This window comes from Carcharhinus amblyrhynchos, chromosome 13, assembly GCF_965287045.1.
Source record: "Carcharhinus amblyrhynchos chromosome 13, sCarAmb.v2.hapA, whole genome shotgun sequence".
In the NCBI taxonomy this organism is placed as follows: Eukaryota; Metazoa; Chordata; class Chondrichthyes; order Carcharhiniformes; family Carcharhinidae; genus Carcharhinus; species Carcharhinus amblyrhynchos.
The window spans coordinates 49,788,447-49,860,535 of record NC_137336.1 but is presented as its reverse complement, the minus strand read 5'-3'; positions in this window follow the sequence as shown (position 1 = coordinate 49,860,535).

The following is a 72,089-nucleotide window of genomic DNA, read 5'->3' as shown; positions in this document are numbered from 1 at the left end:
TCCACAGTGGTGGTGAGCCATTCAAAGCTCCATTGACTTCTCAGAAGGAAAAAGGAACAGTTCGGGCCAGTATTCTTATTTCCCCATTTTACTGTTTCTTTCCTTCCGATTTCAGTGGGAGCATAAAATCCTGCCAAAGTAAAATTCTACCCCAATTCTGGAATTCTCCAGCCGTTCACTGCTGCCATCCAGATCGGAGAATTTGGCACTCAGCCAGTTCACCGTTCACTGCAGCTGGACAGCATCCCGCATGCGGGTGAGGTCGGAGAGTCCTGCCCCATATCTCTTGATTCACTTATTCAATAATTGCAACTTCCTCTTGTCTTCCAACCAGTTCCTGATAAAAAATAACAGCTTTAGAATAGGAGGATGGATTACACCATATTTTACATCGTCTCGTAGCAAGATTTTTACTTCAGATCAGCACCATTTGGAAAAAAAAATCTCAAAATACAATTCAACATTATCATTTTTCATTTAGCAACATTTCTAACAAAATCTACAAACTCAAAACACTTATTATTTTGAATGAATCATTGGCAAATGTGTGGAAATAGAGGGAATTTGCAACTTCTTACTCCTGGCATACTACACGTGGTACTCAAATAAGCCCACAATTCTGCCTTGTAATAAAAATGCACAGCAAAAAGTTTGCTGAAATTTAGATAACATCTACATTGTTAATGCAGCCAGGAACGAACAACCTCACTCCTTATTTCGAAAGCATTAAACAATTTTTTTTATTGAAACTGATAATAACGCAGTGACATCTACCTTCTTGGCAATTAGCACTAAGCTCGGAAAGCTGCGGTTTCAGTTTCACTTGAGACCCTGTTTATCCCTCATTAAAGCTCTGGGAGCAGGTCTTCCCACGGCGTGTTTGCAAAAATTGGATTTCTTATCGAGGCAAACCCTGGATATTCAACTAGCTGAGGAAATTGAGAATTGTGGTGGGAAAATAAAAATTCCCTCAATCACTAAGCTGCTGCTACCTTTGGTAAAAGGCCCATCTGCTCTGTGAGAAGATCAAATCCTGCCAACAGAGCACCTATATTGGCTCTTCATTTTCATCCACCGCAACAGCTAGAGGTGACTTTGTGGAGTGGGGAATGGATTTTCAGTGTAACGGGGACTGAAAGGAAGGGAAAGAAATTGGATAGGACAATTATATGACTAGAGAAGCAGAATTAAATATGAAGTGTCAATTTTTTTGAAAACTTAGCAAGCCTCATGCTCTAGTAACAATGCATACATTCAATATTTTTCTGCATTTTATCAGCCTAACTCTCATTTTAACAAGAAATCCTACCAATTAAGCATGTAGCACTGCTGCCAGCCAGAACGATTGAGAGACGTTCTAGGGACTACCATTATTGCTGCTCTTCCCACCTCTTAAATACAAAACATAAAAGTGCAAATTAGATGCAGATAGAAACCGGAGGCAAGTGCAAAATATCATGTAATTGACTCTGGTAATAGCTAATGCTACAGGAACTCTTAGAGAAGCTGTGGTTAAGGGGATGGTGGGAAAATTATTATTTTTTTCGAGCCTTGGTCGACAATTCAAGAGACTTTGTTCAGGGACAAAATAGTTAGTTCTAAATTTGAGCTTTTTGCAGAGCCCTAGCCAATGGTATGGCCAGGGATGAAGTTCCACCAGGGGTCTGTGCAGCTGTACAGGCCTCTTGGATAAATGCAGGTGTTGTGGTGCAGCTCAGCCAATGTAGCGCCTGTGTTTTTGAACTCAAAAGAAGGGCTATCTAAAGCACTACCAGCTCATTTGCCAACTGTTGTAATTATTCTTTTTAAAAGAGGGATGGGACCCAGCCATATGTCTTCAATGATTAGAGATTCTCACACGTGTGGGGCATGGTCAAACATCCAATGGATCAGATTGCTTTTGCAGTGTATTGAACTGGGAGCAAGTGACGGCTTGTTACATTTGAGAATTATGATGTGTTTTTTCAGTAGCAAGCAGCTTTCCATCAGCAAATTAAGAGTCATTTAAAAGTCATTTTCTGGCTATCTATTTTATTCATTTGATGCACCGGGTGACTCAATGGCATCGTGGTTAGAATTGCTGCCTCACAACGCCAGGGACTCAAGTATAATTCTGGCCTTGGATCACTGTCTGTGTGGAGTTTGCAAGTTCTCCTCATGTCTGCGTGGGTTTCCTCTGGCTGCTCCAGCTTCCTCCCACAGCCCAAAGATGTGCAGGTTAGGTGGATTGGCCATGCTAACTTGACCCTTAGTGTTGGAGGGATTAGCATGGATAAGGTTTGGGTGGGATTGTTGTTGGTGCAGACTTGATGGGCTGGATGGCCTCCTTCTGCACGGTAGGATTCCATGAGTAGAAAATTGTCTGGCTCGGCTTGGATATCCAAGTATGAATACTGAGAAAGCTAACTTTAATTCAGTAAATGTTTGTATGTTAAATGTTCAAAATTAATTTAATAACATTTGTTTTACCTAAGTATTCATTGCCCCTGGAAACATTGACTATATCATCAAAATTTGCTCTAGATCCAAACTTAGAATGCAGTAAAATCAGTTATGTTTCCTTCCGAACACTTAATCACCAAGTGCATAAATGTAATTATTCATAATTCAGACTTGATGCAATTTAGTCATTATTTTTTGGACAAATTAGAGGATTGTTGTCATGTTGCAGCTTTTGGAGAATAATGACCAAAAAATCTCCCAAAGATAAGATAATTAGTGAGAAATGATCATTTACAATTTTTATGATTTGCAAGATTGCAAGACTTTTGTTGACATCAGTTGTAACCCATCGTAACTTGGGTTGATTTCCAAAACTGACATAAATGCATATTTATTTCATGTCAAGGAATAAGATGTTCACCCTTATTCTCACATTTTAAATTTCAGAATTTGAAACTTGCCTTCATACAATTATAATATGTGGGAAGGAATAATATTCTACAATTTTAGTGATGACAGGAAAAGTGATAATGACTTCGACGTATTTCATAAAATGCAATGTGAGTATTAAATACAATATCCTATCATCCTTTGAGATGGAGCTTGAAAAGTGTTCGAGGATCATGTTGGTGGGGCATTTCGGGGCTATATATTAACATCACTCTTACATGAAAAATATCTTCCTACCTTCCCACTATTACTTCTGGTTATAGCCAGTTTCACAGCACAGAAAGAGGTCATTCGGCCCATTGCGTCTGTGCCAATCATCAAACAACTTTCTATCCTACTCCCATTTTTCAGAACTTGGTCTGTAGTCTTGTATGCTATGGCATTTCCAGTACTCATCTAAATGCTTCTTAAATATTGTGAGGGTTAGAATCATAGAACCATGGAATTTTAAAAATCCTGCAGCGCAGAAGGAGGCCGTTTGGCACATCGAGTCTGCGAACGACAACATTCCTTACCCCAGGCCCTATCCCCACAACTCCACTCATTTCCCCACTAATCCCTCTAACCTACGAATCCTGGGACACTAAGGGGCAATTTAGCATGGCAATCAACCTAAGCCATGCATCTTTGGGCTGTGGGAGGAAACCAAAGCACCCGGAGGAAACCCACTCAGACACGGGGAGAATGTGCAAACTCCACACAGACAGTGATCCAACCCAAGAATCAAACCAGGTTCTTAGAACTGTGCGGCAGTAGTGCTAACCACTGTGCCACCGTGTCACCCCATCCACCTCTACCAACTTTTCAGGCATTGAGTTCCAGATTTCCACCATCAATTGGACAAAGAAGTCTTTTTCTCAAATCTCCTCTAAGTCTACTGCCCCTTACCTTTAGTCTATGCCCCGATTATTGATGCTTCTACTAAAGTGGAAAAGCTTGTTCTTATCTACCCTATCTATATCCCTCATAATTTTATATACTTCAATCCCCCCACGTCAACCTTCCCTGTTCTAAGGAAAACAACATCAGCCTAACTAGCTACTCCTCATAGCTGAAATGCTTCAGACTAGACAACCTTTCACTGATCATTTAGGATGACCTTTCACTAGTTACCATCTCAAATTCTTCCACATTTCCTAATGCTATCTGTAACATTCCAGTCCTAGTGAATGCAGGTCTGTGTTCTCAATTCTGTCAGAATAACTATAACTGCTCATCTCTGGTTTCACTCTAGTGAATGTACACTGCATTGTTTACATAATTTTAGGATCCATTCCAAGATGAGGTGACCAAAACTAAATAAAGAATTACATTTATTTCGCACCTTGAATAATCAGTGGCTATCTCAGAGCACTTACAGCCAGTCCAGTACTTTTGATGTGTAGGGACTGTTGTAATGTAGGAAATAAGCAGTCAATTTTGCCTGCAATGTAATAAGAACCAGATAATTTATTTTTTGTGATGGTAATTGAGGGGTAAATAGTCACCATGATATTCTTCAAAATATTGCCTGATCCATTAATGAGGCCGGGCTTCAGTTCAACATTTCATCCGAAGGATAGCACCTCTGGCAGTACAGTACTGGAATGTCAGCCTTGATTTCTGTGCTCAACTCCTGGAGTGGGACTGGAGCCCAGAGCCTTCTGACTCAGTGAAGGAATGCTACCAATTGAGCTTCTGCTTCTGTTGTATCAGCATCAAGGGCTAATAGCTGTATCCCACTGATACTGTACTACACACAGTGCTTCAGTGTGTGGGCTAATCAATATCCCATACAGATTAATTGTCACTTCCTTCATACAAAGTTCAAAACTCCATCTGTTAATTTCATAGATACATTCATCTGTAACATTACCTTTTAATAATCTCTCCATTTGCACCCAACATCTCTGTTCTTCTACTTCTTTGAGAATTTTACAATTATAAAGAATATTACATTTTCTTCCCAATGCATGACTTAATGTTCGTCTTTGTGTTTTAAGCATTCATTTCCAAAAATATGATAATTGATGTATAGAAATGATATAAGTTGTACCATTTTGTATACTTCATCTTATTTCTTTTCCTTAGAAGTAACTTTAATGACCCACAAGGGATTTAAATCCAGTTTCACTTGGTACACATAGATGTGAATAAATTAAACCTTTTTCTTTAAATTTGCTAATTTTAGAACTCCCGACTCAGTAATGAAGGTTTTTCAATTGTCTTCTATCAGTATTTTTGCTTCAATAATTTTCAAGCTTATATTCTGAAAAATATGATTTTAACTCCCCCTTTCATAATAAAGAACATCAACAAGGACTCGTTGAAGCTAATTGCTATACTTAGCTTTGGTATTCAATGAATTGTATAATTAAGGCCTAATTGACTTTTGCAATGTTTTGGATGCAATAGGAATGCTTTATAAGATCACCTCAAGCTCATTATAATCCCTGTTATAACCCTATCTCTCTCTCTCACTAATTAAATGTGTAGCATAGTCGAGATAAAAATTTGTGACCAGAGTTATAGATCCATTTAACTATGCATGTATGCATTCACTGTGGAATATAATACATCCCTTGATGCCTTTGACATCTAGAAATCTATTTCCTTCTTAAATATATTCAGTGACTTGTTGTCTACAACTTCCTGTGTTAGGGAATTCAATAGGTTCACTGCCCTCTGAGAGATGTTTCTCCTTATCTCAGTCCTAAATGGCCCATCAGTTTCTTGAGATTGTGACCTTTGTTTTAGATCCCTGAGCCAGAGGGAACAACATCCCTGTATTCAGTCTGTCTAGCCTTGTCAGAATTTTATACATTTTGATTAGATTTCTCATTCTTCTAAACTCCAGTGAATACAGGTCCAATCAACCCAATCTCTCCTCATAAACAACCCTGCTATCCCAGGAATCAGTCTGGTGAATGTTCATTGCACTCCCTCTATGGCAAGTGGCTCCTTACTTAGAGAAGAGCCCCAAAACTGCACACATACTTCAGGTGTGGTGTCAGCAAAGCCCTACACAGCTGTAGTCAGACATCCTTGCTCCTGTACTCAACTACTTTTGCAATGAAGCCCAACATACTATTTGCCTTCTTAACTGTTTGCTTTATCTGCTTGCTTGCTTTCAGTGATTGGTGTACAAGGACATCCAGGTCACTTTGTACATCAACATTTTCCAAGTAATGTTCTGCCATTCTGATTCTCCATTCAAAGTGGATAACATCACATTTATCCATGTTGTACTGCATCTGCCATGTGTTTGCCATGTGTAAATTAACTTGTGTAAATCACCTTGAAACCTCTTAACATCTTCTTCATCACTCACATTCCCACCAAGTTTTGTGTCAGCAGCAAACTTTGACTCACTCATTCAAATCATTGATGTATATTGTGACTAGTCAGGGCCCAATTCCTGAGGGACCCCACTATTCATTGCCCGTCACTTAAAAAAACACACATTTATTCCTCTTCTATGTTTTCTGCCTGCTAACCAATTCTTAATCCATGTCACTATATTAGCCCCAATTCAATGTGCTTTAATTTTGTACTAACCTCTAAGATGGGACTTTAAAAGCTTTCTGAAAATCCAAATACACCACATCCACTGGTTCATCCATATTTATTCTGCTAGTCTTCTAGACTGCTGCACTTCTGGACCCCAAGTCCAGGCAAGCATCTTAGCTCTATTTGTATTTACCTAATACTGGCAATGAATGATAAAGTATCTATTCTTTAATTTTCAAATTCCTTTTGGGTAATAATCACTTTTCAATTGGCTATATAGGTTACTGTGTGACACAGTGGTACTGTCCCTACCTTTGGACCAAAAACTCCAGGTTGAAGTGAGTTGAAGTGAACACCAGGACTTGCTGGACACAGAAATGCTCATGATATGGTTCAACAGACTGATCTCACAGGAATCCTTCCACCACTTTCCCTACTATTCCCCAAAGGGACAAACACATGTGTGCATGTATGTGTGTGCGCTTGCATACATGTGTGTGTGTGTGTGAATGCATGCATGCATGTGTGCATGAGAGTGTGGGGGTGTGTGTCTCTGTATGTATGTGTATGTGTGTGAAGATGTATTTGAAAGGAAGTTAACTATCAGAATGTGACTGGTATGAATTTTCTGAGCCTCATGGATTAGTAGGGATTGCTTTTAGCATTTTTTTTTGGTGGATAAACCCTAAATCAGGGCAGTTGATAAATGGATGGATAATGATTAAGTGGCGGGCACCAACAAAGATTAAAGGTCAGATGGATCTGACCTCTAGCAGGAGAAACCCAAGCATCATTTTGGATTCAACTCCTAACTCTGATTCTTCCTTTCAATTACAGCGAGAGAATAGTACCAAATTTTGCTGCTTCAATTTGAATCTGTTCCCCGCACTTAGGTAAAGGGAAAATGAGTAACAACCACCTTCAGCCTTGCATTGCTTCTATAGTGTAGAAGGTATTTACAGAATTGCTTTATTTATTTGTCCATGGGGAGAAGCTTGTCGAAAAGAATTGATTATGTGCATTGCCAAGATTGCTTTCACCCTGTATGGTGCATTGTGCTGTCTTCCAGCATAGCATGTGGGTCAGGCTGTATTAAGTAACAACCTGCTTTTCTGTATCTCAATTATACTCCAAATGATTAATAATAATTTGAAAACAGCATGAATCTTTCATTGCAGGTCTGGTAACCCAGGACAAAGGACGATACCTTTTGTTGCTGGCACCTGGGATGGTTGGTGTCAAATGGACAGAATGTGGAGGGAAAAAAATTGTAGCTTCAAATGCCATTTGTAATTTTAAACTTGGTTTCCTGCCCTCTGAGAACAGAATTTATCAGCAAAATGTTCTGGTGTTATTTTGTTCCCCACTCATTGAACATCGATTGTGGCATTGCTTTTTGTCAGATATAAATATTGTCTGATGGCGACTCACATAAGATTTGTTCTGTTGCCAAGAGAAGTGAATGGGTTGTGTTTCCAGTCGCAGTGTGTATTATTTTGTAAACTATAATTGTCCTTATCTGATGCTGACTAAGGTGTTGCTTTCACACATGACAAACTGAACATTGACAATATAGCATTCCTTCAATGCCACCACCGGTTCTTGGCCTCTATGCAAAGCCCTTGGAACATTTGTCAGGGCTGCTAGTGGATTTTCCACAATGCATTTGCTTCCCCATCCTGTCCACTGTCAATAAATCATTGGCATGAGCATACAATTGCATTGCTTGGTGCTTATTGTCATCTCATATCTTAATTAATGCCGACATTAGGTTTACAGTGTGGAGATCCTTTTGCTCTAAGTGTCTCTCTATCACTCGTCAAATGTGCGTGAGGATCAACATTATGTGAGAAGTTATATTTATGTGCATTTACACCGGGTGAGACAAATTTAATTTCTGTGTGCCATAATACTAAGTCTCCATTTCCTGTGAGGGACACACAGGTCATTGAGGCAAAGTCTTGATTTATATTTTTCATGAGGATGCGAGAAAGGAGAAAAACATAATATGGTTGCCACAGTTACAAAAAAAACTACATTACAGTGACAAGCTGAATGAAAAGCACCCATGAAAATTCCATTCTGTGCTCACCATGCTTTAAACTTAAGCTTGCTGTTTGCTATATCTTGGTGCCCCTCCACCCTCCTAGTGGCAGCAACATTGGAGGCTGTTGTGTTGTAAGATTTTGAGAATTCTATTATTTTTCATAATCTGTGCTATCTATGGATTTTATTCTGCAATCACAGTTTAAAATTAAGTGGTTCAGTTCTGACTTGTCACTGGGCAATGAGCAATCAAGATGAAAGCAAAATACTGCGGATGCTGAAATCTGAAACAAAAACTGCTGGAAAATCTCAGTAGGTTTGACAGCATCTGTGGGGAGAGAATAGAGTCAACGTTTCAAGTCTGGATGACCCTTTGTCAGAGCTGAGAACTTTTCGCTTGACTTGGATGAAGAAATGGTGTGCATTATAGCCACATTTGTTGACAATACAATACCACCAGTCTGTAGCAAGTCCAACAAAAAAAAGGGCAGCTCTTGACTTAGTTTTAGGGAATTAATCTGCGCTGAGCATTTTGACAAAAGTGATTATAATTCACTTAGATTTAGTGTAGTTACAGAGAACAAGAAAGATAGCTCAAGAATAAAAGTTCTTATCTGGGGAAGGGCCAATTTTACTAAACTGAGGTGTGGTTTGGCAACAGTATAATGAAAACAGCTTCTTGAAGGTGGGAGAGCAGTGGGAGGCACTCAAGGAAGAGAAAAAGAGTATTCAGAATAAGTGCATTTCCACAAAGAAAAAATTTGGACTCCAAAGCATAGAACAACCTCCATCCACCCACCCACCAGCACCTCCCTCTCCCATGAGTGTCAAATTAGCTTTCCAGTATAGGATAAGGAAACAAAGGGAAGCTTGAGTCATGTACCGAGGACCCAGTATTGCAAAAAGCGTAGAGACGTAAATAAGGTGGAAATAAAAAGGGAATTAGGAAGGCAAGGAAAGGACACAAAGAATTGGCAACTAAAATCAAGGAAAATTCAAAAATATTTGATAAGTACATATACAGAAAGAGGATAACTGAGGAAAGAGTAGGGCATATTAGAGGCCAAAAAGTGTTTGGAAGCAGAAATTTTGGGCATAGATCTTAATGAATAATTTGCATCAGTCCTCATGAAAGAGAGGAAAGATGCAGGAATTATAATTAAGTAGGAGCAGTTTAAATAATGGATCGTAAAAGAACCTTGAGAAACAAAATGTTTACATTGAAATTCAGCCCAGATGAAATATGTCCCAGAAAGCAAAGGAAGAAGTACTGGAGGCTCTGACTATAATTTCCTCATTCTTTCTGGCTATAGAAGTGATGCTGGAGTACTGGTGAACAATTAATTGTTGCACCATATTGTGAAAAGGGAGAAAGTGACCAACGTATTTGCAACAAGCCGGACAGCCTAATGGTGAAGAGGTTACTGGAAATAACTTCTGAGGGATAACGTTAATCCTCACTTTAAAAAGCATAGATTAATTAAGGATTTGTAAGGAGAAAGTTGCATCTCAATAAAATCAAAACAGAAAGCACTGGAAGTACTTAGGAGATCTGGCAGCATTTGTGAAGAAAGAAACATTTTGAGCGGAATATGACATTTCTCTCGAACTGAAGGAAGGTAGAAAAGTGATGGGTTTTACTCTGTTGAAGACAGGAGAGTGGGAGGAAGAGAAAATCCTCGATAAGTTAGAGATTGGGAGAGAAAAATAACAAAGATGCTCAAAACAAAGGGCAAAGGGAATAGTAATGATTATAGTACGACAGAACATTGGTCTAGGGTGAGTGTGAATGGCAGAATAAACAACTCTGTCTGACAGCAAAACATGAAAATAAGATTAAGACTGGCTCAGAATCAAAATGGAAGTAGGATTCCATGGTGTGAAATTGCTGAACTTGCGCTGAGTCCAGAAGGCTATTCAGTGCTTAATTGAAAGTTGAGGTGCTGTTCCTTGAGCTTGTGTTGAGCTTCACTGGGACATTACAGCAGGTGCAGAGCAGTATGTCAACATGAGAACTAGGTAGCAAATTAAAATGGGCAAGCAACCAGAAGCTTGGGGTTATGCTTGCTAACTGAGCTGAGGTATTTTGCTAAATGGTCACCCAATCTGTGCCTGGTCTCTCAGTGTAGAAGAGGCCACATTGTGAACAGTGAGTACAACATACTAAGTTGAAAAAACAAATCATTGCTTCATCAGGAAGGAATTCTTCCTCAAGAAATTCAGTAGCTAGTATATTCAAATAAAAGGCCTCCTGTAACAGTATGCTCCCATCCATGAGGGAGAAGGGAACTGGAGTTATATTAATGGGTTCAGGTGGATGGAAAGAAGCTCGTGTGGAGCTTAAAAACTATCATGAACCTTTTGGGCTGAATGGCCTATTTCAGTGGTATGTATTTCAGAATCTTCCATGTCCTCTATCTATCACTTTGGCCTAGCAGTGTACACTTTTAACAAGTTGAACTGTTCTGAAAATAAATGATTAATTTGAAATCTTCAGATGATCTTTGCCATTTAAGTCCTTTTGCATATATAGTATAGGCTATGACAACTCATTTAATTTCAAACGTAAGACCTGATTGATTAAAAGTCATTAGTCCTTCATAGATAATGCCTCCATCTGCATCTCAGAAGAATCATCTGCTTCCATAGACAGCCAATGATATATTCAAACTCATGTATTTACAATTACAACCCCAGGTTGAGTTTTATTCAGATGTAGCCATTTGCACATTATTTTCAACTGTCATACTTATCACACTGTTACAGCCTCACAATCCATATCTGGGCTTTGTCTCCAGCTTGCCTTACTTTGGCTGTGTTTGCACGGTTGTTAAACTTCTTCCTGTCTTCATCCATGGTTGGGATGTGGCATTCATCCAGTTCGGAACTTTTGGGCATGCCAGTTTTGGAAGGGGTTGACTTTCTGTCAGAAAGAAACATTCTTCTTGTGAACATTGGGTTAACACTTTTGTTAAAGTAGCAAAGGAAAGAATTTTGATCATGTTAGGTGTTTGGATACTCTGAGTGCAGTGTAATTGTAAAGCCACAATACATGGGTTACATTCTATTACAAACCTCCTGTTTTGTCAAAGCTCATTGTGCGGATCATTCATCATAACATGAGTCTCTCCATAGTTCAATACTACTGCCTGTTATGAGATTGAATTGAAATAGAAATTTTTAAAATGCTTCACACATCAGTCCCATAAGAGGGTTGTTCCATTTTCAAGAGCCGTTGTTGGTATCCACTGCATTGCAAATCATAAACCTATAGATATTTACATTTCCACAGAGCCTTTTTTGAATTCTGGATTGTTCTCCAAAGACACACATAGAGATAGGAGCTCTTCAGCAAAGTAGATTCATGTTATTATCTACAATTTTTCTGGTCACAAGAAGTTGACTAACAACCTCCTTACAACATTCCTTATCTCACAAAAATGTCCACGTTTATTCTGTAATAATATCAGAACTGAAGTGACTGGTGCTCTAACTTTATGGAGAATTCAAATTCTTGGCACATTTGGAGAAAGCTGTAAACATTTATATCTCCCAAGAGCTAACACCAAGGTGTGTAGACATAGCAAAATACAAGTTATGATTTAAATGGGAGCTGAATAGTATTTTTGCAGCTGCATGCTAACAGCAGAAGCAATTCTTAATGCTGTAGCTCGAAAAATCCAACCCCACTGTGTGATGCAATGTGCAAATTCATGCAGTGGAATTAATATTAACGTGCTAATTTGAATATTTTTCAGGAACTCTTTGAAATCACAGCTGGAATTACATCTTTAGGGAGGCCAGGCAATAACTTCTGCAAATTTTCAAAGGGGTTTGCAAAAGATTCTTGCACCATTGTGCAAGTTAAAGTGCTGCAGATATTTTGTATGATTAATATTCTTGCTCTGGATATTGCTGACTTTTAGGTAGTCATAAGCCTTTGTCATTTTATAATTATGATGCATGTGCTTCACCACTTTTTGACTCACCATACCCATGTCAGGAGAAATCTTGCATTGGAGTAATCTAATTCAAAATTTCAAGCTCTTTCCCTTTGCACAATAATGATTTCCTCAAGTATTTATCTAATTTCACCTTAAATTTTATGATTATGTGATATCCACTTTTGATAACAATCTCTATCCTAATAGCTCTTAACAGGATTGTAGAATTATAGAAAGTTATGGCACAGGAGGTCACATTTGGGCCATTGTGTCTTTTTTTATTCTCTCAGGGGATGGGGAGGGGGCGTCAATGGCTGGGCCTGCATTTATTGCCTGTCCCTAATTGCCCTTGAGGGGGCATTTAGAGGTCTACCACATTGCTGTGGATCTGGTGTCACATGTTGGCTAGCAGGTAAGCTAGCAACTAAAGGCAGCAAATTTCCTTCCCTAAAGGACAGTAGTGAATCAGATGAGTTTTTACAAAAATCAGCAATGATTTTACGGCCATCATTAGATTTTTTTAAACATGTGTCGGCATAAAACGTGAGCCAGTCTGGTGTGACTTTCTGCTCAGGTTACATCTCTCCAAATGTGTATTCAACTACTTTTTAAATGAAATGAGAGTTTTTGCGCCACCACTCTTGAAGGCAGTGAGTTCCAAATTCCCATCACCCTCTGAGTGATAAACTTTATCAGCTCTTCTATCAGTTACTTTAAAATTTATGCCTCAAGTTATTGAACTCTCTGTTAAAGAAAGTAGGTCCCTACACTCCCTCTGTTTCCAGATTTCTCATAATTTTATGCATCTCAATTATATTTTCCCTCAGCCTTACCTGCTCCAAAGAAAACAGCCCTTATCTACCTACTTCCTCATAACTAAAGTTCTCCAATCTTGGGAATATCCAGTGTACACTGTCTAGTTTGATCATATCCTTTCTGTAATGTGATGGTCAGAATTGTATGCAATACTATAGTGGTGGTCTAACAAGTGTTTTATACAAACCATCCCTGCTTTTGCATTCTGTGCTTCACAATGAAGGAAAATATTCCCCATTGCTTCTTAATCTTTTTATCTTATTTGTCCTGCTACCTTTTTCATGCAGTCTAAGATCCTTGTATTTCTCTATAGTTGTCAGAATTCTAGCATTTATTATTATTAACCCCTTGTCTCCTTTGACTTCCCCACTTGTCTCACACTTGTCTTCCTTTTTATTCTTTTGCTACTAGCTTATTACTTGGTGAATTAGTGAAATGTGCATACAAATAATCTTTTGCTATTTACCCTCTCTATAATTTCTTGCTATGTGATATAATGGTTATTATTTTGCATATTTATGGGGAGATGATAGTGTAGCGGAAATGTCATTGGGCTAGTAATCCAGAGGTCCAACTAATGCTCTGGGGACACTGATTCAAATCCCACCATGGCAGCTGGTGGAATATAAATTCAATTAAAATATCAGGAATATAAAGCTGTTGTCAGTAATAGTGACCATGACAACTACCATCAATTGTTGTAAAAACCATCCGTTTGTCCGTTAGGGAGGGAAATCTGCCATCCTTACTTGGTTTGGTTAACATGTGATTCCAGATCCACAAGTAAGTGGTTGACTTTTAACTACCCTTGGAGATGGCTGTGTCAACCACTCAGTTGAATGGCAGTTAGGGATGGGGAACAAATGCTGGCCTTGCCACTGATGTCCACATTCCTCCAGATGAGAAAAATAAATCTTTATCTATTATTTAAACCATCTTACAATTTTACTTCTGCAAAACAAAGTTAATAGGCTCTTTGTGCATTATTACCTTAACTTTCCATTCAATAAGGAAAGAACATAAAGATAGATAGCTGCAATTTTATAAGTAATCTGTTGACTGCCTAATCTCTGTAATTGTAGAGATTGCAGTTTTGTGTGGACAAACAGATATAAGCAGACTGCTTAATACTGTGAAATGGATACTAGTAGGTCACAGGAAGCTGTTGTGAAATAGATTATATTCTACTGTGAAAATATACTCAAACTGAAGTTAATAAACTAATGGCATTAGGGATATAGTACTTGTATCTGGACCAGGTCAAGCAGAAGATAATTATTTGACAGTGTGTCCACCTGGGAATAATTTACTATTGAAGAAGTGGAAGAGGCAACATGAAAGGTAAAGCCAGGCAAGCGCGATAGATTGTCACAATAGGCTGTCAGCTGAGCTTCACGAGCAAAGGTAATAGGTTTGGTAGCAGGTCACTTAACCCAAACTCAACTTGTGCTGAGGTAAAAGAACCTCCAGAGATCACCCACTGAAACAGCAAAGAATGTATTACACTGTACTGCAAACTCGAGCATTATATTGCAAATTTTATCTTTTGGCTTTCACTTGTCTTTGTTTTTAGCCAGTACCTCTGATCTATCGTTTAATCAGACATTATACAGGAACAGAAACATTACTTCTTTGAAGGCACTTCTTCCTTATGGCATCAAATTAACTCATTAAATAACGTGGCCCCATTCTTTCTTCGATGGACAATTTTCTGCTGGACTTATAATACCACTGAGTCCTGTGAAGGATCCAGTGAGAGACAGAGAATAATGAAAGCATATATAAACCTCTTACTCCCCTGTAGGAATAAGCAATAAATTAAAATTAACAATGAAAAGAAGCTGACAACACGATATGCAAAATATAGGGGGAAGGATAAATGGGCAATGTTTTGATTAGATTATTTTCACGTAACAGATCATTTAAAAGACATTAAAAAAACTCACATTTATATGAAGCCTATCATGGCCACAGGATGTCTGAAACGGCCTGTGAAGAACTTCTGGAATGTAATCAGAGTTGCAATGCTGTAATCACACCCTGTTTGTTCTTTTCCACAAATAGAAATGTGCATAATTGTATTAGCCGATGTTCTATTCCAGCAGTGCTTTGTCCATAGCAGGAATTACTTTGAAGATGCAGCAGATGAGCACAATATGGATACATTTTCATTGTGGACTGTTTGACCAAAATGTCAAACTACAGAAGTTTATGTGCTCAGATAGCTTTGAGCATGTTGAACTGTAACAAAGGCCATGATACTAACGTGAAGACATAATTGAACAGCTGAAGGTCAGAGTTCAAACCAACATGTTGGGTTCTCGGATTACAGTTTGGTTGAACCAGTAACTTGTGACTTTCAGGTTGCACATCTTCAAGTTGACCAGTATTGACACAGAAGAAAACCCCAACAGCTTGTATTTTGTAATAACTTTGACTCTCCAGTTAGGTATGACAACTAATGCTTATTTACAACATGCTACCTTACAGAGTCTTGCAGCCTGGTGGCTCCCAGTCAGTGTCCAGGATCGATCTGAGGCAAAAGCCTACGCTTGCAAGATGAATCCCTATCCTGGTCCCTTGATTGGTTGTCCCAGGGCATGTGACCCCCTCAGCCAATTGCCCCTTAAATGGGTCAGATACCACAACCTTCCCCCTCTAAGTCATTTTATACAATGATAACAGTTACATTATATAGTCCCCAGTAAATTTAACACTTAACCCATTCAAACAGTCCGTCATAGATTTGAACTGGAGCCTTACCACAATTCCTGCCAGAGGGAATTTTCTATCTTGCCTCAGTGGACGGAGATTTAGCTGGCCGTCAGATTCTCCATTCTTGTTGCAATGAGATTGTGGCATGAATGGGCAGTAAGATCACGCCCCCAGACTCTCTGGTGCTTTCTATTTTCTGGCAGAGCAGCATCATTTGATCGATTTGGATGCTTCTTTGGGGTACTTTCTGCAGAAACGACTACACTCGGTATCTCCTGAAGTAGTGGCAATTTGGCTTCATCCATTTCTGTGGTGATGACATGCTTTCTGTCACAGGTTGAATCACTATTCAGACCTGAAGTGTATCTCCAATGTTCTGACAGCTTGCCCTATTGACAACCGTGGTGGTCATGTGACTCTCGTTATAGTATAGGGTTCCTCACAGACGCCATGAACCAAATTTCGCTAAATATTTTTAAGATGCGGGTTGATGGGTTTTTGATAAGAGAGGGGATTAAGGGTTATGGGGAGAGGGCGGGAATGTGGAACTGAGCCACGACAGATCAGCCATGATCTTATTGAATGGCGGGGCAGGCTCGAAGGGCTAGTTGGCCTACTCCTGCTCCTATTTCTTATGTGCTTATATCTCTTGAGCCAGACTTTTGTAGAGTCAGAAAGACTTTAAAAATGGTGGTCCGGATATCCAAATACCACCCCTATTTCCAATGGATTTTTTAATGATAAGATAAAAGGAAGTGTGGGGGCATGATTCACACAGGTGGGAAACCCTAACTTAGCAGGGCTGGAGATGTACAGGCAAATACAGCCCCCAGAGGGGAGAGAATCATGCTGGGGCAGAACCCAGCCACAGCACTCTAGCCCCCTCCTCCAGCATTGCCCCCACACTTTCGTTGATAACCATAGGTTCAAAAAAAAAACACAGCAGGGTTTGATTGTGAAGTTTCAACAGAGCTTTTTGTTGACATTTCCTCAAGTGCTATCATTACTATCAGTATCAAAAGCTATAATTACCTCAGGAGATGCATTCTGAGTTCACACTTTGACTGACAGCTTAAAGAGGCTATTAGTTGTCTTTTATGTATGGTCTAAATAGACAGTTGTTTGTTTTTAAAAGAGATGAACACCTGAGGAGATTTTAAAGCTTTGAATGCATTTTATGATAGGGATATTTTCTATTGATAGTGTAAGACTAAAAGCTGTATTAGGGTCTTTCAATTTTTTTTTTCATCTGCACATGACTCCTGAGGTCTACCCATGGTAGATAGATGGTGAGCATTCTGGGGGTGTTATGGAGGGTATGAGGGACCAAAGGGGTTGTGGTGGCATAGAGTGGCATTCAGTTGGCATGGCAGGTATGAGGGAACATGTGGGTAAATGCAAGGGACTGGGGGTATGAACAATGAGGATTAGAGGGCCTAGTCACTTCTAAAATACCGGGGATGGATTCCTGGAGAGCCATGATGGGTCTTCTAACCTGTCCACTTAGCGCTCCAACCCCCCCTCCTTCCCTCCCCCCCATTCATACCACCACCACCACCACCACCATCCCTCCCACACCCTCCGTTGCCAGCTAGAATCTGGTTTTGTCTTTGGAAGGCTTGACTTTATCCTGCACCTATGCTCCCAAAGCAAAAACTGTGGCATTCAAAAGCAGTTTGTACCAAGGTGGCTCTGGCTAGTTGGGAAGTTTCCCAATTTCATCCTTGGTATGCAAAATTTTAGTCCCTTGTGTCCTATGAGGCAGATTGTTTGCCAGGGTTATGCAAACTTTCCCCTGTGATGACAACAGTAGAGTAAGTGGGCGCTTGCAGTTGCCTTCCAGGCTGGGTTCCACCAGGTACTACTTGCCATCGGCTATACACATGTACCCATCTGATCATCATCACAGTGACCATTAATGCACAGCTGGTATACCACTTCAAGAGGAGATCTATGCCTGTCTGTGCCAGATTCCCTGAGAACTGTCATGAGTTGTTCATCCTGTAGCAGTCCAACATTTCAGACTGTTTAGTTCCAGGAAACCCAGCAAGTCTGCACCGCTTTTCAATGAGATCATGTTTGATCTGATATAATCTTCAACTCCTCTTTCTCACCTTATCCCATAACACTTGATTCCCTTACTGATTAAATATCTGTCTCAGCCTCGAACATACTTAATGACCCAGCCTCTACAGTCTTGAGTCATCCAAACTTACAATCATAGAATCCCTACAGTGCAGCCCATCGAGTCAGCACTGAAGAATCTAACCCAAGCACCATCCCTGCAACCCCACATATTTACCCTGCTGGTCCCCCTAACCTACGCATCCTGGGATACTAAGGGGCAATTTAGCATGGCCAACGCACCTAACCTGTGCATCTTTGGACGGTGGGAGGAAACTGGAACACTCAGAGGAAACCCATGCAGACACAGGGAGAATGTGCAAACTCCACACAGACAATGACTCGAGCCTGGAATTGAGCCCAGGTCCCTGGGTCTGTGAGGCAGCAGTTCTAACCACTGTGACACTGTGCCACCTTATACACGCATGGCAATCTGCACCACTGTGCCACTGATCTTTCTTTCTCCACTGATACCATCAGACTTGCTGAGATTTTCCAGCATTTTTCTGTTTTTGTTTCAGATTCCAGCATCGCAATATTTTGCCTTATTTTGAATGGTGGCACAGTGACTGGTACTGCTCCCTCAGAGCGCCAGGGACCTGGGTTCAATTCCCAGTGTCTATGTGGAGTTTGCATGTTCTCCCGTGTCTGCTTGGTTTCCTCCGGGTACTCTGGTTTCCTCCCACAGTCTTTCAAGATGTGCACTAACCTAATGTGCATTAACCTGAACAGGCACCGGAGAGTGGCGAATGGGGGAATTTCACAGTAACTTCATTGCAGTAAGCCTCATTTGTGACTAAGAAATAAACTTAAAAAGAAATTGGAGCCTTGTATCATTTTTGCAGGACTTCCCTATTGCAGAGAATAGGTTACAGAACATTGTCTGGAACCATGTGTGGTGCAGGGCACCTGGCAGACTATGCACTGATTTCAATGCCTGTAAATAAATACAGTAAAAAGTCTGACAACACCAGGTTTTAGTCCAACCAATTTATTTGATAATAGACTCACAAGCTTTCGAGGTTTCCCTCTTCGTCAGGTGAATGGAGAGTTCTGGCCTCAGACAGAACATATAAAGCACAGACAGTTTAGAGATTACTGATTAGAATGCGAATCCTTACACCTAACCTGCTGTTCAAGACCTGAAGTGGCTGACAATGTGAGTGGAAGGAGCACTGATCACAGGTTACAGAGATGTGTATTGTCTCCAGACAGTACAGTAAGTGAGGTTTTGCAAACCCAGGCAAGTCACGGGGGTTACAGATAGTGCGACATGAACCCAAGATCCCTGTTGAGACCGTCCTCATGTGTGCGGAACTTGGCTATCAGTCTCTGTTCAGCGACTCTGCGCTGTCGTGTGTCGTGAAGGCCGCCTTGGAGAATGCTTACCCGAAGGTCAGAGGCTGAATGCCCGTGACCACTGAAGTGTTCGCCAACAGGCATGAACACATGAGGACGGTCTCAACAGGGATCTTGGGTTCATGTCGCACTATCTGTAACCCCCGTGACTTGCCTGGGTTTGCAAAACCTCACTTACTGTATTGTCTGGAGACAATACACATCTCTGTGACCTGTGATCAGTGCTCCTTCCACTCACATTGTCAGCCACTTCAGGTCTTGAACAGCAGGTTAGGTGTAAGGATTCGCATTCTAATCAGTAATCTCTAAACTATCTGTGCTTTATATGCTCTGTCTGAGGCCAGAACTCTCCATTCACCTGACGAAGAGGGAAACCTCGAAAGCTTGTGAGTCTATTATCAAATAAATCGGTTGGACTAAAACCTGGTGTTGTCAGACCTTTTACTGTGTTTACACCAGTCCAACGCCGGCATACCCACATCATTGTAAATAAATAAACAGTCCACATTTTGAGCTGATTTACCCAGCTCCATCTTTCATTTGACTTACTCTCGTCCTGTCCTGTCCTGTAGATAAATCTGAGAGGGTTTTAACACCACAATGCTGCATAAAGTGCTGCTTTAGTGGATGCCTTGGTGGTTATTTTCCAGACATTGCTGGATTCCGGGGAAGTGCCGGAAGATTGGAAAGCGGCTAATGTTACGCCGTTGTTTAAGAAGGGTGCCAGGCAAAAGGCAGGGAATTATAGGCCGGTTAGTTTAACGTCTGTCGTAGATAAAGTGTTAGAATCCGTCATCAAGGAGGAAATAGCGAGGCATCTTGAGGGGAATTGCTTGATAGAGCAGACGCAGCACGGTTTTGTTAAGGGGAAATCGTGTCTGACAAATTTACTGGAGTTCTATGAGGATGTGTCTAGGGCGGTGGATAGAGGAGAGCCGGTGGATGTGGTCTTTCTTGATTTTCAGAAGGCGTTTGACAAGGTACCTCACAAGAGGTTATTGCAGAAGGTTAGGGGACATGGAGTTGGGGGTAGGGTGTTAGCGTGGATAGAGGATTGGTTGTCAAATAGGAGGCAGAGAGTGGGGGTCAACGGGTGCTATTCGGATTGGCGGTTGGTGACTAGTGGAGTGCCTCAGGGGTCGGTGCTGGGGCCTCAGCTATTTACCATTTATATAGATGATCTGGAGGAGGGAACCGAGTGTATGGTGTCGAAATTTGCTGATGACACCAAGATTGGTGGAACGGCAAATTGCGCGGAGGGTGTGGAGAGTCTGCAGAAGGATCTAGATAGGCTGGGCGAATGGGCCAGGAACTGGCAAATGGAATTTAATGTTGGCAAGTGTGAGGTGGTCCACTTTGGTAGGAATAATGGTAGGAAGGATTATTACTTACTTGGCGAAAAACTGCAGCAGGCGACGGTGCAGAGGAACCTCGGGGTCCTTGTGCATGAGTCGCAAAAACCCAGCTTGCAGGTGCAGCATGTGGTCAGGAAGGTGAATGGGATGCTGGCCTTCATAGCGAGGGGGATTGAATATAAAAGTAGGGAGGTCTTGTTGCGGCTTTATAGGGCATTGGTGAGGCCGCAGCTGGAGTACTGTGTTCAGTTTTGGGTGCCGTACTTACGCAAGGCTATTTTGGCCTTGGAGGGAGTGCAGAGGAGGTTTACTAGGCTGATGCCGGAGTTGAGGGGGTTGAGCTATGAGGAGAGGCTGAATAAACTAGGCTTGTACTCGTTAGAGTTTAGAAGAATGAGGGGAGATCTCATTGAGATGTGTAAGATGATGAATGGGATGGATAGGATAGAGGTGGAAAGACTCTTCCTGCTCAGAAAGGACAGTAGGACTAGGGGGCACAGCCTCAAGATAAAGCGGGGGCGGTTTAGAACGGAGTTGAGGAAGAACTTCTTCACTCAAAGGGTGGTGAATCTCTGGAATTCTCTGCCCGTTGAAGTGGTGGAGGCTACCTCGCTAAATATTTTTAAGACGCGGCTTGATGGGTTTTTGATAAGAGAGGGGATTAAGGGTTATGGGGAGAGGGCGGGAATGTGGAACTGAGCCACAACAGATCAGCCATGATCTTATTGAATGGCGGGGCAGGCTCGAAGGGCTAGATGGCCTACTCCTGCTCCTATTTCTTATGTTCTTATGATACATTCAAAGAATAGAAATAATTCTGACGTGGGTTTGAAAAGAAGAAAAATAATTATAAATATGTAGTCAATTTTCTTGATTATCCTTTGTAACAAAGAGATTTTTGCTTCTCCACAAGGCACAAAGGGAGATTCACAATCAGTGAAGTATGCATCATTCAGTCAGCCTTTTGTATTTAGCATACAATATATCGTGATGATGAAATATAAAGTTATACATAGCTCACACTATCAGAGGTCCAGTGCACGCAAATTAAAAAATCAGTGCAGCAATTTCAAAACTAATTGCACATTGGATACCAGAAGTATATTCCTGAATGGAACTATGAAACTGAAAAAGTTTCAGAAGTGGAAACTCTGAAACAAATGATAGTCACATTTTCTCAGCTTTTGTGCAGTCCTTTATTACAGATATTGAACTATAGTCCTGCATGAGTCACTGCCTTCAGGAATGGAGGCGTATGTGAAGTAAATTGGGACAAAATGCAGTTGATCTTTGGTTATTAGCTCCTAAGGGTCTTGATTCATAATGTTCGTGAATGAATAATTGTTCATCTTCTTTACATAGTAAGGGGATTGGAAGCTTCAGTTCAAAACACTTAAATTCAATCATTCATAATAAGACGACAATGCATGGTAAATCCTGTGAAATAGAGCTGTGCCTATGGTGTTCAGTCTGTAATCATGCCAGATCTGTGTGTGTCCACTTTATTGCTTTTAGGAACCATTCTGGCAGAAATTGATCCTTAAAGTTGAAACTTGCATTACACACAATTGCTCATTCTAATTAACACAGCAGCCAAAACAAAGGTGGAAACAAAGCAGGTGTGCAGTTAAAGATGACCCGTGGGACTTACTTGTTGAAGTCCCATTCCAATTCTAGGCATTGTTTCTCCTGCCAAGGCAGCCGACACCAATCTGTGCATGATCACTTGTCCACGCATGCACTGAAAACCTAAAACTGAATCTTACCGATGGTGGAAACAGATGCACAATTTTAAATCGTTTGGCCAAACAGGTCACCTAAGATGGCAAGTTACAAAGCATGCTGGGATAATTGGCTAAGTACAGAAGTGGACAGTCTGTTGCCTTAAACGACAGAGAAACAGGCTGCAGCTCCAGACTACAGAATACACAGGACACAGACCATCTCCAAGACAATGGACACTTTCTGGTAAACAGACTTGTTTACCAGACAGAGGGACGCTTTAACCCCTTATATGGGAGGAAGGTATGTGATCGATATGCCTCCAGCATCCCCAGGCATGGCCGTTGGGTACATACCAGAGATTGGTGTGGCAGCACCTGATTGGACTCTATCGATCAGGGTGATCAAGTCCTGATCAATTGATTAGTAACAATCAAGACACTGCCCAAAAGGGTACGAAAATCAATGGGGGATAAAAGGTGATGCACAACGGAAGGAATTCTCTCTCTCACGAATAACACAACCACGAGGACGAGGAAGGGACAGGAACAGAACAATGATGACCACCACCAGCCACCATGAGGAGAGCCACCACACCAACGATGGAAGGAAGACCAGAGCCAGAGTATCAGACCAGAATAAAGGAGCAGACTTACGCCAAGGACTACTGAAACCAACACGCAGAAAAAGGCCAATATCTGTCTAGGTACTGGCCAGTCACGCAAAAGTTAAGCCAAGATCTAGTATTGAACTTGAACTTTAGTATTCTGTAAACAACTTATTGATTGTGTGGTTGATTAACATTAATTTGTGTATGAATAAATATTAATGTATTTACAAAAAGTTGACTCACAGTTTTTTGTTTACCGTTTAAGGGTTAAAACACACTGTGCGGCAGCACAACAACTGCCACTCAGAAATTGAGGTTAGGTAAAACATGAGGTGGAATTTTATGTTGGTCGGATATTCCCATCCCTCCAAAATCAATGGGTTTTCAAACAGCTAAATTTACAGCTCCACCCCATTGCAACAGGGGCATAAATTTTTATCTGTGATCTGTGGATTTAGCATTCTTGATGAATTTTCTAAGGAGTGGTGCAAGTTTTTTGGTGTTCCTGACTTGGGTGAATTGAACCATCCAGGTACAGAGCATTGAGAAAGATTGGGGCGAGGCAGATTGCATACCCAGCAGGAAGTTGAGCAATTTCCCAACCCATTTCTGGCTGTGCTCAGTATCTTCAAAAGCAGGAACATGAAAATCTGCTCTGCTGCATTTTAAAGGGAGTTTGAAGTCTCCAGACTCTATGTTCATGTTCATTGATTCAAAATGGGAGCAAGCCATAGATAATTACAGAGGAAGATATGGAGTATTTTGTTCCAAATAAAATAGCCCTTCCCGATTCAAAAATCCTAAAAAATGAGAAGCTAAATGGAGAAATTGAGTATCACACTGAGGTCGAGAAAATAGATAGAGTTCTGATTTCGCAATGACCTCTTGGAGTGAAAGGGTACAACCACACTGGCACCACATTGGCAGCAAATACAGCCTTCCTGCAAGCTCTGATTCTAAACTCTTCTGAACAGATGCAGATGACATCCACTGGAAACTGGCAGGGTCCATCTTTGAATGTGCAGATTGGACTCCAATAATAGTATCAGTGTTTAATTGCCATTTTAACCAGAGATCTGGAAGTCATTGCGATGGTGTTGCCTTGGTCTACTTGCTTTTTTCTCCCCATTTGAGATTTTCCCATGGGGCTAACATGATTACTTCTCCAGGAGCCAGAAGGAAATATTATACCAGGGCTACTCTCAGGTTTTCCCATTGCCCAAACCTGCAAGTAATCCATTTGAGCACCATGAACCATTCCTTCACTCCCTGTTGTTGTCCCATTCAACATTTTGCTTCTATCTGTCACCCAGCTATGGCATTCTGTTGTTTCTGGATGGCAACCTGACTGGACAGGTATACTTGGGACCGTGGAGTTAAAATCACATGGGTCTCATGCTGGAGAGGGCAGGATGGTTTTTGTTATCTCCACTGGGACCCTCCTGCATGACTGCACCATAACTTGTCAGAGGCTGAATCTTCCCCATGGAAGCAAGGAACAGGAATGGGACTGAATTTTATCGGTACTGGAAATGTTGTCTCAAAACCAACATGTCAGCTGATACTGCACTTTTGGGCCTTGTCTGTTTCTGCCCCTGGTGCTGTCCAAAGGTTTAGCCTCAGGGCTTTAATTTCTCAGTCAGTTTGTACCTTGTCCAGAAGAGGCAGCTGCCCAGTGGGAAATCACTGGCTAAAATAGCAACCATTCAAATCTTTGCATAAAACAGGGAGATCAGCAACATTCCCTGGCACTCACAATATTTAGCTCCCACGGTGGAACAGCAGAAGCCACCAATATCTCAGTGTTTCCAAACATCAATTGAATTATCCACTTCCAAAGATAATCCAATATTTTTTTGATGTATCATTAGATTTATTGCCTTGTGGTCTACAGGGACATGGAGCACGCTCATCAACTAAACTAGAATGTTCGACATAAAAAATGGTATTTTCTTATAGACAGCAACTAAGTTCACTCTATCACAGCACAGATATGGAAGTTTCAGCGTACGCACACCAGCACTGGTGCTGTGTCCCAACCTCAATCTTTGCTTGAGGGGAGCAGTTTATCTTGGCACAGTGACAGCCTGGTAAAACAGTAAGAACATTTATGTCGAGCTTTTAAACATAGACATGCTGTCCTGAGGAAAATTCTGCAGAGGTGTAATCCATAATAAACGTTGCTGAGCCAAAGGAAGAGGCATTGAGAACATTAACCAAAGGTTTGTTCAGAGCTGGATTTGAAATGGACTCATAAAAGGAGGAGAAGGAGGTGGAAAGACAGAAGAGGAGGCAATTATAGAGCATGGGATTTATGTTGTTGAAGGCCAAAGCTAAAAATGGAACCTACCGGTCCTTATTAATATCTGGAGAGGTTGAATCAAAACACTATAATGGTAAAATTCCCTCTGTAGATAGATTTGATCAAAGGCAGAAAATTCTATTTCAAATTCATACGAAAATTATTGACAGCAGGAATTTTATCTATCTATGAGCTCTTTGATTCAGCAGACAAAAGTGTCCTGCCATACACACACGCGACATTCCAGAGATATAATTAGAGAAAAAGAAATGGGGTTAAAACATCCTGAATAAAATTATGTCAACTCATCAGCATCACTACGCCCAGAGGAACTGTCATGTTATCAGACTTAGTTCACCTAGGGTTCGCTGTGAATTCTGAAGTTTTCTCTTTTAACAAGGTGCTTGTGATAAATTCATCAGTGAACAAATCAGCAGGAGCCACGCAAGGCAGGGGTGTCAGGGAGATCAATGTAAATGAACAATACCTCCTCTGACAGGCATGAAATACTAGGCCGCTTTTTCTCTGCTGATAAGGATAAGAAAACTGTAGGCTTCAAAATTTTTCATCTCTTTCCTGAAAGAGACTCCCCCCACCCCCAACACCCTCCTACACTCCGCAACATAAAACATAAGCTGATAAATCACCGAACAGGATCAGGAATCAGACAGCTTTGTAGCTGACAACTCTGCTCGCTTCCTTGACAGAAGGAACAGTTGAAGATGGAAGGTTGATGATCTTGCTGAACTCAATTAATTCTCAAATTACTAACAAGTTTAGTTGATGACATTATCCCTTTGTGTGGAAAGGACAAATAAATCTCCAATTTATTATTTAATTTAGCTTAGTAATTACAGAAATCTGTTGTCCAGAACAGGCTGTTTCGCACTTTATCGCCTCACCCGCCCCAATTCTGGGGTGGACGAGAGGCTTGCAGAATGGAATTCTTCATTGGCCTCAGGCAGGATTTTACAAGACCCACCCGAGTGAGATCATAAAATACCAGCACTTGACTTTATGCACTAGTGTAAAATGAGTAGTAGAAAAATCACAGAATCCCTACTGTGCAGAAGGAGGTCATTTGGCCCATTGAGTCTGCACTGCCTCATCTTACCCAGGGCCACCGCCTCCCCCCCCCGCCGCCTTATCCCAGTAACACCAGATATTTACCCCTATAATCCCCCTAACCTGCACATCTTGAGATGCTAAGGGTCAATTTAGCATCGCCAATCCACCTAACCCTTTGGACTGTGGGAAGAAACTGGAGCACCTGGAGGAAACCCATGCAGACACGGGAAAAATGGGCAAACCCCGTAGATAGTCACCTAAGGTTGGAATTGAATCTGGGTCCCTGGTGCTGTGAGGCAGCAGTGCTAATCACTGTGCCACCGTTATTTTAGCTCTCCTCCAATTTTTATTGATGTCAACAGAAATATAACTTGGGAGAATTGTAAAGTTCTCACTATCACCCTGCCCTTCCTAAAGATGAAGATGAAAACCTTCATTATACACCAGCAGGAAGGTGCAGTTTCATTCTGTGGGCCCTCTGGAAACTCCGATGCATTAGAGTTTTCTAAATGCAACACGTAACAAAAGTACTTACATCACCATGTTCAAAGCAGCCACTTAATAAAAATTGCACTGTCCAGCACTCTAGCTCGAGAGACAGATGGCAGAATGCATTCAGTAAGATTAGCAGATCATTGTAGAGTGAGTGCAGTACAGTGCACTGCAAAGTATTCTTTTGCTAGTGAAAGGGAGAACAACCACTGCTCTGAGAGTGAAATTGGTATTGGAGACAATTTCATAGCAGGTTAATTTGAGATATGGACTGAAAAATGCAGGAAGAATATCAAGAAGAAGATGTTAGACTTGAAGGCGTGGGATAAAGTGAAATGAAAATAAGCACGAATGAATAGGAGGTGATCATTAACATCATTTGAAGGGAGTTTATTTGTGTTCTGAGGATCTTAAAATGCATTTACGTTGGCCTTTGTTTAGTCTAGATCACAAAAACTTAGCATCCCTGCACGGAAGTCCAGTGCCAGAAGTGTAGATATGGACCCTGAAATTCTTTGCGGGTTCTCCTGGTTTCCCTCAGCAGGAATAAAAGATAATGGGTTATACACTGTAAGTTGATACATGAGTATTGCTTTCCCACAGTCCAAAATACCTAAGCAACAATGCAAAAGCACCTTCAGTATACTTATCCAAATTGACTCAAACTGCTACAAATGCAACACTGCCACAACAAGCAGTTTATTGTCTATGATTGGGAACTAGCATAGCAGTAGCAGAAAAGAATCTAGAGAGATGCAATTGAGGAAGGTGTAAATAGTAAGAAACTGTAATAAAAGAAAAGACTAAATAATCTGTTTCAAGAATGTTAGTTCAGAGATAACTGTTGACCAGCACACCAGGATAACTCCCCCAGTTGCCAGGCTCTGACTAAGCAGTTACAAAGAACAAAGAGAACAAAGAACTACACAGCCCGGGAAACAGGCCCTTCGGCCCAACGAGTCCGCGCCGCCATCTTAACAATGTGTTTTTCCTCCTCTACCCTTGACCCGTGTCTATGCTTATGGTACCCCCATTGGAAGCCAGATTAAGGGGAGAATAATTTCGGGACAATTTGTTACACCAATCAGCCTAAGAGCACATCTTTGGGGTGTGGGAGGAATCCGGAGCACCCGGAGGAAACCCACGCAACCACAGGGAGAATGCGCAAACTCCTACAGACACTGGCCCAAATCTATGTATCTGCACAGCTAACAGTGATAGTCACTGAGCTGTTGTGGTGCCCATCTGCTGGTCCAGTTTTAAGCAAACACAATGACACAAAGTACTAGGCTACTCTCGAAACATCCAAGAGCAGCCCAAGCACGACCCACCGTGTGCATGCCGCTCTTAGACAACAAGGTGGACCGACGCACCTGTGGAGTAAAAGAGAAAAACATCAGTTCTTTTCTAATCTTTTGTTTCCTTTTTTAAAGAATACCCTTTTCTTTCCCTCAGTCATATTGTTTATGCGGAAGCCAGCATGTTGAGAGTAACAAATAACATTTTAGGTGATGTCTTGGGTCCTTATTGAAAATAATATCAAAGAAATTGCAATTGTTGTGACAATATATTCCTGTATCTGCTAGTGCCCTGTGTACTTCTCTACTGCTCTGAATGCAGTTGGGTGACTCCACCCAACCTTCAATGACATCCTGAAGAACAGGTTGGTTGTGAAACTGTCCCTCAAGTGGATAAGATTAGAAGAGTGAAATATGCAGAAAACATCCTTTGTTTGCCATTTCCTGTGAAAGTGTAACTTTTTAAAATTTTTTCATGGGATATGGATGTTACAGGCTGACCAGCATTTATTGCCCAAGAGTGGTGAGCTGCTTTCTTGAGCAATTGATACAATTGAGTGGCTCGCTGGGCCATTTCAGATGGCAGTTGAAAGTCAGCCACATTGCTGTGGTTCTAGAGACACATGTAGGCCATTCAGGTGAGGATGCCAGATTTGCTTCCCTAAAGGACATCAGTGAACCAGATCAGTTTTTCCTGAAAATTAATAATGGTTTCATGGTCATCAGAAGATTCTCAGTTGCAGATATTATTGAATTCAAATTCCATCATCTGCCATAGTGGGATTCGAACCCAGGTCCCCAGAGTTTCTGCATTAGTTCTGGATTAATAGTCCACCAATAATACCACTAGGCCGTGGCTTCCCTAAACAGATGCTGTTGAGAACAGAGAGTAAGGATTCCAGGGACCTTATGACGCTGCAATACTCTGTAGTTGAACAGAACAGTTGCTTTTATACAGGCAGAGCCTTAAGGTGGGAAATGCAGCTCAAAGAGCAGGAACAGATGGCTGTCTGAAAGTCACTGGAGGTTTCATTTTGCCTGCGGATGCCTTTGGACAAGGACAATGCAAATCGCTGAAGATAAGGGAGCTCTTGCAGCAGTAATAGCTCAAGCCCTTCCCAGAACACTGGCAGGATCAATATGGCAGGCCATCTAGCTCCTAGCTAGCTGAATCCGCAGCTGGCAGCAACTGCATGCAGGGACAAATCAGACTGGTGCGGCAGAAGGGAGGTACACTCTGCACTAGTTGTTGTAATTTGAGGTTTAGGCACAGAAGCCCATTGTTGTAAACACATTTCACCACTTCCCAAAAGGGAGTTAGCATCACCTGAAACTTTACAGTGTTTACTTTGAAAATAAATGGCTTCCACACAAAGAGGACAGCTCATGTTGTTTTCAGAAAGAATTCCTCATTGGTACAGGAAAGCAGATTTGAAGAAAGATCTGCTAAGAGTCAAAAACATCTATGTTGCCTCCTCCTGTGGTTAATGAGCTTCTCCAATTCCTTTAACATTATTCTCCACCTTCACAATCATTTGTTGCTTCTCAACTCCCAAAAACTGTTACAAGTGCCTCTTCTGAGGGCTTTGCATGTTACACAAAATTTCCATTCTTTAAGCTTTCTCAAATACATTCTATAGTAAACCTCCGTCACTATCTGGGAAACTTTTAGTGTTCTGAATATCTGCCTGATTGGACACTTCACTCTCAAATGGACAAATTTTCCTGAGAAAAGGGAATTTGTGCCATGGTTTAATTCATGAGCTATATTGGTGCAGGCAATCAAAGTCTCTGAGGAATCAATTGTCCAACTTGTCTTTATCTGAAGTAGGTGGCAAACCCTTTTTCACAGTGGTGGGAGACCACGGATGCAGCTGCCCCACCCAGTTCAGCCTGCTACCCAAGAGGTGTATCAATGTCAGGAAGGAGCGATTCGGAAGGGCTAGGGACAGCCTGGGTCTTGTGGGCAGAAGGTCCTGGTATCGACCCCTGGGACACTCCATCAGATGGTAGGACAGTTGGAGTGAGTTCCTGATGCTTTCGCGTCACCTGGCTCTGCCAAGCTGTGTGTGTACCATGTTGAGTGAGCTTCAGCTATTACCCTCTGAGATTCGGCCATGCTCCTGGGGCTCTCAGCTGACTTGGCCATACCTTGCATCCTGCCACCCATGGCTATCATTTCCTGCCCCAAGCTTTCCACCGTGGTCACCACCCTTGAAGTTCGGCCTGGGTACCATGCAATGCTGACACTATCTCCTTCACCTGAAGGCTGTGGGACTCCTCCAAACAGCCTTGAGTTGCTGGAATGTCTCTCACGCCCCCTCCTGTAATTCCCAGCTCTGCTTCTCCATCCCCAGCAGCTGTGATTACCTTTCCCAGTGGCCTGGTATCTGGCTAAGAGGCCAACTATTTCTTGGGATCTGACAGCGTCTGCCTACCCTATCCCTTGGACATTCCCCACTCCACTTGATGTGCATCAGCAGCTGTGTGATTCTCACAAGAGAATGACCATGAAGACCGGTGTGTGTCTGTGCTGATGGATGGTCTGGGTAATGCATCTGACGTCTGGTTGATGGTTGTCCTCCGAGTTGGAGCAGGCTGGGGGGGTCGGAAATGAGGGTATTGACCCCTGTGGGCCTGACCTCATCTGGTGTTGCTTGTCTATCTATGCACCTTGGCACTTACTTGAGAATGGTAAATATGGATGCAAGTTTTGTGGATCCTCACTTCTATGGTGTACACCAACATGACAGATCTTCACGGCTGTCTCAGGTATCTCCCCTTTGAGATCCATCACTCATTCTTCAAAGGGAGTTGGGAGATGCAACTCAGGGATGCCACTGCCTGTCTTCTCCCACTGTACCAACTTTCCTGTGGAGACATAAGGGGATGATTGAGAGCTTGATAGCTGGCTGGCATGGGGGGGATGGTGGGGAGGTGGAATGGGTGACATAGCTTGGTACTGAGCCTTGCCAGGCAGGTGTTGCAACTAGGGGTGCCAGAATAGGATTTGAGGAGGATACTGAAAGGTTGGGTGCTGGAAGGTCGCAGGGTGTCAGGGAATTGGTCGAAATGGATTTCAGATGTGATGGAAGAACTGATGCCAGGATGAGACGGATGGACAGTCACCCTTGCAGCCTGAATGAAATATAGAAACAAGAAGCAGCAGTAGGCTGTTTGGCCCTTCGAGCTTACTCCACCATTAATTTTGATCATGGCTGATCATCAGATTCAATATCCTGATATCCCCTTCCCAATATCCCTTGATCCCTTTTGCCCAAGAGCTATTTCTAAGTTTTTCTTGAAATCAGATAACGTTTTGGCCTCAACTACATTCTGTGGTAGTAAATTCCACACTTTCACCACTCTCTGGGTGAAGAAATGTCTCCTCACCTCAGTTCTAAAAGGTTTTCTCTTTATCCTCAAACTATGACCCCCCTAGTTCTGGACTCCCCCACTACTGGGAACATTCTTTCTGGGTCTACTCTGTCTAACCCTCTAGAATTCTGTAAGTTTCTATGAGATCCCCTCTCATTCTTCTAAACTCCAGCGAATATAATCCTAACCCAGCTAGTCTCTCCTCATATGACAGCCCTGCCATCTCAGGATGAGGTCGACCATTTTCCTTTGGCTTTGGCCGCTGGACCTGTGTGTCAGGCTATGGGCACTGATTGTTGTGGCCATGCTTTCCATGCTGCTGGAGTCCTGCTCCTGGATCACCTACCTCCTGGGGATAGAGAATAGCCTGTCTCTTCTCCACAGTGTCCAGCAGTTGTCTACACTCTCCCTTGGTGAACTGTGAGGCTGGTCTGCATGCTGCCATCGTCCTGGCATGACTAGCTGTGAGTACAGTGGGAGCGATTAAAAGTGGCTCCACCTTGTTACTGGCACACAGCTGCAGCCACTTCAAACGAGTCACACCCTGGAGATTCCATAATGGCGTTATTCACATGATGGCTCTTTCAGTTCATTAAGTGCCATAGGAATGCAGTGTGGAGTGTGCCTAAAAGAGCACTGCGAATCACTCTATTATTCTCGCTGTTATGGTACTTAGAAATTTTGCCTATGACAGATGTTAAACTAACTGGCCTATGGTTTCCTGCTTTCTATCTGCTTCCCTTTTTGAATATGAGTTATATTTTCCAGTCAAATGGAACCTTCCTTGAATCTGGATAATTCTGAAAAATCAAAATCATTGCATTAACTATCCTACTAGACACTTCTTTTAAGACCCAAGGATGGAGTCTTACCAGCCTGCTGCTCCAACAATTTGCTCAGTACTATTTCCCTAGTGATTGTAATTTTCCCAACTTCCTCCCTTCCTTTTATGTACTGAATTAAGCTATTTCTGGTGTGTTAACGTACATCGTCCATAGATTGATGTGAAATACCTGTTTATCTCATCTGTTATCACTTTATTCTCCATTTCTAATTCCCCAGGCACACTTCCTATAGGATTAATGCACACTTTATTAACTCTTTATTATCTGTCTTTATATTTCTAACTAGCATTCTCTTGAATACTAAGTTTCCTGCTTTATCAGTCTTTTGGTCATTCTTTGCTGTTTGCTGTATTCTGTCCAATCCTCTGTGCGATTATAATCTTTTTCTGTAAGTTTGATGCTTTCTTTAACTTTTTCAGTTAATCAAGGACTGTGGTTCTCCTTTGGAATTTTTCTATCTCATTAGAATATATCTTATGATATGGTAATATGGTTAGTTCACTTTGAACAGCAACATAAAAGGATGAAAAGGCTGCCACACTGTGAGTCACTTTACCAGTTAGTTCAGCTTTATTAGAATGGGGGTGCTGCTTGCTTACAGTTCAGGATAAAAGAGACGGAAAAAACCTGTAAATGTCTCTGATGATGTCACTGCATGTCACATGATTAATCCAACAGTGATGCATTGGTTTACAATACATAACATCCCTCCCCTTTAAGAACATAAGAACATAAGAAATAGGAGCAGCTTCAACTGTATGACAATAAACTTTAAACATTGAACATTAATGTTTACCCACTATGAACATAGGTTGCATCACCAAGTTTTATATACATATGTACAGTTAATGAGAGTCTTTCTGGTGGATGTTGACTTCATTTTAGCAAGATACAACATTCTGGAGTCTTATCTTCATTATCCTTGATAGTTTGTTCTTCACTAATATATGAGGTACTTCATTTTGTGAAGATGCTTCCTTGTCAGCTTCCATAGAATTGGGTTGTTTGAACAGAGTAAAATCTAAATTTGGTTCTGAAATAATTCTTGATTCAGGAATTTCAGAACCTCGAGTTTCTGATGTAAGCCTTTCTGATACAGATTCTGCTAATTCAAGCAAGGATTTAATCTGTGTTCTCCTCCAAACTCTCTTCTCATTAAGTTGTATGATATTGTTAGAATGGTTGCAGGTACCCACTTCTCACTTGTAGAATAGCTTCACATTAAAACTCCTCCTTCTTGATTAAATCTCCTCTGTTTCGATGTTTCTTCACAGCAAGTAGCTTGCGCTTATTGTTGCTCTACTATTGTAATAGTGTCAGATGGTGTGTAAATTGAATTTGGTTCTTAGTTTCTATTTCAAGAACGACATTGCCGGCAAATTTTGTGTTGTTGCATGAGCAGTGTTCCAATAGCACATGAGAAAGTTGTTTACTCTCCTGGATAACAAACCTTCATCTTTTGATGCTTTCATGGCATGCTTCAGTGACTGTACAAGCCTTGCCACCAGTCTATTAGTGGATGGATGATATGGTTTAGTTCTTATCTGCTGTATACCATTGCTCTTAAGATAATCCACAATTCCTTAGATGTAAATTGTGTTCCGTTATCACTGACTAGCTGTTCAGGCTTTTCTAATCCTACTTGTTGTCAATGGCTTGTTGTCAGTCAACAAACTGAAGTATTTCCCATACAGGTACTAGTGAAATCATTTGATTCCAAAAATAATGCACAGGGCTTCTTTCTCAAGTTGAGCATAATTTGATTCAGCATTAAATAAAGCTCTAGATGTAAATGCTATTGATTATTCTTCCCCTATTGACATGATATTTGAGATAACGGCACACATCACATATTGCGATGTATCGCACATTAGTTGAATCTTCAAGTTTGGGTTAAAATGGGCCAATACTTAAGATTTCTTTAATACATCTTTAACTCCTGTGTACACCCTTTCATACTCTTTTGTCCAATTCCATTGTTGGTTAGCACACAATAAGGTATGAAATGGTTTCCATAGTGTTTCAATGTTTGGGATTAAAGCTCGACTAACCGGTTAAGTAATCCACTGTGTATCAACCTTTTGATCCTTACAGGTTAGCTGACCACGTTAATAATATAACAGTAAAAGACAAAACTGGTCATGAGAATGGAATTGAAGAGAGGAAAAAACCTGTGAATATCTCTGATCATGTCACTACATATTATGTGACTAATCAAACGGTGACACAATGGTTTACAATACACATCTATTCTGTGCATTCCGAAATATCCTCCTAAATGCCCATTACTGCATTTCTATTGATCAATCCCTTAACCTAATTTGCTAGTTCACATCAGCTAGGATTGCTTTTATGCTCTCATAATTGTCCCATGTTTAAGTTAAAAATATTAGTTTTATACCCACTCTCCTCTCCCTCAAACCGAATATAAAACTCAATCGTGTTATGATTGCTGCAACCTGGGGCACCTTCACTAGGAGATCATTAATTCAGCCTATCTTGTTGCACAGTAGCAGGTGTCATATTGCCTTTTCCCTGGTTGGCACCAGAATGTGGTATTTTAAAAAACTATCCTGAAAACATTCATCATCTAGGGCTACCTTTCCCCAACTGATTTTTCAAGTCCATGTAGATTAAAATGCTGCATAATTGTTGCTGTACCTTTCTGACAAACTCACATAATTTATACCCCATCCTACCATATGGTTATTGTTGGGGGGAGTGGGGAGCGGAGGGGGGCAGGGGAAGGAGATGGTGATGGGAGCTATACACCACTGCCACAAGTGTCGTCTAACATTTACCATTTTTTAATCTCTACCCAAACTGCTTCTATGAGCTGATTTCCTTAGGTCATTCTTCTCTAGTGTGCTAATACCATTAACTAACAGAGCCACCCCTCCACATTTTCCTCACTTCTTGTCCTTCCTAAATGTCATGTATCCTTCAATATTCATGTCCCAATCTGTCACCCTGCAGCCATATCTTTGTAATGGCTTTAGATCACACTGATTTAATTTTATCTGCACTATTAGTTCATCTGTTTTATTTTGAATGCAATGTGCATTCAGATACAAAGCCTTTAGTTTTGCCCTTTTATTATTTTTATAAACTCTCATTTTAAGGTTTTTCATTCCCTGTGCTCTCGGTTCTTTCCTACCATGGTCTGTTTATCGTTTCCCACATTAATAGCTTTCTCTCTCGCCTTGTCTCAATGCTTCGATTTACCACATCTTCCTAAATTTGATCCCTTGCCACCACTATTTAGTTTAAAACACCCTCTATTTCCCTCGCTAGAACACCGGCTTCAGCATGCTTCAGGTGCAGACCGTCCAATGGTACAACCCCCATTTTCCCCAGTACTGGTGCCAGTACTCCATAAACCAGAACCCACTTCTCCCACAACAGTCTTTGAGTTGTACACTCGTCTCTTTAATTTCATGTGTCTTATTCCACTTTGCACATGGCTCAGGAAATAATCCCAAGATTATTACCTTTGAGGTTCTGATTTTTGAGCTTCTCAAATCTTAATTACACAGCTTCCAGCCTAATTCTACCTTTATTATTGGTACCTACATGGACCCCCTCATTGTAAGATCCTCTCCACTCCTCAGCAGATATCCTAAACACTGGCACTGTCAGGCAACACAGCCATCTCGACTCTCACTCTTTTCTATAGTGTCAATGACCCTCACTATGCATTCCCTTACTATCACTACATTCCTTTTTGCTCCCCTTACTGAAATGGCTTCCTTCACCACAGTGCCATAGCCAGTTTACTCATTCACCTGCAGCCCTCTCTCTCTCATCAAAGCAAGTTGAGGCAACCTCACATCCATTGGACAACTGTAAAGGCTGAGGCTCCTGCATTTCTGCTGTCTGTGTCCTCCTGGCTGTCTCACTCACAGTCACACCCTCCTGTTCCTGACCACAGAACGAATCAGAAGATCATAACCTAAGGGATGTGACAAAGGTATAAAGTAGCCAGGTAATTTTCTCTCTTCCTGATGTGTCACAATGTCTGCAGATCAATCTCTGCCCAATGACTCAGAGCCGAAGGTCCGCAAGCCGTAAGAATGTATTGCAGACATGGTTGCCCTGGATCACACTGGCATCCTGGAGAACCCACATGCTGTAACCTTGATACATCACCTCTCCGACTGTCCTTGGTGTGTTTTAATTAATTACTTTTATATGTTTCAATTATTTATTTCACTTTTTAATATATTTTATTAAACTACCAGATTGTACAGTCATTTAAACCTTAGGAGTGAAATAGGTGTTAACCATTTACCACTCTTAACACTCCAAACAGATCACTTCTTTCCCTATAACAGAGAAAGAACCAATTCCTTGTAGGGTAAACATGTTAGATAAAACAAAAGAAAGGAACACCTCCTCACCTAACTTTCCCACTCATCAAATTCCCAGGTATGCACTTGGTTCCAAAGCTTCACTAAAGACCCCTGAAACTTTAGTGGACTGAACTGGAGTTAGAGCAAGCAGATTCAACCAGTTAGTTAATTAACTCCATAGCTCTCTCAGCCGAGTGGGTTTGTTGTTGGTCAATCATTTCAGTTCCAGAACATCACTGTAGAAATTCCTCAGTTCAGTGCCCTAGGCCCAACCTCTTTAGCTATGTCATCAATGGTCTTCCCGCCACTGTAAAATTAGAAGTGGGAATGTTCTCTGAAGCTAATGTAATGATCAATACCATTCACTGCTCTAGGGTACAGAAGAAGTCTATGTCTCTCTGCAGAAAGATTTGAACAATAGGGGAGTGATGACCTAGTGACATTATTGCTAGACTATTAATCCGGAAACTCAGCTGATGTTTTGGGGACCTGAGTTCAAATCCTGCCAATGCAGATGGTGGAATTTGATTTCAATAAAAAATAATCTGGAATTAAGAGTCTACTGATGACAATAAAACCATTGTTGATTTTTGGAAAAACCCAACTGGTTCGCTAATGTCCTTTAGGGAAGATAATCTGCCTTCCTTACCTGGTCTGGACTCCAGAACCAAAGCAATGTGGTTGTCTCTCAACTGCCCTTGGGCAACTAGGAATGGGCAATAAATGCTGGTCAGCCAGCGATACCCTTTTCCCTGAATGAAAAAAACATTCAGGCTTGGGCTGATAATTGGTAATGTAACATTCACACCATATAAGTGGCAGGCAATTACCAAGAAGTGAGAATCTAACCATTGCCCTTGAGATTCATTTTTGAAACACTCACTATCAACTTACTGGAGCTTTCCATTGACCAGAAATTGAACTGGACTATGATTACAAGAGCAGTCAGAGTCTGGGAATTTTATGGTTATATAATGTGCCTCCTGATTTCCTAAAGCCTATCATCCACAAAGCACAAGTCAGGCATGTGATCACATAATTTCCACACATCTGAATAGCAAAACTCAATAACCTAATGTCATCTAGAATACAGCATCCTCTTGATTGGCACCTCATCCATCACCTTAATTCACCATTGGAGGCAGCAGTGTGTACAAGATACATTGCAGCAACTTGCCAGGCTCTTTTGACAGCACTCTCCAAACATGTGGCCTTTAACCCCAGAAGGACAAGGCAGCAGATGCATAGGAACCACCATCGTAAGTTCCCTATTGAACAAAAATAAAAATCATCGGCTTTTCCACTAAACTGTCGACCACACATTTTCAATTCTTACATTCCACATTAGCTGAAATTGCAAATGGTCCAATTCAGATACCATCCCGCCCTCTTTCAAAACTGCTGTCATCAACCCCACTCTCCCCAAAAGAATCCACCCTCAAATTTTCAGTCCTTGTAAACTACCACTCCATCTGGAACCACACTTCCTTCATCATCCCTCTTTCTCATATATCAGTCCTGCAATCGTTGATCTGCATCTCTCTATCAGGTTCTTGTCCTGCTAAACTACCCTAAGCAAAGGCTCCAAATGTCATTTTCTGTTACTGTGAACTTGGTACATTATCCCTTGTCAAAACCACCATCTTCATCTAACACTTCTGTTTTATTCTGCAGCTCAGAGTACAAGATCCTCTTAGGTGAATTGCAGCTGAAGATGCAGATAATTTTGTAAAGATGGTCATCCAATCATCTGATCGTCTTCCAGTCTGTCAGGTGAAATCATGCCTTTTGTTGTTGTCTACATGAGTGGTCACGTTTTCTACCACTTGGGGGCAGAAGAGATGGACACAGGATGGACACAGTGCAAGCGTGGACATATGCTTCATCCTAAATATTTTATTAACAGTTTTGATTGGAGAAAATGGAAGCAGTCTAAATTGATGCATTGCCAACATGTTTTTTAGATCTCTCTCACTCTTTATAGAGAGCTGAAGTAAGGACTCCAGCTGTCTTTTTGCGGGCTGTTATGAAAACTGAAAAGAAAACCTAAGTTTTCCCGAATGCATGCTTTACTTATTTACTTCTGATGTCAAATATTAATACTTAGAATATAGGTTTTGATTCAGCCAGGAAAAAATTGTGGCTAAATTGATAGAAATAGTTTGTTCAAAATAAAGGTTTGATGCTTCAGAAATGAAAGTGAATGGAAGAATCTTGTCTATTTCACTATTACAGCAAGTCAGTTTGAATATCCTGAAAGTCAACCACATAAACATAAAAAGACACATTTGAGCTTGTTCCGAGGTGGCAAATGTTATTGCTGTGGCTCTTTGAAATGGAGGTCATACCTATGATGGAGCAAAGCAAAAGCTAAGTCATGATTTTAAAACTAAAATGACAGAAGATACTATCAAAATTAACACTAAACCAGAAAAAAGAAATGATACAAGATAAAATGGAGAAAAGTTGGAAAAAGTAAGATCAAAGAGAAAGCATGAGCAATGTTTCTAAAACTTATCAGAAACACTTTAAACTCTTTTTCATGAAAGTATTACAGTAAAAGTTCTAATCCTAACATCTATCATTATTACTGCAATATTATGTTTACTTCAGCATTAGGAATGCCTTTAGAACAACTGACCAAGGAGAATTACCTACTGGTACTGAGGTCTGAAGATGTTTGTAAATGCTTCAGACTTGTCCTTTGCAATGGTATGCTGGATTCCTCCAACAGTGCAGATGGTGATACAGGTGGAAATCTTCTTCCTGTTTAATTGCCCACCACCATTCACAATTGGATATGGCAGGATTGCAAGCTTTGATTTGCTCTGTTGGTTGTGGGAAGCTTAGCTCTATTACATGCTGCTCCTGCTGTTTGGAATGTCTTATGTTGCAGCTTTACCAGGTGGACACTTCATTTTAAAGTTAAAGTTTATTTTTTATTAGTCACAAGTGGGCTTACATTGCAGTTAAGTTACTCCAGCGCCTGTCCGGGTACACTGAGGGAGAATTTAGCATGGCCAATGCGCCTAACCAGCACGTCTTTTGGACTGTGGGAGGAAACTGGAGCATGTGGAGGAACCTCACATGGACACAAAGAGACTGTGTAGACTCCACGCAGACGGTGACCCAACAGGGAATCAAACCTAGGTTCCTGGTACTGTGAGGCAGCAATGCTAACCACTGCGTCACTGTGTTGCCCTGAAGATGGTGATATTGGTGGAAATCCTCTGTCTGTTTAATTGTCCATCACCATTCACAATTGGACATGGCAGGACTGCTAGATATGTCTGTTCTTGGGTGGCACAATCCAACAATCTGTGAGGACAGCCTGTTTGACACTCTCCAAATCCTTTGTACAGTGTGGGCTTGTTTAACAATAAGCTAACTTGCATGAGAGCAGTCTGAGCTTCCATGCTCTGTGCAGTTGATACTGGTTCCTCCAGGTTGCTTGGCATTCTATGCAGGATTTCTGGCAGGGCTGCCAATGCACTGAGCATCTCATTGTGCATATTCATACCAGTATTTTTTTGTACTGTTCGACTGAGTCCTCGGCGTTGGAATTCATGTTCACACTGACTCTGGTGAGCCTGCTCATGATCTAACTTTATCCCTGACTTGGTGGCAGATTACGCATGTACAGTGTCTCACCACATGCAGACTCTACTTCTAAAATAAACACAGAGTCTGTATCTGAGCTGGTGGATGCAAGCATGAGAATGAGCAATGGTGTTTCTTCCTCATTGCTTTCTTCCTTTTTTTCACCTTTTTCAGCAACGCCTGGCCAGGTCAGTTCTTGGGGATCTGAATAAAGATGGGCATATGGGAAGAGTTGTGATGAAGGGATGGTGGGAAAGCAAAAGAATGCTATGCTATCTGAAGTTTGTAAATCTGAAGACATTGCGGATGCTGGGGAAGTGGGATGTGAGAGGAGGATTACCAAAGATGATACCATCACCTATGATAGTTCAGTCTGACTTCCAGTCTCAATGATGGCCGTTCTAATGATGTTAAGTATCTTGCCTTCCATTGGGATAAGGACATGCATCCTTGCATGTTCCCCTCAGGGTATGCACCAACTTATTTTACAACGGAGACGTTAGTGTGTCAGATGATGTGTTTCGATGAATTGGCTGTCATGGTTGAATATCTAGCACCATAGGCAAGCTGTGGGATGTGGGACTGATGTGAAGCTACGAGTGTCAGGTATGAATCAGTACTGATAGAAATTGTTGGTGGGTGTATGATGGGGTGCAATGAATTGAACATTGTGAGAGACTAGCATGTAGCTGGTGGGCATTTGAAGATGAATGCACTTACTTTGCCTACTTGTGGGAAGTGATTACATTTCTTGTGGCTGTACATCCTGCAGGTCCTCAGGGTTGTCTGCCACCACTATGTACTCCCACTGCTTTCACACAGTTTTACTTTGAGGGTTTTCTGGATACCTTTGGCTAGAGGGCCTCTCTCCTCCTCCTCCTGGAAAACATTCAATGCAGCATCCAAGAAGCTTTGGAACATTTGTCTCTCTCCCGTTGTGCATTATTCATTCTTCTTCCTGTTCAGACTCTCCTTCACAAGCACTCCCAGCATTTACTCTGGCATTTACTTTGGCTAGAATACACTTTCGCAGGTGCAGTCTGGTTTTAAGTAGTGCAGGCAATCTGTAAATGGTGCGAGCCTTACACAAACCCCTGCTGAGGGCATTCGCATTTAATGCTGGCTGCATGCTGTAATCTACAAATTAGCAGGCAGCACTAAACTGGCATGCTGCTAGCATCGGAAGCAAAGAAGCTAGATTAATCCTGCACCACGATATCTGTGTCTGTTTTTGGTGACACCAAATTCCACACACCATAGCCGTTTTCCTGAATTTGCATGGCCCAGGGTTCAGATCTTACTTTGACCATTCTAAATAAATGTCAGAGCAGGTGCGTTTAAAGTCTAAACCAAATCCAATTCGGATGTGACAACACTGGGATTGAAGTTGAAATTCATAGCATATGTTAAGATGTTTCCGGTAGGTTCCAGCCTAAATACAACACGTGAAACCCCAATAGATTAATACCATTTGCAAGGCAAATGATAAAGTCGAGAGTAATTCGATCTATATCAGGGATTATAAATTAAGGATCAACTCGTCTAAAATGTTGAATGTAACAGGGATTTGCTCTTATCCCTGCTTTCAACGGGCTCTTTTGTAAAATATAAAATTGTTAGATGAGGCCTCTCCAGTGAGGTGTGAACAGATTGACCCTATACTGTTCTATCTGCCCTGTCGCAGGGGACTACTAACAGCGTGGCAGCATTTTAAAAGGGAATACATAATCACCCATCAGTTCTGATAGAATGTACGGAGCAGTGCACTGTCCACAGCTGTGCTTTTGAGATAAACATATCCTGCTCATCACAGCAGATCCCTGAGAGACTTCGCTGCTAATCCCTTTGACTGCTTCTTTCATAATCATTTTATATGTGAAATCACATTGCCGAACCCAGTGTTGATACGGAGGCTCTTTACTTAAATACAGTCTAATTCTCAGATAGGTCTAATGCAAATCTTAAATGTTATTTGTCTTAACCTAATAAGTATTGAGCTTTTTCAGTTGCAGGTTGTCTTTTTACCTTTTCATTGTGGCAGCGAGATTGCCCTATATATCAGCCCCGACTGTCTCGACCAATGTGATAGCGCCACCTCCCCATAGTAATTATGCAAGGAAGCTGCAATGGAGCTGTTTGAAGATACAAAGATCTTCATATAAAGCAGTGACCTTTAAGGCTGGTATTGTGCTAATATTGCTGGCTGAGTACAGGTGTCAACGAAGGAGAAAAAAAAATGCCACGCAATGAGGGAAAGCTCATGCATCGGGGAGGCAGTGGAGTTAGGGGTGGGAGAGGGTTGGTTGGTCGGGAGGGAGCATGAATCATTTTTGGGTTTGGGCTTAATTTGAATACCACTGGTGAGCTGCAGCTGCTGAGGGAGCCTTTCACTACAGCTTGCTGGTTTTGCAAAAGGTGGGAATTTGTTGAGCTCCCACAGTGAGCGAGCTAGCACGCCACCAGGGTTTGCGGTTAGCTTGGCAGTGAGTCATATCGGGTTTCTGCTTCTCCTCCCTGCAAAAATTCTGGATCATTTCTTCAGCAACTTCCAGTTAATCATGAGCAGATCACCGACTAACACACTAACCCCATTTCCCTCCCCTCCACTGTTCCCCACCCCCCACACCGTACCGTTCCCCCAACACTACCACCTCCCCTGTCCCCTCGCTGCCTGATTGATACGCATAATAACTTATCACTGATGTACGATTTGCATATCTAAGCATTCCGCTGACCTAAAAAGGTTAACATTGCAATCACAGGCCCATCCGCAAATTGCTGTGAAGGCAAAATGGCTTTTCCAACGCTGTCTTCCTCCTGAGTTCGCTGATGTACACCCACTCTCTGTTAAGTAATACGTTAATTCCGAAATTCTCACCCTGGTTTTTAAATGTTTCCCGTGGCTTTGGCCCTTCCTATCGCTGTAACCACCCCTCACCCTGCCCAGCCCTACAACTCTCCGAGATCTCTGTGCTCCTCCAATTTCGACCTCCTGAGCATTCCTGATTTTAATCACTCTACCATCATTGGCCATACTTCAGTTGCTGTGCCCCAAGGTCCAGAATTTATTTCTTACACTGCTCCTCTCTCTATCATAAGAACATAAGAAATAGGAGCAGGAGTAGACCATCTAGCCCCTCGAGCCTGCCCCGCCATTCAGTAAGATCATGGCTGATCTGAAGTGGCTCAGTTCCACTTTCCCGCTTTTTCCCCATAACCCTTAATTCCCTTGTCTGTCAAAAACCTATCTACCCGTGTCTTAAATATATTTAGCGAGGTAGCCTCCACCACTTCAACAGACAGAGAATTCCAGAGATTCACCACCCTTTGAGTGAAGAAGTTCCTCCTCAACTCCGTTCTAAACTGCCCTCCCCCCTTATCTTGAGGCTGTGCCCTCTAGTCCTGCTGTCCTTTCTGAGTGGGAAGAATCTCTCTACCTGTACCCTATCCACCCCTTTCATTATCTTATACGTCTCTATAAGATCCCCCCTTATCCTTCTAAACTCCAACGAGTACAGACCCAGTCTATTTAGTCTCTCTTCATAGTCTAACTCCCTCATCTCCGGTATCAGCCTAGTGAACCTCCTCTGCACTCCCTCCAAGGCCAAAATATCCTTGCGCAAGTGCGGCGACCAGAACTGCACATAGTACTCCAGCTGCGGCCTCACCAGTGCCCTGTACAGTTGCAGCAAGACCTCCTTGCTTTTATATTCTATCCCCCTCGTTATAAAGGCCAGCATCCCGTTTGCCTTCTTGATCACCTGCTGCACCTGCAGACTGGGTTTTTGCAACTCATGCACAAGGACCCCCAGGTCCCTCTGCAATGGAGCATGCTGCAGCTTTTCGCCCTTTAAATAGTAATCCCCCCTACTATTATTCCTGCCAAAGTGGATAACCTCACACTTGCTAACATTGTACTCCATCTGCCAGGTCCTCGCCCACTCACTCAGCCTATCCAGATCCCTCTGCAGACTTTCCATACCCTCCGCACAATTTGCTTTTCCACTCATCTTTGTGTCATCAGCAAATTTTGTCACCCTACACTCAGACCCCTCCTCCAGATCATCTATATAAATGGTAAATAGCTGAGGCCCCAGCACCGATCCCTGCAGCACTCCACTAGTCACCAACCGCCAATCAGAATAGCACCCATTGATACCAACTCTCTGCCTCCTATTAGACAACCAATCCTCTATCCACGCTAACACCCTACCCCCAACTCCATGCCCCCTAACCTTCTGAAGCAACCTTTTGTGCGGCACCTTATCAAACGCCTTTTGAAAATCAAGAAACACTACATCCATCGGTTCCCCTCTGTCTACCGCACTAGTCACATCCTCATAGAAATCCAATAAATTCGTCAAACACGACTTCCCCTTAATGAATCCGTGCTGCGTCTGCTCTATCAATCCATTCCTTTCCAGGTGTCTCGCTATTTCTTCTTTGATGACAGATTCAAGCATTTTTCCAACAACAGACGTTAAACTAACCGGCCTATAATTCCCTGCCTTTTGCCTGCTACCTTTTTTAAACAGTGGCGTAACATTAGCCATTTTCCAATCTTCTGGCACCTCCCTGGAATCCAGCGAAGTTTGGTAAATAATCACTAAGGTATCTACTATCAGCTCTGCCATTTCCTTCAGAACCCTGGGATGCATTCCATTCGGTCCTGGGGACTTGTCCACCATCAGTTCCATGAGTTGATCAAGCACTACCTCTCTGTGACAGTAATCGCATTCACTCTTTCCTCCTTTCAGACACTCCTCCAACTACCTCCAATATCAACCTTAATATCTCACATGGTTCATTGTAGATTTTGTTTTAATAATGTTCTTCTGTAACACCTTGTAATGTTTTGCTATGCAAAAGGAGCTACACAAATATAGTATAGAACTTGAACATTGAGGAAAAGAGAGGCATGTTGCTGAAGGTTTTCACTCTGAGCTCAGCAGGTCAAACACACGACTGTCAAATTTTAAACCATCACACCAATCTTTATAGGACAGGAGAAAAGGGTGCTGATCGGTTGGCAAATCAACTTTGATTGGCCCAGGCATAGCCATGAAGAAAACAATGCCTCAATGTGAAATTGTTGAGATTGAGCTGTTTTGCTCTTTTTTAACTTGAAGCAGAAGTTGGGATTAATGGTAAATGCTACCCTGTTCATTTATATGCATCAAGGCAGGATCTCATGAAGGGCATCTTAATACAACTTTTTTGAATATGTAATTAGCAGTAGGTCAGTAAAGAGAAGGAAAATCCTGTTCAAACCACCACTTCTCAGCTAGGAAGCCCACCTTCATGTTATTCTTAATTCTAACTTCTAGATTCTTCTTGAGATTTATCCAAGTCACTCTGAAACTTTGTACCCCCCATCCCTGTCTCTTAAAAGCCTTCTATCTATCTTATTTCTTTCTCTTTATGGATCTCAGTCGAATCTCTCTCCATATAATTAGTCAATCTCATTGATTGCCAAAATCCTCTTTTTCAATAAAAAAAGCCTCAGGTAGCTCCATATAAAGCATTTAAAATGAGGATATATTTAATTATTTGAGAAACCACATCCAGTCTTCACTTTCCCAACTTTTAACATCCAGATGACAGGACAGAGGATTAGATCTCACATCCAGACACGTTACCTTGCCAAAAAAAATGATTCCTTAGTTAACTTTGACAAGTGTGAGCCTGCTGACTACTGATTGGAACCAGATGTTATCTGTGAAAAGTGTTTTTTTCCCCCTTGCAGTGTTATCTTCAATTACCCATGCTTCTTAACATTGAAGTTTTCTGATTTCCCAAAGTTCAGCAGGATTAATGCAAATACCATTTTTAACACCGTTGTAGGTAATTGGGGCACATTTTAGACCTACATTATCCAAGATTGTGCTTCATGTCAAATCCCAGTTAATGGGAACTGTGTACTCACCTAGAAATTCCAACATTGTCATTACAGTAAACAAGTCATGATGGGGTGGTATTAATCTCAGACTGAGCTGTTTAACGAGGAGGTGTATAAGCTTGCATTAGTTCTGAATATTCCAATATCAGATGGCTTTGAAAGTGGAGGTATTAAACCACCTTTTTGGGAAACAACTTCAGCCCTTTAGTAGAGGTGAAACTAAGCCATAACAGCAGACTATTTATACTTTTTCTGAATTTGGATGAAAATTACTATCATTTTGACTCGCAAAATTTTTCTACATTTGATTCCTTGGTACCTGGAAAAACAGATTCCATGCACAACCTTTGATATCAAATCTAAAGCTGAAATTCACGATTATTTTGTCCTTCCATTCCTTGGAATACAGAATCAAGAGCAGAATGAAAGATATCGTAAGGAACCCTGGGGGCTGAGAAAGAGACACTTAATTAAAGCAGGACAGGCTGTGAGGAAAATGAAAGGTGTCGGTTTGGAGTGTGAGAAATACTGAAAGAGGTCAACACAAAACTGACAAAGATGATGCCAAGCATCTGTTGCAGAAGCAGACGAGTTACAAATAGCCCAAAAGTTGTTATTTTCTTACTTTAGGCCCTTTAGACTAAGGGCCTAAGATCTCTTTGTGGGGGTTCTCCCACTTGTCCAATTTGGATGTTTGTGATCCTTTTCTGCAGTTTCCACAGTTCCTCTTCCAAAGTTATAGGGGACCAGCAAATGGATTCCTGCTGCCACTCGCACCTCATGCCTCGAATTGAAGCTTCATCTGGTTAGCTGTGTTTGTCAGGACTCAACATTTCCTTTTCTTTTTCATAGGATTGTAGGTTATAGGATATGGGCGGTACGGTGGCACCATGGTTAGCACTGCTGCCTTACAGCGCCAGGGACCCAGGTTCTTTTCTGGCCTCAGGTCACTGTCTGTGTGGAGTCTGCACATTCTCCCCGTGTCTGCGTGAGTTTCCTCCAGGTGCTCCGGTTTCCTCCCACAGTCCAAAGATGTGTGGGTTAGGTTGACTGGCCTTGTGAAATTGACCCCAGTATCAGAGGATCAGCAGGTTAAATGTGTGGGGTTATGGGAATAGGGCCTGGGTAGGATTGTAGTCAGTACAGACTTGATGGGCAGAATGGCCTCCTTCTGCACTGTAGGGGCTGTATGATTTGAGGATTCTATGTGTAATGCAAGTGTGTAATGCAAGTGTGTAATGAAGAAGAGAGAATTACTCTGAATGTGTAAGTTTACATTTGAAAGACTTCATTTTCAGCATAAATAATGGTTTAATCTAATGACAGCATAGAGACATTTCTATGTCAAAAACCATGAGATGACGTTGAATGTTTACCAAACCTTCAATTTGATATAATTTCCCCTGTACAACGATTGTATGCACTAATTACTGGAGGGGTGTGATGGGGGTGTTGGAGGTGGTTGGGGGTGGTAGTGTACTTGGGAAGAGTGGAAAGTTCAAGTTTAACATAAAGCTTATCTCATGAAATATGGCATTTTATCTATTCATGTCAAATCAGTTGTCTGTCGCAGGAACCCAGTTTTTATTGAACTCCTAATTGACTTAATTGCCTTGAATTAGGTGGACAGGTTTAGTAACGAAACAGAACAGGCTGCAGGAGATTGATGACAGATTAAAACACTTCAAGGTGATGCAAGGTGCTGCAAGATAAAATATTTATATGAACAATTAAATGACACTGACATCAGAGTTGTCTAAAATGATTTATTCTGTGTTTGACAGCGACATCAGGCAAACACAGTTCACATTCTTAATCAAATCACACAATGTATTTTCATTATCATCCACTCCATTGGGTTAACATCAATGGAATTTAAAATCCCCTTTCCACTCCAGTCCAATCATACCAGGTCCAATTTCTCAGGTGCCAGTTGCTCTATGATATCTTAGCCCATGTGGCCATTCTTTAGTGTTATCTTAGACAGTGAACGTGAGCAAGCGATTGATAATATCATACTGATTGTATCCTCACCAGCTGTCCACATGGGTGGCACAGTGGTTAGCACTCCTGCTTCACAGCGCCGGGGACCAGGGTTCAATTCTGGCCCCCGGTCACTGTCTGTGTGGAGTTTGCACATTCTTCCCGTGTCTGTGTGAGTTTCCCCCAGGTGCTCTGGACTCCTCCCACAATCCAAAGATGTGTGGGTTAGGTTGAGTGGGCATGCTAAGTTGACGCCAGTATCAGGGGGATTAGCAGGGTAGATCATGCTTTCCATCAGGACTCACAAGATAACCATCAGAAATAGGAACCCTCGCCAATTTATTTTCTCAATGTTGCCATACTCCTGGCCATTGAGGTAAATTGTAGCATTTCTAATCAGTTTAACAGTGTTTTTGCAATGACTGTTGAGTTCTGTTTCGTCATTAGGGATAATTTTCCTCATGTAGTTTATTGCTTATTTTAAAAAACAAGTTGCAGATTTCTTGGACAGTAAAATGGGAGCAACTGTGCACCAATTTGTGATAAACATTATTTTCCACACGACCTGCAACTACAACTTCAAAAAACTAGCAAAGGAAAATCACATACACAGGTGGAATCTGATGATTATGCATAATGGATTTGGGCTTACTTTTATTCCTGCTTTTCTATACTGTTCAAACATTTTTCAAGAGCTGTGTAGTGCGCTTTGCAATAATTGCTCCCAGACAATGCTGGGAGAGGAATATTACCCAATACTCTAGTTCCACTCATTGATTGCTGCTATGTAATGGTTAGACTTGTTAAATATTAAGTCTACCAGGATCCAACATCCCTTTCAACTTCATTCTCAACGATGTTGATACATTTGTACTTGCGTTGCCCAGTTTTTCCTTCTATGCACAGTATTTCCCATTCCATGTTAAAATGATCCCCTTCTTTCACTTGTCTATTTTATCCAATTCACTTGGTACGCTCCAAATCAACTGCCCTCATAACTGGGCAGTATCTTTAAATGTAACAATTTGAGTTGTGTCTTTGAATTCAAACAACTGTCATGTAGATATGCTATATGGAATATTAATTTGATATCTTACTTTCACTGTTTCGAAGTTTCCTTGATTTATCTTGCTGCTGGTTGCTTCAGTGGTCGTAGTCATTTGAAGTGTCTGGAATGTAGGCACCCCCATCAGAGTCTGAGAATGAGCACCGGCCTCAATGTTGCATGGTTTGAAAACTAACCAAAGTTATTAGCAAATTAAAAAAAAGGCACATGTTAAGAGATGCGTGGGCTAGGTAGATTGGCCACGCTAAATTGCCCCTTTGTGTCAGGGGGATTAGCTAGGATAAATTCATGGGATTATGAGGATAGGGCCTCGGTAGAACTGTGATCAGTGTAGGCTCAATGGGCCAAATGGCCTCTTCTGCATTGTAGGATTCTATGATTCTATATATAGAAAGTCAATCATGAGCAAAATAAAATTAAGCACTGGCCTTCATTTGTGAGTGTGTTGCCTGGTGTACATCATGCCAGCCATTATTTGTATCTCACCATGTTCTCACCTCTGAAAATTGATTCATTGCAGATCCTATTGCTATTGCTTGAATGTGAAATGTAGACTGGTGCCACAGGTACACAAGGGGAGTTAAAGCTGCTGGATAAGTGGAAAAGAACATTGTAGATGCTGTTTCAGGGCTGAGAGAGTGAAGCTCTATGCTGTTTTCATAGTGGAAAACCAGAGGCAGCCCAACATGTCCGTAGAAAGCCTTTGTCAGATCTCTAAAGGAGATTTATGTGGCCTGCCCATCTCATTATCAAAGGTGGCAATCGACTTCATATAAAGGGTTTGCAACTAAACTGCATTGGATATCATTGAGTGACCAGGATTTTAGTGCACGAGGTGAGAGAGAGAGTAGAATGGTCCTGTGTTCAGGGTCATACTGAGGACTGAGAGTTCATCCATATGAAACACAGCAGCGCTACCAAGACTCTGCAGGCTCCAGGTGGGAAAGGTGTTTAACTTGGGTGGGGTGTCCACAATGATTAATCACAGTCCCACACAAATGTTAAGGTGATTGGGAGGTCTGGAGTGGTTGGAACACAGCAATCTATAATGCAGGTGGGGTACCCTAAGTGAGTGAACTGCAAAGCAACCTCAAAACGTCTCAGAATGATAAAGCTGTGAAGGGCTAAGGGAGTTTACTGTGGGAATGTGGCATCGGGGGGGCAGGAGCACCATGTTTCTTGATCGATCTGTACTGAAGAGTAGTCTCGAGGGATGAATTGGTGTCTTGTACTGCTTTTTCCTGTAGGTCCAGCTATCTAGTTCTATCTGGAAGAACGCTCTGCCGGGTTTGTCCCCACTTTGGAAAGGGGTGTGAGGGTGACATGAATGCAGCCCTGCCAAGTTTGATAGAAGCAAAATGGATTTAACATTGATTCTCAGTTGCTATGTGATGGCATGGATGAAATCACAATTCTATTTACAGATGTCCAAAGTGATAGGAGAAGAGGGTGCTATGCATGTTATAAAGCATGCATTGGGTGCCAGGGCTCTGCACATGAGCATTGCTCAGCACATGTAGAGGATCAAATCACCAGTAGGTAGATGGTAACAAATACAACTTAATTTAGCTCTCATAAATCAAGATACATTAAAGCAAAGTATAATGTCTGTAACTAAAAGGAGTTGGCAACGTCTAGCCAGCAGAAGACGGAAAACCAGAAAGTTAAAGAAATCTGTCAGCACCTTACTCTGCCTGGAATATGGTTGCTATCAGATTGGCATGAGCCTGTCTGCTATGTCTTACCATGCTATGGCCTCTGCATGTGGCTTGTCCTAGCCAGCTCCATCCCCATGACCATCCTCTTGTCTGAGGAGACATCCCAGTTGTCCACATCTTCCTCAGCCAAGGCAACACCCTTTGTTGAAATAGGTTGTGCGGAGCATCGCAGAAGACATAAATGCAGACACTTCTTGTGGTAAGTATTGGGGAGCTCTGCCTGAGCTGTCCAAACTTCTGAACCTCAGCATTAGGAGGCCTAGTGCCTGTTAACCATCAGTCTGGTGGTGGCATGATCTATATTGTAGCTGTCCTCTGCAGCACTCTGCAAAATGGAGAACTGGTATCATCATCCAGGCCTTCTGGGGAAACCTTTGTTTTCAAGTAATCAGGACTGCAATCTCAGAGCTCCTTCTACGATCTGTGATAACTGGGGGGGGTGACTCAGAATTTAATTGTTGTGAGAGCTCTTTGGGAACTGAGCACAAATAAGCAGAATTTGCCTTTCATAATCGCATGTGAGCTGCATGGTCAAAGAGTGGAATTCTTCTCTATCAATGAATGTGACTGGCTGCCATTCTCAAGGCCACGTGTGCAATTAAGCCCTCTACTACAAATCCCAATAGTTTCACATGTTGGCTTTTGGGATCCAGGCGGAAATGAACAAATTTGTGTGCTCCTCTGAACAGGGCAACTGTCACCACCCCAATATAGTTGTGCATCACTGACTGGTAGATTTCACACATGTCCTCAGGGGAACCCTGGAAGGATCCACTGACAAAGGAGTTCACTTCAGTGGTGACCTTCAATAACTCCAGCATGGATTCCCTACAAATCCTTGTGGCCGCAGGTCATCATGGTGAAGCTGGAAGAATATATTTAACCACATTTTGGGACATTTTAACTCAACTCTGGCATTTCCTTTCAATCATTTATAGATAGCTGAACCCCATGTTATACATCTGTGTTTGGGCCTTTGTTCAACATTGCAGTGGATCATAGTCATCAGCACATGACATTGTTGAGTGCCTGATGCCTCTTGCTGCTTCAGCCATTGCTCCTCTTGGCACTATGCCAATCTGTGATGGGCCCTTCTTTCTCCTCATCTGGATGAGGGCCAGTAGAAAGACAGGATTATCTGGAGCCTGCATCACCTAGGCCTCTGTTGTTCTGTGAAAAATTGAAGTGACACACCAAGTGAACATTACATGTTTAGCTCCAAATCAGAGTTCCCAAGCCAGTGCTAAGCCCCGTGCCTGGCTAGACATGGCATCTCCACCTCACTTGGTCCAGGTGAAGGACCTACTTGATGACCAGAGATGGGTGTTCCTCCTGTTCATATTTGACTTCACATGGAGATATTGCTCTATCACCAGGGTGATGACATGGAAGCTAAATTGTTAAAATTAAAGCTCCATAAATCTCTGTCAAGCAATGGAAAATGCTTATCAGCATACAAGCCTTCAATGGGGTCAGTGCTTGTTACTTAGCATGAACGGCTAATCTTCACCTGCGTAAGCCCTGGAAACATTCTATTTTTTGGCCTTCACGAGAGGTTGAGAAAAATCAGAATTCTCCATAACAAAATACCAAAGGCAAGATATGGGGACATGCTGTACAAATAAAGGATTAGCAGGAGACAGCTTTCATTGAATAAGAAAGGGCGAAAAGCTGGGATATGATTGGTGAATATATGCAAATGAAGGATTGGAAAAATTGCTTGTTTCTCTAATGCTATAATTATCTGTAATTACCAAGTAGTTTGTATGTAACTTCAGAAACACACTGCAGAGAGCTGCAAGTCTGCTTCTCCTTGCGTGCAAGTAATTAAAGCTTGTCAGATCCAGTGCTCGTAGGGCAGAATTTTACCAGCACGTCCACCCGAGTTTAGTACGTTCCCACCTGAAGCTAATAGAGAATGCTGTTCTCTGACTCTTGCCCGCCCCTGGAATCGGGGCGAATGTGCCAGTAAAATTCCAGCCATGTCTAGCACTGGTTGTACCCAAATCGCCTGTAGTGCCTAATAAGTGCCCAATGTTGCTAGTACCCTAGATCTCTCACATTGAGAGCCATGTGAGAGAAATCTCCCTCTGATATTTTTCTGTTTGCCTCCACTATCTTCCAAACTGTGTAGAGAGAGAGCTTTGCCTTGGCAGCATAGAAAGAGTAAGCACATGAGCCTTTGTCAGTTGTATGCACTCATCCAGGAGGTTGGAAGTTTGGGATCGGAAGTTTGCTGTCATCGACCAGTCATGCCCCTTGAAGATTTCTACCTCACTCCCTCACTTCATCTCTGCCTCTCAAAGCAGCCATTGGCAAATTTCACAGAATAAACAGCAGTTATCAACAGCTAAACTATAAGTACAAGAGCAGAAGATACCCGGGAAAACCACCACTTGGATGTTCCCATCCAAGTCACTCACTGGAGTTTGAGATGCATTGCAGCTACTAGGGGGGATCTTGGTGATTGTGGGAGGAGGGCATCATACCTGGTGTTGGCAACCCTCGAGGTGGCTGGGTGAGAGATGGAATTGGAGGTGGGAGGGGTGCGCAAGGGGGTCCAGGGGGAGACTGGAGATGGTCTTCTTACTCATGCTGAGCAATGAAGACCTTCCGATAGTGCTGTCCTGTCCTCTTTTGGAGTGAGCTTGTGTTGACTGAGGCTGCCACTGCGTCCCCAGGTGACCTTGCTGAAAGGCTGTCTTTGGGAGCAGGGTTAGAGTGCATCCCACTTCTGCTGCACTCCATCCAGCAGTCACTCTGGCGAGGGCTCCATCCGAAAAATGAGGTGCGGACTTCTCGGCTGAGGCTAAAGATTCAGTCAGAAATCCCACGTGGCGTTGATGGGAATCCCTCTGTTTCTCGCACTTATGCTGCCAAATTCTCGTAAGATTCTGCCGTTGTTTCATTACACTTGATTTGCCATTTGTCTGGCCGCTCTGCCAGCATATTTACATCTCCCTGTAACTTGGTACATTCTCCCACATTGCTGACAATATCTCCATTTTGTTAACATCTGTAAACTTCTCTGACAGGAAAGAATTGGTCACCTACATACTCATCAGAATGTATTTATGTTGCAAATGCTGAGAACATATAGGGGGTGATTCTCCCAGCTTGCAGACATCTACGGTAGCTAGTTAGCAAGTTCCCAGTTGGGCGCCACACCTCGGCCCATCCCTTGCTCCAGGTTTTTTGGAGTCACCAGCTCTGCACTGGAAATTGGCGCAGAGCTGATTTCAATGTTTAAACTTTAATTTAAATCATATTGGACCCAGGACTGAAGTCTTCGGGCCCACTAATGTCTCCCTCGTCCCTATGCTACCCTCCCCGGCCAGGAGGTTCACTTCAGTGGAGTTTACTCCTGCTCCTCATGAACAAGGAACAGGTGTCGAGGGGCACCTTGGCACTGCCCACCAGGCATCAGGCAGTGCCAAAGGGGCAGGACCTATTGGGGATGAGGCCTATAGGGGGACTGATCAGTAGGTTGGGGGGGGCGGGGTCCTGCTGCCACTCTGCACAGGGATTCAGGGTGGGCGGGGGGGGGGGGGCGCGGTGGGGGGGAGGGGTGACTGGGGCTGGCCACCCAGAGAGGGGCTGTGAGCGGGGATGGGCCAGGACTGCTCGGAGGGGGGAGGGGGCAGAGTTGGAGAGGTCTGGGAGGCCAGAGATTGTGGGGTAGAGAGGTTGGAGGGACTGCAGTATTGGATTGTGGGGCAGGCCAGCAATCAGGAAGCCAGCAGTGCAGGGTTACTGTGCATGCATCGATTTCGCCGCTGTGAGATCGGCACATGCACTGTGGCCCACTCAGCGCTATGCTGCTGGCCTCTTCAGCGGGAGTAGGCTCCACCTCTACGATTTTCAGAGTGAATCTTGCTTGGACACTCTGCAGTGTGTCATTTTGAAAATCCTGCTAAAAATATTGGCGGGTGTTACGCCAGTTTTAACACAAATTCGGCACTTAGAATTTTTTTTGGAAGAATCTTCTCCATGATTTTTGGATTATGCCAATCAGCTCCTAGGTTGGTGGTCAGTATTAGCTCCTTAAAATGCCATGATAGGTGATGCAAAACCCTTCCCTGTTGGAGCACCTGAAAGGAAAATGGATAAGAAATGGCTTTCACAAGAATAATATCTTCTGCCAGGCAGCCAGCTCTATCAGACAGTGAAGGGAAGGGCACGTTGAACTTTGTATTCTGTATGGACTTTCGTTGCCTCATAGCTTTCTAACATTTGACCAAAATTGACACAGACAGTAACCTATAAATAATAAAAGGTCATGTTTTGTTATTTTCAACTCTTCAGTTACATTGACCTGAAATCAATCCTTTTACTTTCTATCATGGAGCTATAGTACCCACAGGACTTGTTATGAAATACCCACTGGACTCATTATCAGATTCTTAGTTTATCTCTCATACAATCATAGAAACCAAATACTCTAACCTTCCAAATGAACCCAGCAATATGATTAATGCACAATACTTGAAGCTCACACTTGGCTCTTCCCCCTTCCTTACAGACAGGTACACATTCTTTGCTTATGCATTTCCAATTAAAGTTTTTTTTTACTTAAGAATGTTGTTACAATATTGAAGCTAAGCTAGCAGACGCACACAACTATAAACAGTACAACTAGTCAAAAGTTGTAGAAAATAGCTAGTTCCTTCCTTTGAATATTAAAGAGGTTTAAAATGCTTGATACCGTACAAATTAATAGCTAAAGGGACTTTTTAACACAGGGACAAAAGTGAACTAATTTTCAAATTAAAGTATATGTGCTTCGAAAATGGACAGTGACATCCTGTTCCTGAGACTGAAAAGAGCTAAAGAAACTGGGAAATGGGAGGTCCAGCAGACATTGACAGCAAAGCAGTGATGTTTGAGTCAAAGGTTAAAGTTAGTTGCACTGTTAAATTTGCCCCGCATTAACATTCCAACACCTTGAGTCAAAAAGAAAAGTCCTGAAATTCTTCAAATTAATTTTTTAAATGTCTCAGTAGAATAATATTATATAAAGTGAACAATATAATACAAAGTGAATTTATCCTATATTTCTTCAGAAATTACTGGAGAATCCTAATCAAATCAATAATGGGAAGGAGACTAAAGAACTAACAAAGAATGCAGTGTAATGTTTCAAATTTTAAAAAAATCCTGTGATATGATTTTTCTTCAGAGTTCAAGCCCTGAAATTGCTTAGCAACAATAAGAAAAATAGACTGCAACAAAATTAAAATTAATTCCTAACAAATAGAAAATAAAATTGAAGGATTACACATTTTCATAATAGGGAAAACGGATAAATGAATAATTTGAATATATAATTACCAGATTTCCAGCTTTCACTGATGGGAATTGGAGCTGTTTTTTTCTCTCTGTTCCAAGCACTTCGCTCCTCCAATGAGAGGATGCATTACTGAATCCCTGTGGTGCTAATTATAGTTTTCAATCATTATGTCCCACATTTACTCCCTCAAACATGAAATATGTCCTTTAGCAGAAGAACGTGCAGACTGATGTATCAAAATTAACATGATGGCCTCCGCAAAACAGAAGAAAATATATAAGAAAGGGTGTAAACATTTATATCTGTGACTTCAATAGATTGACTGAAGCTGGCACTTCACAATAGCATAGGTACAGAAGTTTCACATATGAAAGCTAGCCAGGCAGAAGATAGAACACTGAAATTAAGTCTTTATTCTCTTACTAGCTTTTATTTCATAAAATTTCACTTGCAACAGCCTGCTATTACATATGTGAGAACAGTTGAGTCCCAGGTTAATACTCTCCACCTGAATACAATTAACACCTAATTGATTCATAATTAACATTCGACTTCTAATTTAGTGAGTTGAAAGCTTGATTATGCAATGGAGAAGTCCATACGCCAGACGGTCTTGTTACGAGGAAGATTCACAATTTAAAAGAAAACAATGTGAGAACATGGGAAAAGCTAATAGTGCGGTGGAAATGTAGGCCAATGACGCTTGTGTATTATTAATTAAGTGCTTACAGCTTCCTTGTACTGAATTATTCTCACTCATTTGCAGGGGCCTTCTGTGCCGTTTTCATTTCCCAACCCTTCGGAATGATTGTTGTACTGTGCCAGTCATGAACTGACTGTTGAATTGCTGCAAAACAACCTCATGGACTGATTAATGCTCCAAGTTTCCTGTTCCTCCTCACAGCACTTAGGACCAACACTTAGCATCAGTGCAAAACCTTTCTAGATGGCCTAACTGAGGATAAATATAGAAGCTATAACTGGGTGACACAGTATTTCTTATGCAGTAAAGATACTTCACAATAAGGACCACGCTGAAAAGTTAAATTAACATGTATTATTTTGAAATTGAGTGACAATAGTTACATTAGCTAATGCAGTGGCTATTTGTACGTGCAACATCCCACAAAGAACAATAAAGTGAGTCACTGATGACATAAATTTTCTGAGACATTCATATGGACCATGCATTTTCCAACCAGTTTTCCTGGCCGTAAAGCCACAGAAATTCCTTAAAAAGGACGATTGCAGTAACATGCAGTGAGTGGAGGATAGTTGTATTTTGAAAATTATGTCCGTGAATTAAGTCCAGACATTTACAGCAGTGCAGTCTATGGGTGTGCTTAATATAGGAATTACCCAATCATTTACATTCTGGATAGAAATATTGGGACAGATTTTCTCAGGGATGTGAAGGTTCTGCAGACCTTTCAAAATGATGGAAAGATTTCAAAAGAGAGCTGTACGTGAAGCTTGTGGCAATGGGGATCGAGGAGTATGGAGAGAATGCGGGGGTGGGATACTGAAAATGCATGATCAATTGTGATCATATTGAATGGTGGTGCAGGCTCAAATGGCCGAATGGCCTACTGCTATACCTATTTTCTATGTATCTATGTTTCTAAAATTTCAAAAGTCCTGAGTCCTCCATTTCTGACAGTTTCCCATTTTCACTGGAAGGGGAAAGAGGGCAAGGCATGCCTAGCACATGGGGAAACTGGAAATCAGCTAGGCCATTTGAACTTAATGCTGAGTTCAAAAAGACCCAATTTTCTCCATTAGCAAGGACCTCATTGGCAATGACATTAATCTGCAAATCGTTTTTTTTTACATTAAATGTGAATGTTTATGAAGGTAGTAAAGATCTGTAGGGCTATGAATCTGAAGCTATTTAAATTCTCTATCCTTTGAAAATGAAAGAAATCAGACTTCTCATGTCAGTGAGAGGTTAAAAACAAGCTATTTAAATTCTCTATCCTTTGAAAATGAAAAAAAAGGCTTCTCATGTCAGTGAGAAGTTAAAAACAAGCTATGAATTTATTTAAATATCCAGTCTTTTAAAAAAATCAAAAAAAGGCTGAGTGCTGAGAGAAGTATGTTCTAGCAGTTACAATAGCTGTTTGTTGATGTTTCTGAAGCATTATTTTGAGTGCTTTGATTTTTTCCACAACTTTTATTTATCTCAGCAAGGATCGGCCGGTCCAATGGTAGTGGGTTATCATTGATATTTGCTTACAAAGTCAGCAAGGAGTCCTAAATTCACATTAGATTGACAGTTCGAAAATCTTATTAAATGATGAGCTGTCTTTGATGTTGAATTATGTTGGATTAACGTTGCTTTTTTAATAAGGGATTGAAAGATACTTTCTTTCCATAAATGGAAAATGATTTATTTATTGTAAAAATAAACTTTTTTAAAAACAAGTTGCAAGTACTGGTTAACAGACAATTGTCTTCAGGAAGCTTAACTATCTGTTGCTAAAATTCCCCACGCACAAAGAAGCAAAGGACAAACAGTGATATTTGTAGAGATGGACAGTTGAAGAATAGACTGTAGATGAAACTGAAACTCAAGCTTATTCCCAAAATATACAAAATAAAGGCTTTCTACTTGAATACATTAGTATAAAGATTATTATCGGTTTCCAGTAACAAATTCTAATGATAATGTCGAATGTAATTATGATATCCTAAATCATTATTGTTGTGTGCATGAATCAGAAAGGAGCTAAAACAATAAGGTGTCAGCAATAATTCAGCTTGGCAGTAATGTGAATTGGCAGTGTGCCAAAGTTCACATTCATGGAATTGACAGCAAGCTGTATATCTCCTTTATAGCTCATTATTTAATAGGGATGAGACCATTAAAGATTTCCCCATGTTCACTGTTCGAATATTGCCAGATAGTTAGACTGATAAACTGCCTTGTGGACTTGGGGCTAAATAGCCGCCTGACAAAGCCATCACAGTTTCTGTTAAAGATTACATGTTAACCTGAATTAATAGTAAATGGAATCTGTGCTTTGATTGAATAGCCACCCTGAAACGCAGTTGGAGTATAACATTTTCTTTGAGTTTAGTGAATTAGCATTCACATGCCTCTCTGATTCATCTAATTAAAACAAGCAAAAATGCGTTGATTTGCCGTCACCTTCAAAGATGCTTCAGCTTTGTTGTTAAATTTCTTCAACTTCACGCTGTAATAAACTGAGTTAAGTATTGAATTTCTCAGAGATGTTTACCAGATGTGACAAACCGTGTGTTTTCATTTCTGCGACAATCATGTGGTTTTGTAGCATTCTCAGTCTATACAAAATGGATATTGATAAGCAATTCCCAATGTAGTCTGATGTAATGGATTTCCAATGTCTGCGGCTACTATCGTTATCACTAATAAGATTTTTATGGTAAAATAGAAAAAGGAGATATTTTCAAAGAAAATTTTGGACCATGGTATTATCTCGGTCCTTGTGCATGAGTCGCAAAAACCCAGCTTGCAGGTGCAGCATGTGGTCAGGAAGGCGAATGGGATGCTGGCCTTCATAGCGAGGGGGATTGAATATAAAAGTAGGGAGGTCTTGCTGCAGCTGTATAGGGCATTGGTGAGGCTGCAGCTGGAGTACTGTGTGCAGTTTTGGGCGCCGCACCTGCGCAAAGATATTTTGGCCTTGGAGGGAGTGCAGAGGAGGTTTACTAGGCTGATACTGGAGTTGAGGGGGTTGAGCTATGAGGAGAGGCTGAATAAACTAGGCTTGTACTCGTTAGAGTTTAGAAGAATGAGGGGAGATCTCATTGAGACGTATAAGATGATGAATGGGATGGATAGGATAGAGGCGGAGAGACTCTTCCCGCTCAAAAAAGACAGTAGGACTAGGGGGCACAGCCTCAAGCTAAAAGGGGGGGCAGTTTAGAACGGAGTTGAGGAGGAACTTCTTCACTTAAAGGGTGGTGAATCTCTGGAATTCTCTGCTCGTTGAAGTGGTGGAGGCTGCCTCGCTAAATATTTTTAAGACGTGGGTTGATGGGTTTTTGATAAGAGAGGGGATTAAGGGTTATGGGGAGAGGGCGGGAAAGTGGAACTGAGCCACGACAGATCAGCCATGATCTTATTGAATGGCAGGGCAGGCTCGAAGGGCTAGATGGCCTACTCCTGCTCCTATTTCTTATGTTCTTATGTTCTTATCTCCCTCATAACGGATGAAACAGTTAAACCCTAAGAAATGCAGATTGTAACTCAAACTGCTGCATATCCATCACAATAATTATGGCACCAAGTAGCATGGTATTTCAGAATCCTGTCATACAAGTGGGCACTTGTTTCTTCATTAACCTATCATCAAGGTTGCCTATTTCCACTGATGTAACCTATCTGATTCTGCTCAGCCTCAATACTTCCATTGTTGAAACCTCTATTCCTGTCTCGGTTACCTCTAGAGTGGATTATTCTAACCTGCCTCATGTGTTCCTCCTTCCATTAATTTGATGTCATCCAAATCAGTACCAGCTTACACCAACTCATGTTCACCCACAGCTCCTGTGCTTCCTGACTTTAATTGAATCACTCCCTTTTTCAAATGCCACCATGGCCTTGTCCCTCTCTCTCTTTGTAACCTCCTCCAGCCCTAAAACCTTCTGAGATATCTGCTATCCTTTCATCCTTTCTTTGTGTGCACTCCCAGATTCAGTTGTGCCACCATTGGTGACCATGCCACTAGTGGACTGGCACTCTCTCCCAAACTTTCTGCATTTCTCCATCTCGGTTTTATACAGTAGCCCCCTCCCCCAACCCCCATCCGCCACCCCCAACCTCTTTCACTGTGATTTTGGTCAACTGCTGTAATATCTTCTGATCTGGCCTGGTGTTAAAATGGCTAAGATTTTCTGGTCTGGTCTGTGGTGGGACAAGTGAGAAGAGGAAATGTGGCATTTTAGCCAAAATTCTGTTCACTTTCAGTGGCACTGGATAATCCCAGCTGTAAATAAGGATGGATGATTCAGTCACTATGTTCCGAATGCCCTTGTGAAGCACCTTGATTCATTTTATAATGTTAAGTGCATTACATAAATATAAAGTGTTGTTTTTGAATAAGGTTCTTGCTGTGTAACTGAGAGCCTAATTTAAATTTAATTGCTGTCTCATGTGCTTCCTAAGACTCAGGAGAGAAATGAAGATAGGACATGCCAGTAGTTTGTACTCCTGGGCAATTGCAGCACAAACCCTTGCTTTTTATCTCCCAAGAGAGATTCCTCACCACGTCGTTGGGATACCCTCTAAATCTGATGCTGGGAAGTTCGGAATTTACAACCATTTGAGGAAATAACATTTCCTCTCATTTCTTTGGACTGCATGGATAATTGAGTTAGATGTGTGGCCCCTTTAACATTTTTTTGTTTGGCCCTGCATATGTGATAACTTTAAGGGGCCAGCTTGCGTGGAGACTTTAGATTGTTGCATGGTTGCGTGACTTATAGAAGAAACGTTGCTAAGCAGTATCTTGGTGCCTGACATGCTTGATTCTCCGTGATCATGGAAACCAAAGAGGGAGGGACAGATATTGGAAGAAATGAGGCAGTTAATCATTTATAATTAAAAAAAACAAAGAAAAGTACAAAGGAAAGGAAGGAATGAGAACTGCAGGATAAGTGAAACATTGAAAGGGACCAAGAATAAAAAACAGCAGAAAGACAATAACGAGTAAAGAACATCAATGGGAAGACAAAAGAGAATGAGGTGAACATTATTCATTGTTGCCTTAATTTCTGGACAAATGCAGGCATAATAACTGAATTCAGATGTGCTACATATGGACAGATATCCATATGTATGAGTTTCTTTCTTACATAGATATTATTAAATATCATCAGGCGCATAGAATTGTGTTAAATTATCTATTGTTCAGGCAGAGTAAAAATTCTTGCTCTTGTTAAATTTAGGCTAGATGCCACATACTTGACTGTGCCACTGGCTTCTCAAATCTCATTGAAGAGTTTGAACCTCAAGGCAACTATTAACTCGCTTCACACAACTTGGTAACTGCATGCTTTTTGTGCCAAGAATTTTGAAGAGAGATTTTCTGCTACTAGCACAATTAAATCTTTACTGGCACGTTCTTAGAACACGACTAGCCAGCAGCAGAGTGAAGCATTGACCCCTCGCCCTCTGCAATTCTCTCAAACCCCTGTCAACTCACTGCAGTTTTTTTTATAATTGCCCGCATGGCTTTGCCCTTGTCTTGGGAGAAAAATCACCTCATGTATTCTTTTACCGGGTTATATGCTTATTGAAATTGAAAACAAGCAATTCCTAAGAGCAAGTGAAGGGGAAAGCGCAGCAGCGCTAGGTTGAGGAAGTGATCCGAGAACCTGCCTTTCAGCAGATCGCTACTGCATCAGCTGTGAACATTTCATCATTTGTTAACTTATACCAACTTTTTAATGTCATTTCTAGCCAAATCTTGCTCTCTACACATGTTCTTCCCTCTGTCTGCCCACGGACAATGTCCACAGCACGTGAATGGCATTGACATTGCCCCCATAAAAATGCACATGTTGCAGTTATGGAGAGCCACTGTTCCTTTAAATGGAAGAGTCCCAGAAGACCAGCAGTAGCTCTTGCGCAGGGAACGTGAGTTGCAGAGTGCTTTGAGAAAAGTGGTGCTAGGCTTTTTATAGTGGTTCCACAATTCAGGACTACCTCTGTCACCCAGATACTCAGAGAAAGAAAGGAAAGGAGAAGGGCATGCATGCTAGAGGATTTGCATTGGAAAGTGTATCTTGACTTACTTGGCCATCCTTGTCAGATCATTGACCTCTTGGATTGCGGACTTTAAGTCCTCAGCCACTTGTTCGCACCAATGTCTTATACATTTTCTTGTGCAACAATCTTGCTCTTCTGACCCTGACTTTTGCCAAATGACCTCCAGGGATATATTGACAAATTGGAAGCCGTTCCAATTGGTGACAATCTATAGCATTACTGCTTCAAGCATTTTTATAGCAAAGTGGTGATCCCCTTTTGTTTAGTTGCATAAAGACAGCACTACAATTCTATTTCCTTTTCTGCCAGCTGTGGTAATAAAGAACAAAGAAAGAAAATTGCAGCACAAGAACAGGCACTTTGACCCTCCAAACCTGCACTGACCATGCTGCCCAACTTAACTAAAACCCTCTACCCTTTCAGGGACCATGTCCCTCTATTCCCATCCGATTCATGTGCTTGTCATGACGCCCCTTAAAAGTCACTACCGTATCCGCTTCTATGACCTCCCCCGGCAATGAGTTCCAGCCACCCACCACTCTCTGTGTAAAAAATTTGTTTCGTTCAACTCCTTTAAACCTTGTCCCTCGCACCTTAAACCAATATCCCCCAGTAATTGACTCTTCCACCCTGGGAAAAAGCTTCTGACTATCCACTCTGTCCATGTCTCTCATAATCTTGTAGACTTCTATCAGGTCTCCCCTCAACCTTCGCTGCTCTAGTGAGAACAAACCAAGTTTCTCCAAACTCTCCTCATAGCTAATGCCCTCAATACCAGGTAACATCCTGGTAAATCTCTTCAGTACCCTCTCCAAAGCCTCCACATCCTTCTGGTAGTGTGATGACCAGAATTGAACACCATATTCCGAGTGTGGCCTAACTAAGGTTCTATAAAGCTGCAACATGACTTGCCAATTTTTAAACTCAATACCCTGGCCGATGAAGGCAAGCATGCCGTATGCCTTCTTGACTACCTTCTCCAGCTGCATTGCCACTTTCAGTGACCTGTGTACCCGTACATCCAGATCCCTTTGCCTATCAATACTCCTAAGGGTTCCGCTATTTACTGTATATTTCCTATCTGTATTAGACTTTCCAAAATGCATTACTTCAACATGCATTAATCCTATAAGGAGGGGGACTGCCTGTCTAAACCACTGCTATGTGACAGAAGAGGCTTGGTAGAAAATTACAGTGTTGGAATCTCTTTGATGGGTGTAACCTAATAGAACTTTACTATGTGAACTTTGCAAATTTGCAGCAAACAGTGCATGCCGAAATCTTGCTGCTGTTGACATCGGCGAGATCATATGGTTGTCGATGGCATGCCTCAGCTGTGGCTTTCCCAGCAGTGAGGGATGCATTCAATGGAAAACCTTGTTGACAATGGCAAGACCATAAGGTCTCACCATGAATGAGCGGTGTGCTGCCTCCTGTTCCCGTGAAATATGCCACTGAGAAGAGAAAAATCCCACCCAAGGTTTGTATCTCCTGCATGTTCATTCATCATGTGATATAAGATTCCGAGGATTAGAAACTGGAAATAAAAACCTATGAGGGGGGAAGGTTCTCCCAGGGCAGCAGGGCAGGAGACAGCGGAGGCAGGAAGTTGGCACGGAGCTGAATAAATTATTCAAATCGTGATTTGCATTTAATTACTAGGCCCAGGACTGAAGTCTCTGGGCCTGCTAGCATTTCCCCCTCCACGAGGATTATTTCAGTCCAGTGGGGTTTGCAACAGTTCCCCACTGGCAGGGAGCTGTCAGCCTGACTCTGCTGGCGTGAAGGGAGGCCATGGAGGCCACCCAGGAGGTTGGAGGGTAAGGGGGGTGCCCCCTGGGCATTGCCAGCTTGGCAGTGCCAGTCTGCCCCCAAGGGGCAAAGTGGCAATGCCCAGGGGCACCTTGGCACTGCCCACCAGGCAACGGGTAGTTCCAAGTGGGCAGAGCCAGAGGGTGTGGTGCCTACTGGGGTCAGGACTTATGAGGGCAAGATCGGTGGGGGTGAGCAGTCCTGCTGCCACTCTGCATCTCGAATCATAGGCAGAGGGAGAGAGGATAACGATTGGGGCTGGCCATTGGGTGTTGGGTTGGTGGCCTGCTGGCAGGGCCGTGGATGTGGGTGGGTGGTGGAGAGGGGGCGAGGACTGCCAGCGTGGAGGGTCGGGACTACAGGGTGGGGGAGGGATCGGGAGATTGGGATTGCCAGGGGTGAGGGAGGGGAGATTGAGGTGAGCCTGGGAAAGGGGTAGAGGCTAGCTCAGAGAAACTGGCTCCAGAAGCGTGGCGATCAGGCAGTGGGGGGTTTTGGAGGGGCAGCATTGTGGGGTCGCAGGTCTGACCAGTGACCAAGGCGGCCAGAAATTTGGAGGCTGGCAGTGCGGGGCTACTGCACATGCATCAGTCTCAGCACTGATATGCAATGGCCCACTCAACACCATGTTGCCAGCCTCTCCTGTGGGAGTAGGTCCTGCCCCAGATTTTCAGTGTGATTCACACTGGGACACTGTAATGCACAAAATGTGGGAGATTCATTTTGAAAGGCCGGCTGATAAAAGCAGCATTTTCTTTCTCCAGTTTTTACATGAATTCGAGAATTAGAATGTTTTGGGGAGAATTCCATCCATGGAGTACAGAAAAAATGTTGCCTTTAAAGCCATATGTAAATGTTCCTTTCGAGCATCAGGGTCCAACAAGAAGTAAAAGAGTAAACATAATCCCTTTATATTTATTCAATGTTAGAAAATCCAAAAGAACTGAAAAAAATCAGAAATCTCAGATTTTGACAGTTCTGAAGCAGGTAATGTAATTGGAACAAATAGCAGAAAAATGGCAGATTTGCAGTATATGTGTTGGTGGTAGATTCAACAATGGCTTTTAAAAGAGAATTGGGTAAGCAGTCAGAGAGGAAATGTTTGCTAGATTACAGGGAGAGGGCGAAGGAGAGGGAGGAGTTGATTTGCTCTTGCAGTGAGATGACACAGACACAAAAGGCCTTCATCTATGCCGCAACAGTTTTATGTCTCTATGATAATGTGAATCCTGTTGCTATGGTATTGTGTTTAAGACTTTTGGATCAAATTTTTCCAAGTCAAAACCCAAAACCATGAGCAGGATCTTGAGCCCACTCTCTCCATCCACGGGAATGATAGTGCGGGCACAAAATGTGGAGAGTTCAGAAAAACATGATTCTTCTGGGTGAGGGCACATTTTCCGATTTTGAGTGAACCTCGCCGGCATAGCCATGTGGAATGCATCGGGAAAGGGTGGGAACCTATTTTGAATTCATCGTAATGTTATTTGCGAACACTCACACCGGATGCTGAGCCACACTGAATATCCAGTTGACACCGGTATGACATCATGCCACAAAAACATTGTCGATGAGACTCGAGATTCAGTCAGAAATTACGCTGGAGTCATAGGCTAGATTCGGTCCATTTTCCTCTGGAACCAACAAGTTGCCAAACTCTATTGAGATCTATATGTTTTTCCTCTTTGTGCTGATGTCAAGTGATACTCTCTCTCCATATTTTTTGATCAGCTAATGCTGGCGTTTCTTCTTCTCTTCACAACTCTCCTGGACTCATCTCTTGTTTCTTAACTGTTCCCATTGCTATCCACTTTGCCCTAGTCCAGCATCACCTTTGTTATTTAACCACTCATGCACTTTGTCAGAGGCCTTCCTTTTTGCCCCTGTCCTCCCCATTTCCTTGCCTCTTCATTTGCTCCAAACTTGTTACATCTCTTCCAGTACTGACAAAAGGACATTGGTGTGTAACATTGGGCTGAACTTATTTCTGTGGCCATTCACACTCTGGTGTTGGGACTTTATATGGATTCTTCCTGCGCATGGCCCCAGTGAACCTGTTGGAGAAACTTGATGTAAGGCAGCCTCATAATTGGCCACCTCATGTGTTTACTGCCCAATTAAGGGATGCAGTTGGACAAGGGAAGTGTGGGACACAATAGGAAGGCATGCAGCAATGTCTGGCTGGCTGATCCACCATGAGAGGCAAGCACTGCTGGAGAAGAGGGACACCGATTGTCACCTCAAAGTGGAGGTGCTCACAAAGGCCTCCCTCTTTGGTGGTGTACAGAATGACAGTGTATATTGAGGAGCCACAGGGCAGAGATTTGGCCCCTCTACAAGAGTGCCTGCAGGAGCTCCCAGGCCAATATGAGCAATCCGTCAACTTCCCAGCAGAAAGACACCTCCGCTGCTTTGCTAGATTCTAGACACGGCCTGTGCAACTCAGGAAGTTACAGCTCTAGGGAAAATGGCCCTCAGTTTGGCCTCAATTGGCTAGCCACTTCTGTGTAATGGAATGCTGACTCCTGTGACACCCTATCTTTGGAAAAGTCACCCAGAGTTGGGAAGGTGCTTGAACGGGTTATTCGGCAGGTTCCCCAGCCAGTCCCAATCATCGGATCCCTATAGTGCAGAAAGAGGCCATTTGGCCCATTGAGTCTGCACTGACTCTCTGAAAAAGCATCTTACCCAGGCCAAATCCTCCCCCGCCCTATCACTATAACTATTTAGCATGGCCAATCCACCTAACCTGCACATCTTTGGAGTGTGGGATGAAACCAGAGGACCTGGAAGAAACCCACCTAGGCAATCGAACCTGGGTTCATGGCGCTGTGAGGCAGCATTGTGAACCACAGTGCCACTGTGCCACCCCAATAATCCAAATCATCCTTCACAGGGCCTGGAAAACCCAGGCACTAACTGTGTTCCTCTTCCCGCAGATGCTGCCTGACATGCTGAACATTTTCATGTGTTTTCTGTTTTTATTTCAGGATTCCAGCATCCACGCTATTTTGTTTCCGGTTATAATGTATTAGAGAGCTGAGGAGGAGTTGTCTGCTGTTTTCTGAATGTACATTTTAGGCTTTCTGTGTGTGCACAATTTTAAATGTGTCACTATTCAGAGTTGGGGGACAATGGAGGACAGAGTGAGCAGCATGGATCAAGGACAGATATTTAGATTAGTAAATAGCGATCAAAACTGTGAGCCAACTGACTGAGTAATTAATACTGGCCTGCCTCTGCCTAAGTCTGAATTGTCCTCCATATGATTCCCATGCCATCACTTTAAGTTAGGTGCACCATGTGGTTCAGTTTGAGTTTCACTTTGGCCTGGAACAGAACACACACACACAGCTCTGCATCTCTGATATGCTCAACCTTTCTATCACGTACACATATTCACATGTTCCCATGATTAATTATTGAACCTGCAGTGATTTTGCACAATCCCTTCAGAGTGTCTTTTGAACTTATATCATTACGACACACAAAACGTGGTGGCAGCCATGGTTCCTTTCTAAACAACATAGTGCTCAGCCTGCCAGCAAGATTCAGTACGAGAATGACTGGGTGCACAGTTTCAGATCATGTTACATGGCATAAGATGACCCTTGACCATTCTGGTCAGACTGCAAAGGAGCGTGGGAACTATCAAGATGGAAAATTTGATGGACTATTGAAAGTTCTATTGACATGGTGCAGGAATTTCTGGTCTTGAGGCAGGCGGGACCAGAAAGTTACACCCTGCAGGTATTGAAATCTCAGCATGGTGCCTGCACAGAAAAGCTTTGAACACCCGACAGCGAGATCATTCTTAAATAGAAAGCTGGTAAGCAGGTGAACACCCATAGTGAATAGGGCAGCATGTCGAGCAGACCAGCAAATGATTACCTCAGTCGGGAAAGGCGAGTGACCAAGGTATGGGCAGGATCGATAGTAAGCAAGTCAAACAAAGAAAAAAGCACTCACAAAAATCAGGCCAGTGAAAGTTATGATTATAATGGGCGGAGATTTCAAAAAGAATGTGAGAGTGGCTGCTGCAATTCTGATCCCAGGAATAGAAATGTCAAAGGGATATTTTTAAAATGTCCATAAAAAATCCCCACGTCAAATGGGATGCACCAGGTCTATCATCTGAATTCAGAATGTTCAAATAGCAGATATAGATAGTGGGCAGGATTTTCCGGCTGCGTTCACCCTGGAAAATCCCACCTGAGGTCAACGGACCTTTCCATGATCTGCCCCTCACCTGCTACGATCCCCATGGCGGGCAGAGCTGGAAAATCCGCCCCATAATTTCTTTGGGCAGCTTTTTACTTTCCCAGTTCAGCCCACATACAAAGTGGTCCTTGCAGATCAATGATGTTTTTTGGGTCCTAAGAGTTCCGCGGGTGAGCTCTCCCAATTTGTTATAATTCCAGATGGGACACCCTCAAATTATTATGTCCCCAGGTAAAGAGGAATGCATTGGCTCCCATCTATATTTAATCTCTTTGGTTGGTTGCAACATGAGGTGAGTGACAGTCCAGAAAATGACAATGATGTGCAAAATGAGATGAAGAAAAATAAACTTATTTTCACACTGTCACTCTTGTGGAAAACATAGATGATATTACAGTAGAATCATAGATTAATACAGTGCAGAAGAGGCCCTTTGGCCCATCAAGTCTGCACCAACACGCAAGAAACACCTGAATGTCCACCTAATTCCAACCACTGCACTTGGCCCATAGCCTGGAATGTTAAAGTCCAAAACATTTGCCAAGATTCAAATTATCTGCAAAGAGAGGTTATTAACTACTCATTATTTGCCAAGATTGACCACAGAGACAAGCGGCAATACATACTATCCCTGCACATTCTCTAACTTATGTATCCACCTACATGGAAGACTATGCTGAAATCCACTGCTGTGAAACTATAAATTCAAAGATTTGTTAATTCCATGTGCCCGTTCCATAATTTTTCAGTACATGTTGAATAACCCTCCTGGGTGCCACAGACATTCTACATTGTGGGGACTAAAGGCACAATAATTTCAGGTCTACCAGCATGCTGTGACCTCACATGAGTTCCAACCCATGAAGTTAGTCAGAACTCATTGAGCAGACAACCTCAGAAATGACTCCCATTACCTCAGTTCATGAGCAAACATTGAAATTGCCAGAAAGTTCTAACAAAATTGACAATTTCAAGGGACCTACAAGGTGCAGGAGAATGCAAGTGCATTCATTGATCTGATACAGTGAGGATCAGAGCAAGTGGTGTCCGGAAAAGTGAGCGCTATGGATCGGCAAAAATATTTTGGACAGTAGGTAGTGATTAGGACTTTAGGAAAACTGAGCAATTAATACTGGCATGCCTCGGCCCCTAAGCCTGAACTGCCCTACAATATGGGGTCCACCCATAAAGGAATCCAATTTGTCCCTCGACAGATTCGGAATTTACAATTCGGAAAACTTCAAGTAATAATGGAAGTCAGATTTCAGATTCCATTCGTCAAGTGGTTCTCACCCTAATCTGAACTTTGCAGCTCCACTTCAAGTTGCTGTAAGGTGGGGATGCTGCACTGGATGCATTACAAACCTTGATGCATGGGAGCAATATTGCTAACTAAAAAGCTTCTGGGTAAAAAAAAAGTTCATTTCCTTGAGGCAGGTAACATTGGTCTGAATTTTGAGACCTGTGAGAGTTTAGTCCAATTCAGAAATGATGGCACATGTGAAATGATCATCAGAATCATGAATAAGCAACGTTTTATGAAAAATATGGTTGGATTTTAAAAAAAACCCAGCAATCCTTAAGGACAATAATTGAAGAATGCAGAGAAACAAAATAAAAATGTGACCATTAATGATCAAAAAATTATAGATTTCACAGGTATATAAATTCAGAATTGGGCACAGTGTGTCTTCAATAAGCAGAGGAATTAATTCTAGCTCAGTAGCTACAGTTTATTGATTATTCATAGCTCTGGAGGTGGACCTGCTCATGCATAATTTACTGGAGTTCCTGACTGGGTGATGAAGAAAGCTAGCTAGAAGCACTTATAATGGTAGTAACACAAGTGAAAGGCACACTGAAGATGTTTTATTAGCAATAATAAAAAGATATTAATTTCCATCACTCCACTGTTCATGTACGTTTTCATTTCAAAACTATAGTAGCGACAGCCTACTCAGAATGGTGATGTAGCCTTTACTGCTGAGAAGGTTGCCTGTACTTATTTTCAACATCAGTGATTTTCATGCTGATTCTAGTGTACATATGAATCATGTCGCAAAAAAGGATTTTCTTCCGTCTTCCAAGATACTACGAAGCATCTGTGAAATGAATCATGCTGTGAGCTGTAAATTTACAATACAGTGGTGTTGTGAATAAAACATAAACAATCACCAAGTCTACAGAACAGTAAGCAATAGGGTTCAAGAAATCAAGACTCAAATTGAGAACAAATCTCTATCAAAAGGAATCTACTCTGGTAGAGTGGAATCCTCTTACAGATCATAGGATAGGAGCAGACAACTGATTGCCACCAAATCAGATTCTGCCATTGTGCTTCTGAGTTAAAACACATATAATTGGACCATAGCAATAATTGTATCACACTGTGCCATAATGCAAAATGAAATTGCTATTTGATGGTTGCAGCATTACCCCAAAATTGAACTGATGAAAGCAGTGTGAGATTATGTCAGGGAGTTATTCTAACACTGTTTCTAGGTTTGTGTGACTGCAGTGGACACAAAGCAAAGTTGAAAGAGTTTGCCTGCGGAATTTTTCTAAGCTTAATTTTTCACTTCCTAAATGTTAGCGAAACGGCACCCTGATGTTCCATTCTGTTGCCAGTCGTAGAGCCCTCTGTGCAAGTTGCTCCTCTCTGCCTGCTGTGAGTTGGCAGTGTAGCTTGTATTTGCTCCAGTCAAAGGCAATGAACTTGTGTTATAATGTTGCAGCTTTATTGTACAATCGGCTGAACCAGACAAAATAATTTATTTGCACCGAATGTTTGAAAGCTAATCCATGCTTTATCAATCATGCAGTTATTGTGGATGATGGCATTGGTTTGGATATTTAAAAAGCTTTTTTCAAACTGACATGACCTTTTCTTGGTTACTTTTGGACTAATGACTAAGCCCATTTATTGCACAGGTATA